General features: G+C 39.6%; 2 protein-coding genes and 1 pseudogene across 4 annotated transcripts in view; 2 read left to right on the top strand and 1 right to left on the bottom strand.

Moving 5' to 3' along the window:
- The window catches only part of TUBA8 (tubulin alpha 8), a 19,146-nt gene extending 14,188 nt beyond the window's left edge, over positions 1-4,958 (top strand). The window contains exons 4-5 of the mRNA XM_045463710.1: positions 667-1,347; positions 4,647-4,958. Coding sequence (XP_045319666.1) covers positions 667-1,347; positions 4,647-4,940 — 975 coding nt within the window. The 3' untranslated portion in view covers positions 4,941-4,958. The remainder of the gene's footprint in view (positions 1-666; positions 1,348-4,646) is intronic.
- A 13,733-nt stretch (positions 4,959-18,691) lies between these two features.
- Positions 18,692-71,236, top strand: USP18 (ubiquitin specific peptidase 18). 3 transcript variants are annotated; one of them, XM_045463656.1, is made up of 11 exons: positions 18,692-18,895; positions 33,470-33,556; positions 34,635-34,731; positions 48,169-48,314; positions 60,960-61,039; positions 61,334-61,480; positions 61,866-61,961; positions 62,412-62,579; positions 68,345-68,476; positions 69,301-69,350; positions 70,609-71,236. In XM_045463656.1, exons 2-11 carry the CDS (start codon positions 33,499-33,501, stop codon positions 70,652-70,654), a joined length of 1,020 nt encoding a protein of 339 aa, XP_045319612.1. In that variant the 5' UTR covers positions 18,692-18,895; positions 33,470-33,498; the 3' UTR covers positions 70,655-71,236. The 3 variants fall into 3 exon arrangements, with proteins under 3 accessions (XP_045319612.1, XP_045319610.1, XP_045319613.1); XM_045463654.1 differs by having other exon boundaries at positions 18,693-18,895; positions 33,297-33,556; XM_045463657.1 differs by lacking the exons at positions 18,692-18,895; positions 68,345-68,476 and having other exon boundaries at positions 33,298-33,556.
- On the bottom strand, positions 57,213-58,191 carry LOC123590446 (annotated as a pseudogene).
- Positions 71,237-72,089: the final 853 nt, after the last annotated feature.

The raw sequence follows: 72,089 nt of genomic DNA, 5'->3' as shown, positions 1-72,089 counted from the left end.
TTCACTTAGTTCTGGTAAGAGCTAACATTGAGTGCTTACTATGTGTCAAGTCCTTGCTCAACATATTATGCTATCTCATTTCATAATCACAATATCCTTGTGAGATGAATATTTTTTATTGCCCTACTTTAGTCAGGAAGAAACAGAAGTCTGGAGGTGTTCAATAACTTGCTCACGTTTTTACAACTGGGAAATGGTAAAATTGATATTAAAACTCAGGTTCTCTGATTCCATTTATATTTTTGAAATTGGTACCCAGAGCCACCTTTCAAGACTGGGCTGAAATATATAATTGGCAGTTCCCACAAAACCAATGACAAGGGCAGGGAAAATGGAGAAGGAGTTGGGGCTTTCAAAGAGTAAGGTTATTAACCACTGTCATTCTGAAACTCTTAATCCTGGTTCAACCAAGCCACTGGGCTAGAAACTTCCACATACCTCGTAGCATGTACATGTGCAGTTTGCCACCCTATATATTTCAGCTAGTGCTCCCAAGATCAATCCATCTCCTTTTATCTTACTTCTTCAAGGCTGTTTCAATTTTACCTACATAAAAATGTTGAGGAGTGGAGTGGGGCAGCCAGAGAGGATTGCCTGCCTTTGTTCACATGAGGGTATTCTCATAAACATGTCTTCTGGTTTCTTCCCCTTCTCTACTCTCTCCAGACAGATGCCTGCTCTGGCCTGCAAGGCTTCCTGATCTTCCACAGTTTTGGTGGGGGCACTGGCTCTGGCTTCACTTCTTTGCTGATGGAACGCCTCTCCCTGGATTATGGCAAGAAATCCAAGCTAGAATTTGCTATCTACCCAGCCCCTCAGGTCTCCACTGCAGTTGTGGAGCCCTACAACTCCATTCTGACAACCCATACCACACTGGAACATTCAGATTGTGCTTTCATGGTGGATAATGAAGCCATCTATGACATCTGCCGCAGAAACCTAGACATTGAGCGCCCTACCTATACCAACCTCAACCGCCTCATCAGCCAGATTGTGTCCTCCATCACTGCCTCTCTCCGCTTTGATGGGGCCCTCAATGTGGACCTCACTGAGTTCCAGACCAACCTGGTGCCCTACCCCCGTATCCACTTTCCACTGGTCACTTATGCACCCATCATATCTGCCGAGAAAGCCTATCATGAACAACTCTCTGTGGCTGAGATAACGAGCTCCTGCTTTGAACCCAACAGCCAGATGGTGAAGTGTGACCCAAGACATGGCAAGTACATGGCCTGCTGCATGCTCTATCGGGGGGACGTCGTGCCTAAGGATGTGAATGTCGCTATTGCTGCCATCAAGACCAAGAGGACTATCCAGTTTGTAGACTGGTGTCCCACAGGCTTCAAGGTGAGAGCTGATGACTTAGGGAGGAGGTAGACAATTAGAGAAGCAGAAGATTACCAAGGATGGGAAAGGAGGATGTATAAATTCCAGGGTCTTAGGCATACAATTCCATGGGATCTTCAGATTTCATGGGATGATATGGGGACAGGGGCTTAAGACAAAGATAGCATTAATTTCATTCATTCATTCATTCATTCATTCATTCATTCATTCATTCATACATTTTAGGTAAAGAGAGACTTTATTTGAAAGAATTATGAAAAGAGAGAGAGAGAAAAAAAAAAAAAGAAAAGAGAGTGGAGGACAATTGCAGTATTCAGAGGGGTACTACTACAGTAGGGAGAAGTCTCCTACTGCTCTTACCCTAACATCTATAAGCATCTCAAAGGTCAGGAAGAAAAGAGCTTTTCTATAATAGGGAGGAGTGTACAGGGTAGAAAGAACACATGTGGGCAAGTGCAATGAACAGGATGAATGGGTGGAGGTAGATGAAATCTGATAATAGATCAGAGAATGGAATTAACCAAATTATTCAAATTATCAGAGAGATATAATCCCATCCTTTAATAAAAGATGTGTTTCTCTCCCAATTTATCTTGAAAAAGTAAGTGTTCACCCTGTAAGTCTTAACTCAGTGAGGAAGAAATTTTATGGTTATTATAGGATTGTGAATCACTTATTTTGTGAAGCCCTGACATTTCCCATTAACTAGAAGTAAGCAGAAGCTGAGGAAGCCTGTTGTAGATCAGGTGTCCACAGTATGGAAAATGCCAGACTCTGAGGGTTAGTAAGGAGATACAACAGCCAGGGAAGACCCATGGATCTCAGGACTAGTGAATGTTGAATGTTAGAAGGCACTTCATGCATGTGAACTTCTAAGTGTTAGAAGGCACTTCATGCATGTGAACTGCTTGACCACTTTGTCCTGTGTTCCTATGGTCTTTAATCAGATTCTGCTATCAAAATAATTATCATCATTTACATTAATATTAATTAGTAACCTCCCAGTCATGCCTTTAATAATTCAGAGGTTTACTCAGCACCAGGGGTTGATGTACCAGTTGGTAGAGATACAGAGATGAGCATTCTGTGTTTTCCTGGTGGGACTTACAAAAACAAGGCACCATTTGCCAGTCTCTTGACTGACCTGTTTGCATTATGAGGCTTTGATCTAGCTAATCTCCTTTGGTAGCATTCTTCCTCACTGCTATACTCCTAGCTACATACACAATCTTTCCTCTAGACTACACCCATTTTTAAAAATAATGTTGCTTACATTAAAAAAAAGTTTATGTATTTTGAGAGAGAAAGAGTGTGCATTCATGTGAGTGTCAGGAAGGGGCAGAGAAAGAAGGAAAGAGAATACCAAACAGGCTCTGTGCTGTCAGTGCAGCTTGATCTCGGATCATGACCTGAGCCAAAATCAAGAGTCAGATACTTAACTGACTGAGCCACCCATGCACCCCAAGACTACACCTATTTTTATGGGTCATTTCTGGTCATTCTGTGAAAACAATCAAGATCTTCCAAAATATGGAGTTCTTTTTAAAAAATTTAAATGTAAACAAACAATAAAACAAGCTAGTAGGAAAATGAATAGGAAAAAAGAAAAAAATGAGATGTGAGGGTGGTGGGGAAGTTAACAAAAGGAGATGCCCCTCTTTCTATCTCTTATTTTAAGCTGAAGTTTGGGGATTATGTCCAGAAAGATAGGTAGTGCAGCATCTTTAGCTGCTTTTCAGAAAAGCATATGATTGTTGAATTTCATCCTCTTGCATTCTTCCCAAGGGTGTTTGTCCCTACTTGAATCAGTTGAAGGAATAATTACTGTTTGAGAGAGGAGAGTTGGCTTCAGACACAAAGTTTTTTTCTAGTCAGGGTCAGATTGAGCAAAATATGTGATGCAGTGAAGTTTATATTCTTTGCCCTTCCCTTTCTCATTTTTGGTCCTTTGCCCTATCTTAGCATCACCTCCACCACCAAGATGCTACTTTTGTCTAAGAGGAATAATAGATAATTCTAAATTCATTTAATGGGCTACCCACCTTGGCTATATAGACTGCTGCAATTCCCACCTACATCTCTCAAGAAGACATATATTTTAAAGCTATGAATTTAAGAGGCTGACACTTAAGGCATGATGACCTGGGTAGGAGAGCTATTTTTTGGGTGTACTATGTTCTCAGTGTCCTATGGATATTATCACAGTTTGTTCCCTCAGACTTCTTCCAGTTGCTTACAGTTCCTGAGATTGACTTTGGTTTGGGGTATGTGTGTGGGGAGAAGGGAGACTTCTCAGATAGTACCCCTAACATTAGATTGGGCTAAGGTTAGTTTGGAGAACCTTGCCATGCTACCAGATCTTGGGAAGTAGGCTTGTCCAGGCAAGGGTTTTAATGCACTTTCTTTGATTGAAGGCCTTGCTTTTCTTCTAACAAGCCTACTCCCCTGAGACATGGGGACTGGCTAACATTAATCCCCAAGACCTTTTGAATTTTTAAATTTATTGCTCTGGAATATCTCTATGATCTTTTAATTTTTATTTATTTATTTTTTATTTTAGAGAGAAAGACAGTGTGAACGGGGGAGAGGGCCAGAGGGAAAGAGGGAGAGAGTGAGAGAATTTCAAGCAGGTTCAGCGTGGAGCCCGTTGTGGGTCTCAATCCCACAACTGGGATCATGACCCAAGCCAAATCAAGAGTCGGACATGAGCCACCCAGGCATCTCACTTCCATGATCTTTTAAACAGCACTTTACCCTTGGCAGAGAAATTTCCCTAAATTTATTGAAAACTTTAGATGACCACGTGGAAAAGAATAAACTTCAAGCCTAGAAATTAATTTGCCTCTAAAAGGGGATCTATTTTCCTTTTCAAGATAACCATGTATTGTACACCCCCGTTAATATTGATCTCATTCGTTACCCTCATTTGTCTCCTTGAATCTCCCCACTACATTTCTACCTAATACCATCCCTATTCTCCTCTTCTTTCATAGTCTTTATTTTTTTCTAAGTTTTTATTTAAATTCCAGCTAGTCTTTTGCAGTTTTAGATTTCATAGCCCTTCCTCTTGAATTTGCCTGTACTCAGTTCCACTCACTTTTGATTTATCTTCAACACTCACCTCTCTCTGTTTCTTCAACCCTTTGATTCTATCTTTTCATATCCAGGCCTGCTCCCATCCCCACACCCATGACTGTGTCTTGCTACCACATCATATTACCAAGATAACCCCATTTTGAGTTGTCCTTTGGCTGCTCTGCATTTTCTTTTGTTTTCCCTCCTCTTTCTCTGTTCCTCAGGTGGGCATCAACTATCAGCCACCCACGGTGGTACCAGGAGGGGACCTGGCCAAAGTCCAGCGGGCTGTTTGCATGCTGAGCAACACCACAGCAATTGCGGAGGCCTGGGCCCGCCTGGACCACAAGTTTGACCTCATGTACGCCAAGCGAGCCTTTGTGCATTGGTATGTTGGAGAGGGAATGGAAGAAGGAGAATTTTCTGAGGCCAGGGAGGACCTGGCTGCTCTGGAGAAGGATTATGAAGAAGTGGGGACTGATTCATTTGAAGAAGAAAATGAAGGGGAGGAGTTTTAAATATACACATTCCCCTTGGTTGTGTCTCTTTATTTATGCTGATACACTCAAAGCACATTTAACTATTCCAAGAGTAACAGACTACACTCCTGTACCTAGCCTAATTTTTGTGTATAAGGTGTATGACACCAGTGCCTATGAGTGACTGGGCTGAAAATGGATGCTGAGTTGTTCAGACCCTCCTTTGGGTAAAAGTAGTTTTGTGTCATGAAAAAACTGAGTCTCTAGGTTAGGGTGAAGCCAAGTTACACTTTGTGAAGAGACCTAATCAGGATTTTAAAAAATAGATTAGGCTACGCTCACCCCAAAGCATAGTCTCCTGGCTGTGGAATGGTGAAACACTCAGGAAAGGAAAGATTTGGGCATTGGGAAGATTCCAGGAAGGAAGTGGCACTGTTAGAGAGTGAGAAACAATACACACATATTTCCTGCCCTTGTAAAAACACAAATAAATTAATGAGATAATTCAGGTAGTGTTAACTGCTATAAAGTAAAACAACAACAACAACAACAACTGTGATGAGAGAAAGTATCTGGGGGGGGGGTGCTCCTTTAGACTGGGTGGTCAGAAAGGGCTTCATGGAGATCTGAAAGACAGGAGAGAGCCATCACGTAAAGTCAAAGGATGCCGGATATAGAGCAAAACACAGATGTGGGAACAAGATTGGAATGTCTGAAGAACATAAAGGAGGTCAGTGTGCCTGGAGAATAGTGTGAGATGGAGATAAGATCCAAGAGCCAAGCTGGGGCCAGAGCATATTTAGCCGATAGACTATGGTAAGTTTAGATTTTTCTCTAACTGAAACAAACATTTGGAAGGTTTTAAGTAGGATATACTATAGTTTTTATACACATATACCTTATCTATAATCCTCCCAACAATCTCAAAATGGATATTCTGCTCATTTTGTAGATGAAAATACTGAAGTTTACAGAGTGGATATGTTGCTCATAGAGAGCTCAGATAACACGGATCACCAATTCTATTCTCTTGTCTACCCTACATGATTTCTATGCCTTGATATCTGTGCCCATTTTCCAACTGCTGCTTCATAAAATGATGAATAGGGGAGAAAAAAAATGTATTTACAAAAGAGAGGATGAGTTAATACATCTGTTCCCTGAAGTTGAAGTTGGCAGCTTTGGTAGGATTTTAGGAAAATCAAAAAGCTGCTTTTAAGAAACTACTACTGGCAAGATACCCAAGGTTGGGCACACAGTAGGTCCCTATGTATTAGATGCACACCTTGTTAATTGTTGATTTTCCCCAAATTTTTGTTGTATATTCCTTGGGAGCCCTCAGAAAGATAGAATAAAATGTTCCAAAAAAAGGAAGAGTAGGTAAGAAATAATTCTGATCACTTCTAGAGGATTGTTTTCAGAGAGACCTTACTTTCTTGCTCTTCTATGAAGGAGATCATGGTGCTAAATAAACCCCAATGAGGTCCAGTTCTGCTGTCCATTGTGACCTCCCTTGACTGAGGATCATTCCTGCACCAAGTCCCATAGGTGTCTGCATAGCTGTGTAGACAAATTTGTTAAAGAAATGTATTAGAGAAGCAGGGTCAGGAACTCAGGAAGGAGCATATTCCCTCTTGATAGAAGTTGAGAGACCTACCCATGGATTTCAGATAAGCCTCAAAGGACTTCCTGAGTGTATAACTGTCACCTACTTAGGGAGAAAATTATACATCCTCAAGGTCAGGGTTTAAGGCGATAGTAAATAACTTATGGTATGTTCCTTTCCTCTAGATCTATGTGAATTAGGTTAAATTAACAGGAATGGCAGTCACAGAAGTGCTGTTTAAGAGGTATGAATAAAGGGGGATAGGGCTACAGGAAAGTTTCAGGGATGATGTGTAGGGGCTTTGGATGTATTTTCCCCAGTTTCTCCTCTATTTTTTTTTTAACGTTTGTTTATTTTTGAGAGACAGAGAGTGGGGGGGGGGCGGGAAGGGAGAGAGGGAGACACAGAATCCAAAGTAGGCTCTGGGCTCTGAGCTGTCAGCACAGAGCCCGATGTGGGACTTGAACTCACTAACCATGAGATCATGACTGGAGCTAAAATTGGACGTTCAACCGACTAAGTCACCCAGGCACCCCATCTCTCCTCTTCTATTTTTCTTCATGTGGTTAAATCCCTGGCCAATCATGGGGTTAGATACCTCCAGTCCTGTTCAACTTTTATGGCTCTCTTCATGAAGTAGGATTATTGACTTTTATTTTTTTTTTTTTTTTTTTTTTTTTTTTTTTTTTTAAATTTTTTTTTTTCAACGTTTATTTATTTTTGGGACAGAGAGAGACAGAGCATGAACGGGGGAGGGGCAGCGAGAGAGGGAGACACAGAATCGGAAACAGGCTCCAGGCTCTGAGCCATCAGCCCAGAGCCCGACGCGGGGCTCGAACTCACGGACCGCGAGATCGTGACCTGGCTGAAGTCGGACGCTTAACCGACTGTGCCACCCAGGCGCCCCAGGATTATTGACTTTTAGAACTGGAGTTAGGTGTCCCTCTGAAGAGGGTAAATAGGAAAGTGGGTGATTCTCTACCATTCCTTGAGATAGGCAGTTTACTAATTCTTTCTCTAGCAGGGAATTAGCTAGAGGCTTCTTATGGTTGTAAATCAAGTTTGGCAGATGCTAGATAATTGTGCAACAGCCTTTTGTAGGTTTCTTGTTTAGCTCACTGGGTTTGGATTACCCAGGCTCTTGAATCCTGATGCCAGCTTTTAGGGATTCCCAAGTCACTTTTATTTACAAAAAAAATATATCAATTTTTACCTTTTAAATACTTTATCCCAGGAATTAGAAGAGTCCATAGTTAATATAATATGTAGCGAAATTCTCTTTAGTTTTCTGCCCCAATTTCTCAATGTATTTCTTAGTTCTTCCTAATAATGGCAGCATATATAATCACATGCATTCCTCACTCCAACACCTGCAGTCCTGGGTCTTGAACTTTTTTTTCTGTGAAAGTTGTATATATATATATATATATATATATATATATATATATATCCACAAAAGTATGGCCCAATATAATATATATATTGTCAAATTGGTTTCCATACAACACCCAGTGCTCATCCCAACAGGTGCCCTCCACAATGCCCATCATCCACTTTCCCCTCTCCCCCACCCCCCAACAACCCTCAGTTTGTTCTCAGTATTTGTCTCTTAGGTTTTGCCTCCTTTCCTCTCTGTAAATCACCCCCCGCTTCCTCTCCCCCCCAGTCTTCTGATAAGTTTCTCAGATCCACATATGAGTGAAAATATATGGTACCTTTCTCTGCCCGACTTATTTCACTTAGCATAATACTCTCCAGTTCCAACCATGTTGCTACAATTAGCCAGATTTCATTCTTTCTTATTGCTAAATAGTATTCCATTTTGTATATAAACCACTTCTTTATCCATTTGTTAGTTGATGGACATTTAGGCTCTTTCCATACTTTGGCTATTGTTGAAAGTGCTGCTATAAACATTGGGGTACAAGTGCCCCTATGCCTCAGCACTCCTGTATCCCTTGGGTAAATTCCTAGCAGTGCTATTGCTGGTCATAGGGTAGATCTATTTTTAACTTTTTGAGGAACCTCCACACTGTTTTCCAGGGCGGCTGCACCAGTTTGCATTCCCACCAACAGTGCAAGAGAGTTCCTGTTTCTCCACATTCTCTCCAGCATCTCTACCTCCTGATTTGTTCATTTTAGCCACTCTGACTGGTGTGAGGTGGTATCTCAGTGTGGTTTTGATTTATAATTCCCTGATGAGGAGTGACGTTGAGCATTTTTCATGTGCCTGTTGGCCATCTGGATGTCTTCTTTAGAAAAGTGTCTATTCATGTCTTCTGGCCATTTCTTCACTGGATTGTTTTTCAGGTGCGGAGTTTGGTGAGTTCTGGGTACTAGCCCTTTATCCGATATGTCATTTGTAAATATCTTTTCCCATTCTGTCGGTTGCCTCTTAGTTTTGTTGATGTTTTCTTTGCAGTGCAGAAGCTTTTTATCTTGATGAGGTCCCAAATGTTCATTTTTGCTTTTGATTCCCTTGTCTTTGGAGTTGTGTCAAGTAAGAAATTGCTGCGGCAGAGGTCAGAGAGGTTTTTTTCCTGCTTTCTCCTCTAGGGTTTTGATGGTTTCCTGTCTCACATTCAGGTCTGTCTTCCAATTTGGGGTTTATTTTTGTGGAATGGTGTAAGAAAGTGGTCTAGTTTCATTCTTCTGCATGTTGCTGTCCAGTTCTCCCAGCACCATTTGTTAAAGAGACTGTCTTTTTTCTATTGGATATTCTTTCCTGCTTTGTCAAAGATTAGTTGGCCATACTTTTGTGGGTCCAATTCTGGGTTCTCTACTCTATTCCATTGGTCTATGTGTCTGTTTTTGTGCCAATACCATGCTGTCTTGATGATTAGAGCTTTGTAGTAGAGGCTAAAGGCTGGGATTGTGATGCCTCCCGCTTGGTCTTCTTCTTCAATATTTGGTTATTCAGGGTCTTTTGTGGTTCCATACAAATTTTAGGATTGCTTGTTATAGCTTCAAGAAGAATGCTGGTGCAATTTTGATTGGGATTGAATTGAATGTGTAGATGGCTTTGGGTAGTATTGACCTTTTAACAATATTTATTCTTCCAAAAAAAAAAAAAAAAGGAAAACAAAACAAAACAAAACAATATTTATTCTTCCAATCCTTGAGTGTGGAAGGTTTTTCCATTTCCTTGTATCTTCTTCAATTTCCTTCATAAGCTTTCTATAGTTTTCAGCATACAGATCTTTTACATCTTTGGTTAGATTTATTCCTAGGTATTTTATGCTTCTTGGTGCAATTGTGAATGGAATCAGTTTATTTGTCTTTCCGTTGCTTCATTATTGGTGTATAAAAATGCAACTGATTTCTGTACATTGATTTTGTATCCTGTGACTTTGCTGAATTCATGTATCAGTTCTAGCCGACTTTTGGTGGAGTCTATCGGGTTTTCCATGTATAGTATCATATCATCTGCAAAAAGTGAAAGCTTGATTTCATCTTTGCCAATTTTGATGCCCTTAATAAGTGTAAAAGAATTGAGATCATACCATGCACACTTTCAGACCACAATGCTATGAAGCGTGAAATCAACCACAGGAAAAACTCTGGAAAACCTCCAAAAGCATGGAGACTAAAGAATGAATGGGTCAACCAGGCAATTAGAGAAGAAATTTAAAAATATGTGGAAACAAATGAAATTGAAAATACAACAATCCAAACGCTTTGGGATGCAGCAAAGGCAGTCCTGAGAGGAAAATACATTGCAATCCAGGCCTATCTCAAGAAACAAGAAAAATCCCAAATTCAAAATCTAACAGCACACCTAAAGGAACTGGAAGCAGAACAGCGAAGACAACCCAAACCCAGAAGAAGAAGAGAAATAAGAAAGATCAGAGCAGAAATAAACAAGATAGAATCTTAAAAAATGTAGAGCAGATCAATGAAACCAAGAGTTGGTTTTTTGAAAAAATAAACAAAATTGATAAACCTCTAGCCAGGCTTCTCAAAAAGAAAAGGGAGAGGACCCAAATAGATGAAACCATGAATGAAAATAGAATTATTACAACCAGTCCCTCAGAAATACAAGCAATTATCAGGGAATACTATGAAAAATTATATGCCAACAAACTGGACAACCTGGAAGAAATGGACAAATTCCTAAACACCCATACACTTCCAAAACTCAAATGGAAAGAAATAGAAAATTTGAACAGACCCATAACTAGTGAAGAAATTGAATCAGTTATCAAAAATCTCCCAACAAGTAAGAGTCCAGGACCAGATGGCTTCCCTGGGGAATTCTACCAGACATTTAAAGCAGAGATAATACCTATCCTTCTCAAGCTGTTCCAAAAACTAGAAAGGGAATGAAAACTTCCAGACTCATTCTATGAAACCAGCATTACTTTGATTCCAAACCAAACAGAGACCCAGCAAAAAGAACTACAGGCCAATATCCCTGATGAGTATGTATGCAAAAATTCTCAACAAGATACTAGCAAATTGGATTCAACAGCATATAAAAAGAATTATTATTCACCATGGTCAAGTGGGATTCATTCCTGGGCTGCAGGGCTCGTTCAATATTCGCAAATCAATGTGATACATCACATTAATAGAAGAAAAGAACCATACGATCCTGTCAATTGATACGGAAAAAGCATTTGACAAAATTCAGCATCCTTTCTTAATAAAAACCCTCGAGAAAGGCGGGGTAGAAGGAATGTACTTAAACATCATAAAAGCCATTTATGAAAAGCTCACAGCTAATATCATCTTCAATGGGGAAAAACTGAGAGCTTTCCCCCTGAGATCAGGAACACGACAGGGATGTCCACTCTCATCACTGTTGTTTAACATAGTATTGGAATTTCTAGCATCAGCAATCAGACAACAAAATGAGTCTTGAACTTTCAATAAAAGGGAAGGACCTGTAGCTTTTTGACAGCAATCAGCTTAGGTTCCAAAATGAACATACTAAGGAAAAAGATAATAAAGAGATAGTATGTTTATTTTCTCTAAACTGCTGATTGTATCAGCAATTTGATCAGCATTTAACTTTTCTCTAACATAAAATTGCCACTAGGCCCACTATTCTGAGTTTTTAAGGGTCACTGAGTCAATCCCAGTGGAATCACTTTTCCTATTGCAATGAAAATCTACTAAAGATATTGAAAACTTTTCTTTTGTGTTGTGAGTTTAAACTGTCTACATTTAAAAATGAGTTATTTTTTTATTTTTTATGTGTTGTGACAATTTGTAATGTTGACCATTTTAGAGATGAATGTGAGAGTGGGGCAATAAGGATAAATAGGAATACAACACTAATAAAACACTAATTAAATTTTGTAGTGTTTAGGTTATATTTCCTTCTCTTATGCAGCATAATTCCAAGAGTAAAAGTGAGCCTTGACTTACCCACCTTTTTTCATGAATATGCAGAGTGGAACTCCTCATGCGACTTTTTATATATTGTGTTTTGGACTTAGAAACTAAAGTCTAAAATTTAAGGCTATTTGGCTCATGGTCAATTAGACAGAATATAGACTTTCTAAGCAGTTTCCATTATTTTGCAATGTGTGTGTGTGTGTGTGTGGGGAGGGAATAAAAATATAAATGGTCTTTCTTATAAATGCCAATGCAAAAATCATTAGTAAAATATTATCAAACAGAATTCATACATTGAAAAATATAGCACAACCAAGAAAGACTCATTCCAGGAACTCAACCATAGTTCAATATTAAGAATTCCAGCAGTCTTAGAGCTTACATCATAATGGGAAAACACTGGAGGCATTTCACTAAGTTTAAGAACAAGGCAGGGATGTAGGATGCCTAGGATTTCCACTATTATTGAAATTGTACTTGAAGTATTAGCTAATGCATTTAGGTAAGGGAAAATAGAACAGTAGTTGGAAATGAAGTAAAACTATTTCTATTTGTAGATGATATGATGGCACATTTGGAAAACCCGATGCTATAAGACTAACTTAAAATATGTCAGTATGGTAGAAGGGTATTAAATTAACTTCTAAGAATTAATAGCCTTCATTTCACAAATACTAAAAATTGGTTAGTGGAGGACAAAGCCTCCATTAGCAACAGAAATGAAAACAGAAATACTTAGAAATAACGACTTAACTAGAAATGTTTAGAAGTCTTTATGAGAAAACTTTAAACTCAAAGACACAAAAATAGACTTGAACAAATTTAAAGACCTTCCTTATTATTGGATGGTAACTGTCAATAAAATAAACATTATTCTTCCCAAGTTAATTTATGAATTTAATGGGGTCCAACAAAAATGCCCATTACCATTTCTTAAAAAACCTTAATGGTAAGATAATATAGATCACAGAACGTTGCAAAAATGGTATGGAGAGGTTAAGTATTTCCTTTACACCATTTCCTCCAACACTTATATTTTACATAATATCAAAACCAGGAAATTGACATTGCACCATTTGTGGGTATGTGTCTGTGCCATTTTATCACATGTGTAGGTTTGTGTAATTAACAACTCCAGTCAGGATAAGTGTTCCATTACCACAAAGATATCTCTCCTACTACCCCCTTATATTGACACTCATCCTCCTCCTTTAACCCTTAGCTATTGACAATCATTAATTTGTTTCCCATCTCCATAATTTTGTTTCCTTGAAAATGTTATATAGATGGAGTTATATAAGTTTAATGTAAGTTTACCTCTTTTCTGGTTTCTAAGAGTTTTAAATCATAAATAGGAGTTAAATTTTGTCAAATGCTTTTTCTGCATCAGTTGATATGATCACATTATTTTCCTTTTGAGCCTGATAATATGGTGGATTACATGGATTTTTGAATATTGAACCATATTTGCATCCCTGGAATAAAACCCTACCTGGTCAAGATGTATAATTCTTTTTATATATTGCTGGATTCTATTTGCTAATATTTTGTGAAGAATTTTTGAATCAGTATTCGTAAAGGATATTGTTCTGCAGGTTTCTTTTTTTTTTCACTGTCTTTGTCTCATTTTGATATCAGGGTAATACTACAGGGAAACCAACTAGGTCTGGTGATTTCTTCATTGGGAGCTGTAAAAGTTAAAAGTTCATTTTCTTTAAAACTTACAGGGTTTTCAAACTATCTCCTCTACATTGGTGAGGTGTGGTAGTTTGTGTTTTTCAAGGAATTGTTCAGTTCAAATAACTTTTCAAATTTATGTGTGTAGAGTTGTTTGTTATATTCTCTTATTATGCTTTTATATCTGCAGGGTTTGTAGTAGCATCCCCTTTTAAGTTCCTGATATTGGTAATTTGTATCTTCTCTCATTTTTTCTTTGTCAGTCTTGCTAGAGGTTTGTCAATTTTAGTGACCTTTTCAAAGATTAATTTTCTATTTATCTGATTTTTCTTCATTGTGTATCTGTTTTCAATTTCATTGATTTATCCTCTTTATTTCTTCCTTCTACTTGTTTTTGGTTTATTTTGCTCTTTTTTTTTCCAGGTTCTTACAGTGAGAACTTATATTATTGATTAGAGACTTTCTTCTTCTCTAAAATATTTTAGTGCTATAAATTTCTTTCTTAGTACTGTTTAAGCTATAACCCAAAACTTTGGTGTGTTGTATCAGTGGTCTGATATGCTCCATTTTGGTAAATGTTCCATGTGCAATTGAAAAGTGTATCCTGCTGTTGTTGGATGAAGTGTTCTAAAAATATTGATTAGATCCTGTTGGTTTATGGCATCATTGAACTCTGTTGTTCTTGCTGATTTTCTGTCTAGCTGTTTTATCAATTGTTGAGAGAAGAGTGTGAGGTCCCCAACTATAAATGTGGATTTATTTTTCTTTTTAGTTCTATCAATTTTCGCTTCACATATTTGGCATCTGTACTTTTTAGTGTATATGCATTTAGGATTTCTATGTCTTCTTGGTGGATTGATCCTTTTGTTATTATACAATGGGTTTTCCTGTCCCTCATAATTTTCTGCCGCTGTTTTTGATTATTGTATGCATGGCATATATTTTTCCAGTTATACTGTCAACCTACCTGTATATTTATATTTAAGTGTATGGTGGGCTCAAGTGAAAAGTTATAAAGGATTGGTCTATAAATGTGACTAGGCCAGCTATATCTACTAGTTGACAATTATTGAAGTGAGGATTTTATCTTTCCACAGAGATTGAGAGAAGATGAAGATTGTATTTCAAGGGAATGGCTTTTAGATCCTTGAGAAAGACAGTCCTGAGTTGTAGGAGATGCACATACATCTCGAAGGGACAGAGGAAGGATTCATAATTATAAGCCATTTTTAGTAAATGCTCTAAGGGAGGTTCAGGGGTCTATCACCAAATGCTTGTTAGAGTAAATTATTTTGACAGCCCTGAGCTTTTCCAGACAGAAACTCAGTAGGGTGCTGGGTTGTCCTAGGGACGTGGCTTTAGATTGCTAGAAGCCATGTTAAAGTTTGGTCAAGTTTCTCACTGCAGGGGTTTGAATGGAGTCTTTGTGTGCCAAGTTTTTTGCAGTTGTCATGGGTTAAAAAATATTTACATATTCTCAAAATATCGCCCCTTAGATTTCTTACTAATTAAGAAAATAACTTACTTTATAGTGGAGAAAGCTGGTAGACCTCTTCACCAAGTGCTGAAAGTTATCCTCATCAATAACATGACACGCTGACATCAGGTGGCTCTTGATGTGATGCAGAGAAGATACAACATCATGTATGTAGTACTGTTGCCAAAAAAGTGTAACCTGAATCAAATCATGAGGAAACAAGCTGACAGACCCAAGTAAGGGTCATTCTAGGAAACCACAGGCCTGAATTCTTTAAAAATGTCAGTGTTACAAAGGACAATAAAAAGTCAACTCTAGAAACTAAAGAGACATTAAAACTAAATGAAAAACCACACCAAGACATTACTATACACCTATCAGAATGGCTAAAATAAAAAATAGTGATAACACTAAATGTGGGCAGGGACACAGGGAAACTGGATAACAAACACACTTGCTGGTGGGAATGTAAAATGGTAAAGAATTCTGGAAAACAATTTTGACAATTTCTTTAAAAATTAAACATATATCATCATACCACTTATAAACTGCACTCCTGGGCATCTAAACCAGAAAAATAAAAATGTACTGTACATACAAAAAAACTTGTACACAGTTGTTAATAGTTTATTTATAAATAGAAAAAAAAACTAGAAATAATCCAGATATTCTTCAATATCACTTCAGATGAACTGTTAAATAAATTGTGGTACATTCATACCATGGAATGCTACTCAGCAATAAAAAGGAGCAAACTATTGATATACTCAATCTGGATAAATCTCTAGAGAATTATATTATGTGGAAAAAAAGAAAAACCAATTCCAAAAGGTTACATACTGTGTGACTCCAAATATATGACATTACAGAAATAACAAAATAAGAGAAAAGGAGAACAGATGAGTAATTGTCAGATGTTAAGGAGGGGGTGGGGCAGGAAGGAAGTAGGTATGGCTATAAAAGGGCAACATGAGGGGTTCTTGTGTTGTTGGAAATGTCCTGTATTGACATTGACTGCATTGGTGTCAATATCTTGGTTGTGTTGTGTGCTATAGTTTTACAGGATGGGAAAACTCAAATTTCTCTGCTGTATTTCTTACAACTGCACGTGATTCCACAATTATCTCAAAATAAAACATTTAATAATAAAAAGCCCAAATGAATGAGATTATGGCTTGGATTCTGTTGGAAAAAAGTTTATAAATCAGGAAATTGGCAAAGTTTAAATATTTACTGTATATGGTAGAAAGTTGATTGTATTGATACTAAATTTCCAGAATTTGATTACTGCATTGGCGTTATGTAAGAACATTTCTTTGATCCTAGGAGATACATTGGGTTATTTAGGGCTGATGAATCTTGCTATCTGCAATTTCCTCTCAAATATTTTAACAAATAAAACAAAACTGATTTAAAATATATACATATGGGGCAGCTGGGTGGCTCAGTCGGTTAGGCATCTGACACTTGATCTTGGCTCAGGTCATGATCTCACAGTTAGTGGGTTCTAGACTCTCATCAGGCTCTGTGCTGATGGTGCAGAGCCTGTTTGAGATTCTGTCTCTCCTTTTCTCTGCCCCTTACCTGCTTGTGCTCCCCCCGCCAAAATACATAAATGAACTAAAAAAAAAAAAAACCCCTTCAAATATATACATATAGGGTGTGTGTATGTGTGCATGTACATAAGAGAGAAAAGCAATAAAGCAACTGTGCCAAGATGTTTATAATGAGTAAAGAGTATATGGGGTCATTGTAATATTTTTGTAACTTCTCTGTATGTTTAAATTTATTTTCCAAAATAAAATATTTAGTTTTAAAAAGTCCATTAAGGCAACAAATTGCCAGGGGATAGAGAATGGCTTAGGAAAGGTAACAGATGCAAGTCATAATCTGTTTTAGTTCTACTTTGAAATCTATGCCAGGAAATTGAAACTTAAGAGTTCTGTTTGCTTTGACTTATCTCCACCGTCTCCTTCTTAAGAGAATGTGTTTACCCAAAGGAATACTGTGAGAGAGATTCAATCTACACACATAAAAAGCAAATGTATAATTTATTTTTGGAACCAATGCAAAATGAAATAAAATTTAAAATTAAAAGCGTATCTTGATAAAATGCAGAGGAAAATAGGCAAGGGAAAGAGTTGTGAAGATGGAATAAGCAAACAAGCCACATGAAACCAGATGTGTTTGTGGAAAAATGAGCTTCGCAAATAAGTTCTAACATGCACTTTATTAGTCATTGATTTTACTTTTGTGTGTGTGTGTGTGTGTGTGTGTGTGTGTGTATGTGTGTGTGTGCCTTTTGCTTAAAACACCACTTGCTGTTATTCCATGCAGGAAACTTTGCCCTTTTCCTAGAACAAAAATTAGCATCAGGTTAATTGTTCCTTACCTTGCACAAATAGCTCTTCTCTAAAATCTTTCCACAGTGAAAGAGAACTAGATAATCACCTAAAGTCAGTCAAGCATCTTCCTCTGTAACCAAGTTTTTCTGTAACCAAGTTTTCTCTGTAACCAAGAATTTTCAAGTGAGGCAGTTAGGTGTGGCTTCTTGCCTCCCACTTCAAATTAAAAAGGAAAAGGAGGAGCAGGTTGGTGGCTCAGTCAGACCAACTCTTGGTTTCGGCTCAGATCATGATCTCACTGTGTGAGATGGAGCCCCTGTGGGGCTCTGTGCTGACAGTGCCAGAGTCTGCTTGGGATTCTCTCTTTCCCTCTCTCTCTCAGCCCCTTCCCTGCTCTCTCTCTGTCTTTCTGTCTCTCTCGCACACAAAAATAAATAAGCTTTAAAAAAAAAAAAAAAAGGAAAAAGAACAAAATCCAGCTGAGGTTTTCAGTGACACCTTGCAAACTACAGAAAATGCTTCTCAGGGCCCACACTTTGTTTTGTTTATTTATTTATTTTAAGGGAGCACAAGCAGGTGAGGGGCAGAGAGGAGAGACAGAATCCCCGCCATCAGTGCGGAGCCTGAGGTGGAGCTTGAACTCAGGAACAGTGAGATCATTACCTGAGCCAAGATCAAGTCAGAGACTTAACCAGCTCAGCCACCCAGGTGTCCCCAAACTTTTTTTTGAAACACCTATTACACAGTTTCAACTTAAACTCTTTCTTGCATGGTTTTGAGAAATGTGTCAACCAATGCTTTCAAAGAACATCACCTTATTAGATCTTTCCATTAGAAGTTCTAATGAGGACTAATAGGAATACTTTCTATTTACCTTTATTCACCACGTCTGTCCTCTTTTGCTGGCTCCACAGAGCAGCAGCAGAACAAAGGAATAAGGACTTTATACCTGTGTGCCACATTTTCATCGAATATTCAAGCCATCGACTCTAAATTACACAATTTCAGAAATTATATTACCAAAGACAGAATGTTGTTATGTATACTATGAAACGCCAGACGATTGTAAGACACATCCTAATTACAGGGATCGTAAAATTTCAACAATAAATAAATAAAATAAAAAGACACGTGTATTCACGAAATGTTAGGCAAACCGCACAGACAGCAAGCATGGCACACATCCTCAAGCGCGAAAACGCCCAGGGGCTAGCAGGGTAGCTGGCGCTCCTGGGTGAAGGCGGAGCTTCATTCCTCTTCCCAGCGCGTAGGATCGCGGGAGCGCTCCGCCTTTCGCTGAGTTTCACTTTCCATTCAAGGGAAACGAAAGCTGGGCAGCCTCGGTGGGCGGGGCGTGAGCTGCAGAAGCTCTACAGCTCCGGGTTGAGCACCTGGCCAGTTGACGGTGCACGCCGCCAGGGCGGTGCGCTCCCTGTGCGTTCTCCGGCGGAGTGAGCTCAGCGCGGACAGCGATAGAGAAGCTATTTCTCAATTTCCCCTGGATCGAAATTCGCAGTGGAGGTTTGACGCTTCTGTGGAAATTGAGGCAAGTTTGGTGCTAATTTTGGAAGCTTTCTTTCCAGGAACGACATGTGAGGGGCTTTGCTGAGATGCCACCTGGGCAATCAAGGAATTAATTTGGATTTAGCAAATTATAGTAATGGTGTATATTCATTTCATATACATATTGGACTAGTTCATTTTTTCAACCTGATATATTTAGACTTCTTGCATTTCGTGTTTAATTTCAAAAGAAATTACAAAAGTGTTGCAAGCTTGTAAAAAATTTGAAACAATGCAGGCAGATGTGTAAAGTAGAAACCAAAATTTCTCTTAATCCTCAACACAGTATTATTTTTGTGTATACTTTACAAGAAATTTTCATATAAAGCAGACTTTAAAATTGTTTTGTAATTTACCTTTTCCCACTTTGTTAAGTGATCTGTTGAGCATGATGGACATCTTTTAATGACAAGACATACAGATATGTTAACCTCATTAAAAACAATTGGTACATAATAAGACAAGTATATCATTTAAAAAATTTTTTAAAAATGCTTTATTTATTTTTGGACATTGTGCGAGTGGGGGAGGGGCAGAGAGAGAGGGAGATACAGAATCCGAAGCAGGCTCCAGGCTCTGAGCTGTCAGCACAGAGCCCCACACGGGGCCCAAACCCACGAACTGTGTGAGATCATGAACTGAGCTGAAGTTGGACGCTTAACCAACTGAGCCACCCAGGTGCTCCTTGTACATCATTTATTTAAACAATTCAGGAGCATTTACGTTTTTTCCAGTTTTTACTGGTATAGATGATGTAGCAGTGAATATCATTTTATGTTCACATTCATGTGAATATACAAATATATTTGTAGAAAATTCCTAGAAGTGGAATTGCTAGGTCAGCGGGCATATATATTGAGAAATTTGAAAGATTTGTGCAAATCAGAGTATTTTAGTCTTAATCCCCCTCCAACCTTGCCTTCTTTTCCTGGAAGAAACTTAAATTTAGATATTTAAACATAAAACTTCATTCTATGACTCTTGCAAATCTGGTTTCCAAGTGTTTGAAAATGCAAGCAATGGCTTTAACTACATGTTTTACAGCATTGAGGTAGTTATACTTTGAAATTGTTTCAGAAAACAAGGCAAATTAACATATATATTTAAATACTGAACATACAAGTGCAATATTGATTTCAGAAGAACCCAGTGATTCATCACTTACATATAACACCCAGTGCTCACCCCAAAAAAGGGCCCTCCTTAATGCCCATCACCCATTTATCCCATCCCCCCACGTGCCTCCCCTCCAGCAACCCTCAGTTTGTTTTCTGTATTTAAGAGCCTGAGAAATTTAACAGAAGACCATGGGAGAGGGGAAGGAAAAAAGAAGTTAGAGAGGGAGAGAGCTAAACCATAAGAGACTCTTAAAAACTGAAAATAAACTGAGGGTTGATGGGGGTGGGATGGAGGGGAGGGTGGGTGATGGGCATTGGGGAGGGCACCTGTTGAGATGAGCACTGGGTGTTGTATGGAACCAATTTGACAATAAATTTCATATAAAAAAAAGAGTCTCTTATTGTTTGAACAAGGCAAATATTTAATTTTTTTAATGTTCATTTATTTTGAGGGGGGGAGGGACAGAGAGATGGGGAGAGAAGGTGAAGCAGGCTCTGTACTGACAGCAGAGAGCCCGATGGGGGGGTCAAACTCAAGAACTGTGAGATCATGACCTGAGCCCAAACCAAGAGTTGGATGCTTAACTGACTGAGCCACCCAAGTGCCCCTGAACAAGGCATGTATTTTAAAAGATTTCTTTTTAGTGTTATGTGCAGAGTGAGGCAGGGTGGGGTGGGGGGAGGTGTTAAATCTAGATATTTAGGCCATCTAATGTGTTCATAGGAACAAAATGGGTAGGAAAGTAACAATGGGTATACAGTTCCATCTTGATTTATGGAGCACTATCAAAGAACTTAAAGTTTTGGGGCACCTGGGTGGCTCAGTTGGTTAAGCATCGGACTCTTGATTTTGGTTCAGGACATGATCTCACTGTTTGGTTTGTGAGTTCAAGTTCTGGGTCGGACTCTGCACTGACCTGCTTAGGATATTCTATGTGTTCCCCGCTCTCCCCCCCCCCCATTCCTCTCTCTCTTACACAAGTGTATGCGGGTGTGCTCTCTCTCAAATAAATAAACTTTAAAAAAGACTTTGTTTTGATTATCCTTTTTCACTATTAAAAATATATTGCACTTTTGGCACTTTTACACAATGATGGGCTTGCAAAGGGAAAAATGTTTAACATGTACACAGCTTTAAAGAAGTCCTAACGCCTTTAACATGGGCTGTGAGAGAGAGTAGCTCCAAGATTCCCTCTTATTTGGGATTTCATCTGGTGTGTTATAATTTTTGTACCTAGCACATTACCATTACTCGAGAAACATACAACAGATGGTTAAGGATGAGTTCTAAATTTATTGTTGCCGTGATGGATTGGATTGGGAAGACTTTGAGGTGGCTTGTATCATGTTCTAGGCATGTTAATTTTGTTCCTCTTGGGGCATTTAAAGAGAGAGTCAGTTTTCCTTGTGGAGAGTCTAGTTGTAGGGGAAGAGCCCAGTTAGAGACTGGGACCACCTAGGTTTCCTGCATCATATTTTTTGCTGTTTCTTAGAAGATTGATTGATTCTGTGGCTACAATGATGGTGTGCTTAAGCCACCTGTTTCTGTCATTCACATCTACTTATTTTAAGGGTAAAAAATTTGGGAAAAGTTGGGAGCTAAGTTAATTTCTTTGGGACCAAAAACCATTAAAAAATAGCCTTTATTTTTTAGGGCAATTTTAGGTTCACAACAAAGTTGAGTGGGAAGTACAGAGTTCCCATATACCCATCCCCATGCCCTGTCCCTATCTCAACAATTATTAACATCTGGCACCAAAGTGGTGCATTTGCTGCAACTGATGAACCTACAGTGACACATCATTATCATTGAAAGTTCATATTTTATAATAGGGTTTATTCCTGGTGTACATTATATGAGTTTTGACAAATATATGACATATATCTACCATTATAGTATTATACAGAATAATTTCACTAAAAATCCTCTGTTGGAGCCAGTTTTTTGAGTCAGGACTTAAGTTTGAAAATTCACCTTTCTTGGAACAAAACCATCCTTTTTTTTCTGCTGGGTGCTTATCATTACCTGCTTAGCTCAACTGCATGTTCTGTGCCCACTCTGCCTTTCTCCATCCTTCTTAGTTAGGTTTCACTTTCCTTCCTTTTGTAGCCCCACCTACCTATTTCCCCTCTGTGATCAACTCTGAAGATTGCCCTTTTTGGGGTCTGGCCTGCCAGCCTGACCAAAGGATACTCTCCACTGGGTTTTACTGCCATATTTGGCTGACATAAGTAGTTTTGAGGTCTTGGCGGAGTACAGAACAATGTCTTTAAAAAATACAGCCTAGGGGCACCTGGGTGGCTCAGTCAGTTAAGTGTCTGACTTTGGCTCAGGTCATAATCTCACAGTTCGTGAGTTCAAGCCCCTCGTCAGGTTCTATGCTGACATCTCAGAGCCTGGAGCCTGCTTTGGATTCTGTGTCTCTCTCTGCCCCTCCCCACTCACACTCTGTCTCTCAAAAATAAATAAACATTTGAAAAATTAAAAAAAAAAAACATCCTGGTTCTTTTGTACTTTCTGTTTTATCAGATTTCCCTGAATTTGATCTTAAAATCCTATTTCTTGCTCATGAGATTACCAACTGCCATCATTTCTCTTTCAGTTTAACCCTCCAGGCTGAGCCTCATGACTATTTATGAGACTGTTTTTATTTATTTATTTAATTTATTAAGAGACTATTAAGACTATTTGACGGGGCGCCTGGGTGGCGCAGTCGGTTAAGCCTCCGACTTCAGCCAGGTCACGATCTCGCGGTCCGTGAGTTCGAGCCCCGCGTCGGGCTCTGGGCTGATGGCTCAGAGCCTGGAGCCTGTTTCCGATTCTGTGTCTCCCTCTCTCTCTGCCCCTCCCCCGTTCATGCTCTGTCTCTCTCTGTCCCAAAAATAAATAAAATAAACGTTGAAAAAAAAAAAAGACTATTTGAGTATTGAGAATAAACACTAAGTAAAAGAGCTTACTATCTGAGTCATTTAACATGAATTTATTAATGTATGCTGCTTATATATTTAGGTGTTTCCCAACTTCAGATTTTCTCCTTTCCTTCACATTTTGTAAAAGAATTAAGAAATTTGAACGCTTCTCATCCCTAATTCATTAATTTTTTGGATCTTGAAATAGGAACACTATTGCCACCCAAGGATTCCCTTAAGAGATATTAAATCTATCCCCCAAATGAATTATTGCTTATTTTAAAATTAAAAAAAAATTTTTTAATGTTTGTATTTATTTTTGAGACAGAGCTAGACAGAGCATTGAGCAGGGGAGGGGCAGAGAGAGGGAGACACAGAATCTGAAGCAGGCTCCAGTCTCCGAGCTGTTAGCACAGAGCCTGACACGGAGCTTGAATTCTCAACCATGAGATCGTGAGCTGAGCTGAAGTCAGACGTTCATCTGACTGAGCCACCCAGGCACCCCGAATTATTGCTTATTTTAAAATTACATATTAACTAATTATAAGAAGTTTGGAAGTTAAGACAAATAATGTAAAAAAAGGAAAAAATGTTTTGTAATTCCGCCAATAAGAGTTACTTTTTAACGACATTTTTGGTATATTTCATCCTAGTCTTTCCTCTCTCCCTCCATCTCTCTCTTTCTGTAGTTAATTCATATTGAAAAAAAATTAGGTTTATACCATATGATATTTTTATAATTTCTTTTTTATTCAATGAAACGTTATAGTCATCTCCCCATCTCTATTAGTCTAAAATGATTTTAAAGTCACCATAGTATTTCATTTTATGAGTGGGTCATAATTTACTTTTATTGTTGAATTTCCTTTTTTTTTTTTTTTTTTGCCATTATAAATAGTGCCACAGCTCTTGAATTTGAAAGCATACTTTTATTTTTTGGCAGTTGACAACAACAAAAAATTCCACTTTGAGAAATAAAATAGTGTTTTTGTTTTTTTAAATGTTTGTTTATTTTGAGAGAGAGAGAACATGCATGAGTGAACAGGGGGGAGGGGCAGAGAGGAGAGAGAGAATCCCCATGCTAATAGCATGGAGCCCCGTGTGGGACTCCATCCCGCCAACTGTGAGACCATGACCTGAGCCAGAGCAAGAGTCTGAAGCTCTACTGACCGGGCTACCCAGGTGCCCCCCAAATCATCTAGTGTTAATTAAGGAGGAACAAAAAGATATTTAAAAGAATAGACAAAATGGTAATGGAATGATTTCACCAGAGTCTCCTAAATGCTGCACTTTTCCTCATCAGTATTTCACTTTACTTTTTTGTAAAGCATAAAGAAAACAAGCCATAAAAATGAATTTCTTATGTAGATCTTTGTATCTCTGATTATTATTTTTTTTTATTAACTTTTTATTATGTTTTATTTATTCTTGAGATAAAGTACGTGACAGCGGAGGGGCAGAGAGAGAGGAACAGAGGTTCCAAAGCGGGCTCTGGGCCGACAGTAGCAAGCTTGTTGTGGGACTCAAACTCACAAACTGTGAGATCATGGTTTAAGCTGAAGTTGGATGCTCAACCTACTGAGCCACCCAGGTGCCCCAAGCTTTTATTTTAATTCCAGTATAGTTAACATACAGTGTTATATTAATTTCAGGTGTATGATATAGTGATTCAACAATTCCATACATTACCCAGTGCTCATTACAGCAAGTGCACTCCTTAATCCCCATCACCTATTTTACCCATTTGTTATTTTCTTAATCAATATTAATTGGTACTCTTTCAGCTACAAGTGACAGGAAACCATTTCAAACTAATTTTAAAAACAGCAGAGGAGACCCTGAGTGGAGAAGTTTGGTGGGCAGGCAGCCTGAGGCTTGGTTGGATCCAGTTCTTAAGCTGTTGGCCTCAGGATTCTGTCTCAGTGTTTCTCCCATTACTTGGTTCTGTTTCCTGTCACTGACTCTTCTTTGGCTGATGGGTTTTCGTTTTTTTTGTTTTTTGTTTTTAAATGTTTGTTTATTTTTGAGAGGCAGAGCACAAGCAGGGGACTGACAGAGAGGGAGACACAGAACCTGAAGCAGGCTGCAGCACAGGGTCTGATGCAGGGCTCAAACTCATGGACCACGATATCATGACCTGAGCAGAAGTCAGACACTTAACTGACTGAGCCACCCAGTTGCCCCTGAGTTTCCTTTCTCTGGTGGAAAGGATGGTCTGATTTATGTTCTTACAGCTTAAAGCGCCATCTAACAAGTTTATGATCAGCTCTGATTGCGTCACATGATCATTGCTAAAACAGCCACCAAGGACACTATGTGGTCAGACCTGGGTTATTTGAGCCAGGGAGTGGGTGTGAGGAGTTGGGAAGGGCTGTACTGAATCATCAGAGTATGAAAATGGAGATAGTTTTTGAAATGAAAAGGTGATTCTGCTACCCAAAGGAGGGTAAGTGGGCTGGCAGAAATGACAGATGTCCACTATGATCATTGTTGAGATTGTGATACATGTTGCCAAATTTGTGTTCAGGCTGTGTAGCAGCGTTTACTCCCAGTGGCAGAATGTGGAATGCTTGTGCAGTGGGGGTAAGTATGGAAAGTTGATTGGTGCTGCTATACCTGGACCAAGAGCTTTCTATCTTCTGTATCTCTACAAATAAGCACCATAAGGTTTTCACTAATGGATTTCTTAAATACAAATAAAGCAACCAGGAAATCATGCACCTTTAAGGAAACTAACACTGAGAACAATCTTCATGAAATTAATTGAAGGTTGTTGTCCTGCATTGAAACCTGTATGTCACTGGTCAACACTTGACATCCTAAGCTTTAGTACTTGTCTAGAACATCTTCTCAAACTTTAATGTGTAAATAGATAGCCAAGAATCTTGTCAAAATGCAGATTCCAATTCACTAGGTCTGTATTGGAGCCTAATATTCTTTTTTTTTTTTTTAACGTTTATTTATTCTTGAGACAGAGACAGGGCATGAACAGGGGAGGGGCAGAGAGAGAGGGATACACAGAACCCAAAACAGGCTCCAGGCTTTGAGCTGTCAGCACAGAGCCCCATGCAGGGCTCGAACCCACGAACTGTGAGATCATGACCTGAGCCGAAGTTGGATGCTTAACTGACTGAGCCACCCAGGTGCCCCCTAATATTCTTTTAAACAGACTTCCAGGTGATGCTGATCTGCTTTTCTAAATAGCAAGACATAAGATCAGTGGTTCCCAATATTTTAGCAGAACAAAACAAAAAATCAGGACCCCACCCTCCTCAAAATAACAGTTGCACTTTTAGTATCCACTAGTTGAAAAAACACATTGAAAATTACTATATATTCAGAAAAACTTTTACACAAGTTTGTGTTTTTGTAGTCACGACAGCGTCTGCCTACTTTTTGGCAGCTTTTGGCAGAACACTAAAGGGCTGAGTGTTAAAATCAGTATTTGGTTACGGTTGAGTCCATCTGCCCCTCACCTTTACTTAAATGCACATGAATTTTAGCATCTTCATTGGAATTGAAGGTCAGGAGGATCTTACAGCAGGTATCACATGAGAAGTATTTGAATTCTCAAGATGACTTTTAGTTTGGTTACTTCAGTAGGTTCCAGTGAACAAACCGCAGGCACTAAGTTCTGCAAACTATAGTATTAAGGCTTTTTTTGTGTGGGTAGAGTAGCCTTCTAAGCACTTAATGTCTGTCATTCCATAGTGTTTGAACATGTTATGTGAGTACCCAACAGGACAATATCAAACTAATGAAGAGCCATGAAATTGCCCTGCTCTCTCTCTCCTTTGGCCAAGGATTTCTGTTACATTCTTCTGTGCTGTGATTACTTTCTGAACACATACTGAAGGATATGAACAAAATACTGTATGCAGGACAGGCTTCTAACTTGTGGGTCCTATGGTAAAATAAAAATGTGGGGCTCTTTGTTAAACATATTAAGAATTTCCAGTCCGTAACAGGCAAGCATTAAACCAGGCCTGGGCTGTCTTGAATACAGGTCTCTGCAACTACAGTTTGCACACTCAGGAAGCTAGCCCTGACTGTGTATGTGATTCCTAAACCATTCATAGCCTTCACCTTGCTTGATCCACTGTTGATGGCATTGACATTTTGAAAACTGTTTTTTCAGTCTGTAAATCTCTTCAATCAGATTTGCAAGGAGAGAATCCTGGCTGAATTCACCATCAATCCACCATAATTTTAAATTTAAAAGAGATTCTAGTTTTTTTCTGCCTGTTCAGATAGATACCTGATGTACATGATATAGAAGTGGCACATTTAAAATTATCACTGTTTTATGTGTGTGTGTTTGTGTGTGCCCAGCAGAATATAATTCAGGAAAATTATTTTTAGGAGCATATTTTCCAGAACAATGTTGTCCCTAAGATTCATAGTTTGGACATGTCTTAAAAGTTTCATTTCCAACTATTGAATTGAGTGACAATCTAACCAGTCATTTGGATAACAGTCTTTAGCTTTCATAAATAGACTAAACACTGCAAAGAGCTGGGTGCTTGAGCCAGCTTATGTAGTATGTGGTTTTTGAAGTATGACTAGTGAGAACAAACTGTGTTTTGGGTACCTCGTTTTTCTCTAAACTTTTAAAAGATTTTAAAATATTCTTTATTACACCTAGGCTGAGGGATGATTTATTACTGATTTTTTAGTATATATATTTGGAGTTTTTCTCCTCATGATAATTTCAGGTTGTAAAGCTGACATTCTGCTTTTAATTCGTCTTTACAAGATGTAAGAATTTACAAATAGGATTTTTTTCTTGAAAGACTCATGGCATCGGGAATAATTAAAGCTTAAATACAATTCTTTTTTTTTAAGTTTATTTATTTATTTTGAGAGAGAGTGAAAGAGTGAATGTGCACACACGAGCAGGAGAGTGGCGAAGAGAGAGGGGGAGAGTGAATCCCAAGCAGGCTCTACACTGCCAGCCCAGAGCCCAACGACGTGGGGCTCCATCTCACAAACTGTGATATTGTGACCTGAGATGAAATCAAGAGTCAGACGCTTAACCGACTGAGCCACCCAGGTGCCCCTAAATACAATTCTTAAAGATTATTTTATTTAGTATTATGAATGCTGTGGTAGCAAACAATTTTATAAAGCATAGAAGTAATGTAATCTTAACTTTATTAGTTGAAATTACTTTTTAGTATACGTGCTGCCAAAGCAAGCACAGTTGAAATTACTTTTTAAATTTAATAAATAATTGTAAGCCCCAAAAGATATAATATTCTTCATAAACTATTTAGCAAATTTATTCTTTTTAATATATGTATTAATTTTCAATTTCTTTTCCTTTTTTAAGATTTTAAAATACTAGTTTTATACATAAAGGTAATGGGCTAAACCACCCATTATTTCAGCATCTTACCTTTGCAGGTGACATATAAACATATAAAGTATATGATTTTCCACCCTCAATTATGCATGTAGTATTTGCAACTGCACATTCAGATATTAACAGCTAATCAAAATAACCTCCTTTTTTGTTACACTGATTACATATGGTGGTTACCAAAGTAATCCCTTGATCATGCACAAGTCCAAGGGCATCAGAAATGCCACCAAAGTGGGTGTTTTATTAATTGGACTTTCAAAGGCTGAGGCCAGAGTTGAAGCCAAAGAGCAGATCTTGGTTGAATAATGACATTGAAGCCACACTTTGGGGCTTTTCTACTTCATCTGAAAAATTTAAGTCTTCATATAATGTTTAGAATTCTTCTGGATACAGTGCCACTTTCATAAAAAAGTAGGAATAAATAGGAATGATCTTTCCATATGCTAAACTTAGGAGTTTTACATTATATCTTTTATTATGTGTTGTTTAATGTGTGCTCATTTTTATTTATTTGGTACACTGCTTGGCAGACTTTCTTCAGCTCATTTCTATTTGGATATTCTTCCTATATTTGGGGACAGTGCCTGCATGCCCAAACTTAGTTTGACTTCTTAATTTTTTTCCACTAGAAGAGAAGACAGAGCTTTGTGGCAGCACTTCTGCCTTTAAAGACTCCTCATCACAGTCAGTTAAAACTGAGTGTTGTTGGGGAAAATCCACAGAGTGATTTGTCAGCAGTTCAGATTTGTCATCAGTTGTGTTCTGCCTTACCTCCTTGAGCTGTGGCATGAGCTCTGTGCAGAGAGAATGAATTAAAAATATTTTAAAATGTTTATTTAATTTTGAGAGAGAGAGAGAGAGAGAGAGAGAGAGAGAGAGCACTAGCTGGGGAGGAGCAGAGAGAGAGAGAGACACAGAATCTGAAGCAGGCTCCATGCTATCAGCTCAAAGGCCGTTGTGGTGGCAAGATTACCACCTGAACTGAAGTTGGATGCTACACCGACTGAGCCAACCAGGCACCCTGAGAATAAATTTTTTTAGGCCTATGTTAGACCATGTTTTCCTCAGACCATTAGCCTTGACTCCCAAGTTCCAATTAATTATTTAACTAATTAATAATAAAACACTTATGAAACCCCTTCATCCCCAAACTAGACTATTACTATAGTACAATAACACAATAACATGCTCTCCACTTGTCTCATCCCTCTGTCTCTGAATCAGAGGTCATCACCTGATCCTTGTGGTTTTCATTACACACATATATAGATATCTTAAAGCTTTATTACACACATATATATTGATGCCTAAGCAACACAATGTTCCATTTTCCTTGAGTTTGAATATATTTTGACTCAACATTATGTTTCTAAGAGTCACCATATTGTGACATGCTATAGTTTGTTCATATACAACTGATGAATATTATTTCATTGTATACATTGATTACAGCTTATGCACCCATTCTTCTGTCCATTGGGTTGAGTGCTTGGATTTTTTCCCCATGTTTTTGCTGTTGTAAACAGTGCTGCTGTGAACAATCTTGTATACATCTCCAGGGACATGTAAGAATTTCTTTTGGAATTTTTGGGTTGAGGTTAAGTGAATGTTTAACTTTATAAGATGATGCCAAATTGTTTTCTCAAGTGATTATACCATTTTACACTCCTCCCCTGGTAGTGTATAACCGATCCTATTTATCTATGTTCCTTCTAACATTTGGTTCCATCAGAATTCTTAATTGTTGCCAATTGAATAGTCAAATGCAGTCATGATTTGCATTTCCCTGACTACTAGTGACTAGTTACTTTTTATAAAAATTAAAATTTTGGAACTTTTACACTTTATTCCAGTCCTAGTTTGGGCTCACCTATGCAAATATGCTTATATAATCCTTTGTACACTTTTCTTCACATTCTCCTCCTCTAAAACCACTGATCTTTTTTGCACGTTACCAGCCTTGCCTCAAGATGCCCCTTATTTCAAACCATACCCTTTTTTCTTTAATAAACCCAATTCATAACTTGCTTTTTTTCCATGAAAATATGTCCTTGTGAGCATAAATGAACTTAGGTTATTTCATTTAGCCATTGAGTTCTGATGGATCGCTCATAGCCCGCTGGTCAGAGTATAAACTGGTGCAAGGCATTTAGCAACATATATTAAGAACCTTAAACTTTGTACACTTTGACCTTGTCTAAGAGTCTGTCCTAAACCTTGATTTTATGCCTGGTTGTTGCTGATGGTCAGATAACTTAGAGGGCCACAGATTTATTTGCTTGGGGACAGGGGGACAACTGAGGAAATCTTGCATATATGACCCTGAGTGGAGAGCAGGGAGACATAGAGAAGACAGTGTAGTCTATGCTCCCCAGCTTAGACCTGGGCACAGGATTGAGAAACCTGGGCAGAGAGCAGCTGCAGGCAGAAGTTGAAATCCTTGCAGAAGGAACTTGATGAAATCGAAGGGCACAAGGCAGTGGGAGGATCTGGCCATGCCTCACATTTCCATATCAAGCCCCAACTTGGAGATAGGAGGAAACCTTGATTGTTTCATTGATTGTTTCATCCAGCAGTGTCCTGCAGATACTTGGTGGATACTCTGGGGTGGGTAGAGGCAGGGTACAGTGGTTGTCATCTTATTCTAAAACATATGAGAGACTCTTCTTGAGATTCCAAAATATGCTTGGGGAACATTTATAGGTGGCTGACGTCTGTGTTGTCAGGAGAAAGTAAAAGACTAGGGGGAATTTGGGTTCTGTGGTTAATGTAACCTCATTTATAGCTGAGTTTTATTGTGTCCCTGGACCTTTAGTTTGCATGAGAAACATTGAAAAGGTAGAGAAGAGGTTTTTGCCTTAAAATGTTCAGTGTAGTATTTGTTGTAAAAAATTGAAACAAAAAACAACCAGCATACTTAGCAATGTTTTATTGCTATATTAGTCATCAAAAAGTATTTATAAAGAGGGGTGCGTGGGTGGCTCAGTTGGTTAAACATTCAACTCTTGATTTCAGCTCAGGTGATGATCTCATGGTTCGGGAGTTCAAGCTCCGCATCGAGCTCTGTGCTGACAGTGCAGAGCCTGCTTAGGATTCTGTCTCTCTGTCTCTCTCTGCCCCTCCAATGCTCTCTCTCTCTCTCTCTCAAAAATAAATAAATAAATAAGCTTTGATAAAAGTATTTATAAAGAGCTTGGGAAAATTCTTGTTATGATGTGAAATGAGAAAAATGTAAAATATCAACCATATCAAAAATATATGGGAAAAAAATTGATACATACCAGGTAGTGGTTATCCCTAGGTCCTGGGATTATGAGTGATTTGTATTTTCTTTGTTTTACGTTTCTGCATTTTATAAATATTTGTCATAAGTTAGCATTATTTGAAAAATAACAGTATTAAAATTATAATATATATATATATATATGTGTATATATATATGTATATATACACACTTACATACATATATATATATATATTCCTTAGTGGGTATTTGTGTATGTATAAGGGTTTTTCTTTTCTCCAGAAACAGCAGTGATTTCTTATTCCATCTGCCATGTTAATTCTCCAGAACACATAATTCAGTGGGACACAGTCGAATTAATGTGAATTAATGTGAATTAATGTGAATATTTAGAAGGAATCAAAGGCTTCATATTTGGAAGGAAACAAGAGATCTCACCCTCCACCTACTGTTCAATTCCTTTCTACACTCTATTTCTTTCAAGGGCTAGCCCAGCCTTTGCTTAAGTATCTATATGAGGAACAAATTACTGCTTCTGGAGTTGGCTTGCTGGCTGTGAGAAAGTTCTTATTTATTTTGAAGTGAAGTCTATTTCTTTGTAGTTTTCACACATTAAGTATTTTGATCTCTTCCACCCCCATGCCCCAAAGACAAGAAATCCAGTTAAATCTAATTATGTCTCTTCCACATGATAGCCATTTAGCTATTTGAAAACATTTCTTTTGTTCCCTGCGAGTCCCCATTTGTTAATTCATTCATTTGTTCAGTGGTTATTTATTGAATGCCCACTGTGTTCTGTGCAAAGTGAAAGGGAATCAGTTAAAAGTACACACTCCCTGACTTCCAGATGCTCACAGTTTTAGGGTCTCAGGTCAGATGCTGAAACTCTGAGATGTGTGTGTGGGAGGTTTACTGGGGAGTATCATTGGGAACAACACCTGGGAAAGGTGAGGGAGGAGTTGAGCTGCCAAATAGTTGCAACAGAGAACTCAGTTGCTCTTAAGGGGAGCTCTGGGGCTAGATGACTCTTCAGAGCTATTTCACCATGAGGCAAGGTGGTAAGGCTTTTATATATACTCCCTATTGTCCAGTCATTGGATAGGGATAAATTTCTTCTTGCAGTAAATTAATGGACAGGGACTCATTGGGGAGCTGTCAACCAGTGCTCCCCTCAGCCTGAGAAATGGTGTCTCTCCTGTAGGAGGAGTCTGAGTGGTGCATCACTGTAGAGTACAAGTGGAGAGATAGCTATTCCCCACAATAGAACATAATGAACCAATTATTTGAATAGCTCTGAGTACAAAGTGCATGGACACCTAGACAGCATGTAGGCCTGTTGGAGGAGCCAGGACAGGCTTCCCAGAAGTCAAGGGTATGTATAGCAAGGAGAGTCCTTATGAGCAGCCTTCAGGTGGTAGAATTGACAGTCCTCAATGATTGTTTGGGCTGGAGGTGAGGAGCAAGGAGACACCTAGGTTTCTGGTCTGGACCCCCTTGGTGAACGTTGTGCTCTTTTCCAGAATAGAGAACCTGGGGGAAAGAGAATATGGCAGTCTGGTCTGAAGAAGAAAAAATGGAAATGTGAGGGACAAAGGCAAGGAGTGTCTAGCCTAGCTGTCATTGCTAGCCCTAGAACTTTATAAGCCAAACGTTTCTTTCCCTCTAAGACTTGGCTGTTTGGAATCAGAACTGATCACATGAATATGCTTTCCCTCTTCTCTTACCTACCTGTGGTGTGTTTTCACAGAGCTCCCACCAAAGCTGACTCATAAGAGCTCTTCCTGGAAGTGTGCAGTCCTGAAGTCAGGCCAGACAGCTCATGGCCTGGGAATTTTGGAGTGATCAGTAAAGGGTCAGGTGTTGGGGTTCCTGAGGAAATTTGCCAGTGCATCCTGGCTGAGTCTCACCATTTCTCAGCAGAACTCGTTGAGAAGAAGGAAGAAAACAATATGAAGAGGAAGAAGGAAGAGCTCAGGGAGCGCCTCAGTGCCTTGGACTGCCCTCATGGTCATTAGATCTCTCATTTTTTTTCTCTTTTTCACTGCATAGAAATGCTTTGCTCATCTACTGTACCCTGAAGCAGTAAAGCTTTGTGTTTAATGACTCCTGATTTCTTGTGCCTTCATTTCTGCATCTGTAAAATAGGAATAATCATAGTACTGAGTGCATAAGGTTGTTGGGAGGGGTAAATGAGATAATCTGTGGAAACTGCTTCAAACTAATGCTTAGCATATAGTAGCAGTCAGCATTAGTTCCTGCCTTTGCCATTACACCTATGTGCTAGCCTGTCTTGAGGCAAGGTGCTCCTGCCAATTCAGGAGCTGAAATCTGTGATTACTTGCTGTCCCTGGATTTTTTTCTTAATGCCCTATCTCATATACACAAAAACCCTTTCCCCAGGAATGCTGAGATTAGTGGTATTCCCTCCCTCTTAAATTACTCACCTGTGTAGTCTGCTGAGCCCAAGTTGGGTTGGGATAAGAGACGTTGGTTGCTAGTACGTTAGGAAAGTGCTATCTTTTGTTTTTCTTATCTTTTTAAGTTCCTTTTGGCTTCCAGCCTCTGGAGATCAGCCTAGATTAGTGAATCTCCCCCAGAGATTTTTTTTCTGATTTCCTTCAACCACATGGTAGGGACTGAGCAGGGGACTTTCCAGTGGAGTCTGAAATAGACTAGCTAAGAAATTACTCTTATCTCTGAGCTCCATAGGTGCCCATTCTGACTCAACTCTGTAAAGAACAACTTGAGTGGGAGGAACTCATAATGCTTCCAGTTATGCTTCCTATAATGTTTCTTTCTTTGCCTTTGCTCTTATAACAATTGCTTGTACTACTCATTTGACATTGAGTAATACTCTTTCTTGTGACAGCTCTCTTTTCCTATTAAGAGTTTTACTCCTGTTTCGCTTTTCAGAGTCCAATGCTTTATCTCTCCTCTCCAATTTGTTTGGATGCTCCTTAGTGAAATATTTGTACCTCTGAGAGTATTTTTCAGGATTTTATGTCCTTAGATCTTAGAAAAACATGTGATTTTTGTTAAATCCTGTAGCTTGCCCTCAGTATTTTTTTCCCTCTTTCTTATATAGGCCCGGTTGGTTTACACAACATTGGACAGACCTGCTGTCTTAACTGCCTTATTCAGATATTAATTATGAATGTGGGCTTCACCAGGATATTGAAGAGGTAAGGCTGATAAACATGTGTATTTTACATTTTCAAATATTCAATTTTTCACAGTGACTTTAAGTCTTCTGTTGAAAGTTGCCAGAGAAAAGAACTTGTTCTGCACATTCTAGAATACACACTATAATCACCTAAGATGTTTAAAAAGAAATATAAATGCCTGTTCCCACCACCAGATACTTGGTTTCAGATGGTCTGGGGTGGGGCTTAGGCATTAGACTCCCCAGGTGATTGTAAAGTGCAGCCAGGATTGACAGCCACTGATTTGGTTAAAACAGTGTTGGGACTAGACCAAATTCAGAGGAGTAAATCAATGAATAGGTCCTTGAGTCACTCCATTGAGCCCTCTCAAACAGAACATGAACACACACAAAGTGTATATATGTATGTATATATATTTACATATGTATGTACTTTATCACACATTATTTTAAAAGATGTTTATTTACTAATTAATTTTGACAGCGTGAGCAGGGTAGGGGCAGAGAGAGAGAGGGTGAGAGAGAGAATCCCAAGCAGCGTGGAGCCAAATGCAGGGCTCAAACTCACGAACTGTGACATCGTGACCTGAGCCAAAATCAAGAGTTGGACACGTAACCAACTGAGCCACCCCAGGCCCCCTGTAATTAGTTTTTTAATAAGGTTTTCTCTTGTCCCTAGACTCTTTTTTTAAAGTTTAAATTCTAGTTAGTTAACATACAGTGTAATATTAGTTTTAGGTATACAATATAGTGATTCAACACTTCCATACAACACCCTGTGCTCATCACAAATACACTCCCTTAATCCCCTCACTTGTTTCACCCATTCCCCTGTCCCCACCTCCCATCTGGTAACCATCAGTTTGTTCTATGTAGTTAAGAGAGTCTGTTTCTTAGTTTCCCCTCTCTTTTTCCCCCTATGATTGTTTGTTTTGTTTCTTAAATACCACATATGAGTGAAATCATATGGTATTTGTCTTTGACTGACTTATTTTCACGTAGCATAGTACTCTGTAGCTCCATGTTGTTGCAAATGGCAAGATTTAATTATTTTTTATGGCTGAGTGATATTCCATCCTGTATGTATACCATATCTTCTTTATCCATTCATCAGCCAGGCACCAGGGGGGTGTTTCCATAGTTTGGCTATTGTAGTTAATATTGCTATAAATATTGGGGTGTATATATCCCTTTGAATTAGTATTTTTGTATCTTTTGGGTAAATACCTAGCAGTGAAATAGCTGGAAGTTCTTTTTTAACTTTTTTTTTAATGTTTATTTTTGACAGAGAGAGAGAGAGAGAGAGAGAGAGAGAGAGAGAGAGACAGGGCATGAGTGGGGGAGGGGCAGCTAGAGAGGGTGACACAGAATCCGAAGCAGGCTCCAGGCTCTGAGCTGTTAGCACACAGCCCAACGTAGGGCTCAAACCCACAGACCATGAGATCATGACCTGAGCCAAAGTCAGACACTCAACCGACTGAGCCACCCAGGCGCCCCTCTTTTGAGGAACCTCCACTGATTTCCACAGTAACTGTGTCAGTTTGCATTTCCACCAATAGTGCAGGAGGGCTCCTCTTTCTCCACATCCTTGCCAACACCTGTTGTGTTGTTGTTGTTGATTTTAGCCATTCTGATAGGTGTGAAGTGATATCTCATAGTTTTGATTTATATTTCCCTGGTGATGAGTGATATTGAGCATTTTTTCATGTGTCTGTTGGCCATATGGATGTCTTCTTTGGAAAAATGTCAATTCATGTCTTCTGCCCATTTTAAAATTGGATTATTTGTTTTTTGGATGTTGAATTTTATAAGTTCTTTATAGGTTTTGGATTCTAACCCTTTATTAGATATGTCATTTGCAAATATCTTTTCCCATTTCATAGAATGCCTTTTAGTTTTGTTGATTGTTTCCTTCACTGTGTGGAAGCTTTTTATTTTGATGAAGTCCCAACAGTTTATTTTTGCTTTTATTTCCTTTGACTCTTTTTTTTTTTTTTGACTTTTATTTTATTTTATTTTTTTTTATTATATGAAATTTATTGTCAAATTGGTTTCCATACAACACCCAGTGCTCATCCCAAAAGGTGCCCTCCTCAATACCCATCACCCACCCTCTCCTCCCTCCCACCCCCCATCAACCCTCAGTTTGTTCTCAGTTTTTAACAGTCTCTTAAGCTTTGGCTCTCTCCCACTCTAACCTCTTTTTTTTCTTTTTTCCTCCCCCTCCCCCATGGGTTCCTGCCAAGTTTCTCAGGATCCACATAAGAGTGAAACCATATGGTATCTGTCTTTCTCTGTACGGCTTATTTCACTTAGCATCACACTCTCCAGTTCCATCCACGTTGCTACAAAAGGCCATATTTCATTTTTTCTCATTGCCACGTAGTATTCCATTGTGTATATAAACCACAATTTCTTTATCCATTCATCAGTTGATGGACATTTAGGCTCTTTCCATAATTTGGCTATTGTTGAGAGTGCTGCTATGAACATTGGGGTACAAGTGCCCCTATGCATCAGTACTCAAGTAGACCTATAGTATGAAGTTGCTATGGCTGATGTGAAAGAGATTACTGCTTGTGTTATCCCCTAGGATTTTAATGGCTTCAGGTCTCACATTTACATTTTTACCATTTTGAATTTATTTTTGTGTGTCGTGTAAGAAAGTGGTCCAGTTTCATTCTTCCACATGTTGGTGTCCAGTTTTCCCAACAGCATTTGTTGAAGAAATTGTCTTTTTTCCATTGGATAGTCTTTCCTGCTTTGTCAAAGATTAATTAACCATATAGTTGTGGGTTTATTTTTGGGTTTTCTACTCTGTTCCACTGATCTATGTGTCCATTTTTGTGCTATTACCCTATTGTCTTGATCACTACAGCTTTGTAATATAAGTTGAAGTCCAGAATTGTGATGCCTCCAGCTTTGATTTTCTTTTCCAGGGAAAACTCCAAGAGTTTTCCAGGGTTGCTTTGGATATTCAGAGTCTTTTTGTGGTTACATACAAATTTTAGGATTGTTTGTTCTGGCTCTGTGAAAAATGCTGTTGGTATTTTGATAGGGATTGCATTAAATGTGTATATTGCATTGGGTAGTGTAGACATTTTCACAATACTTGTTCTTCCAATCCATGAACATGGAACGTTTTTCCATTTCTTTGTGTTCTCTTCAATTTCTTTTGCCAGTGGTGTATAGTTTTCAGAGTACAGAGTATAGGTCTTGCACCCCTTTGGTGCCTAGGTTTATTCCTAGGTATCTAGGAATCTAGGTGCAATTGTAAATGAGATTGAGTCCTTCATTTCTCTTTAGTTTTTTTTTTTAAGTTTATTTGTTTATTTTGAGAGAGACAGAGACAGTGTGAGTGGGGGAAGGGGAGAGAGAGAGAGAGAGAGAGAGAGAGAGAGAGAGAGAGAGAGATTGAGAATCCCAAGCAGGCTCCATGCTATCAGCACAGAGCCTGATGTAGAACTTGAACTCACAAAATCATGAGATCAAGACCCGAGCTGAAACCAAGATTCAGACACTTAACCAACTGAGCCACACAAGCACCCCTGTTTCTCTTTCTTCTGCTTTATTATTGGTGTATAGAAATGCAAAAGATTTCTGTATGTTGATTTTATATCCTGTGACTTTACTGAATTCGTATATCAGTTCTAGCATTTTTTTTTTTTTTTGTGGAATCTTCAGGGTTTTCTATGTAGAGTGTCATATCATCTGCAAATGGTGAACGTTTGAATTCTCCCATGCCACTTTGGATGCCTTTTATTTCTTTGTGTTGTCTGATTGCTATGGCTAGGACTTCCAGTACTACATTGAATAACAGTGGTGAGAGTGGACATCCCTGTGTTGTTCCTGACCTTCTTCCTGACTGAGAGCTTTTCCTCATTGAGGATGATGCTAGCTGTGAGGTTTTCATATATGACCTTTATTATGTTGAAGTATGCTCCCTCTATCCCTACTTTGTTGAGGGTTTTTATCATGAATGGATGTTGTACTTTGTCAAATGTTTTTTCTGCATCTATTGAGAGGATCATATGGTTCTTATCCTTTCTTTTATTAGCGTTATTTATCACAATGATTGATTTGTAAATATTGAATCACCCTTGCAACCCAAGGATAAATCCCACTTGCTCACGGTGAATAATTCTTTTAATGTATTGTTGGATTTCGTTTGCTAGTATTTTATTGAGGTTTGGATTCAGTTTGCTAGTATTTATTTTATTTGTATCCATGTTCATCAGGGTTAGTAGCCTGTAGTTTGCTTTTTTTAGTGGTGTTTTGGTGTCACAGTAGTGCTGGCCTCATAGAATGAATTTGGAAGTTTTCCTTCTTTTTCTATTTTCTGGGGTCGTTTGAGAAGAATAGGTATTAACTCTTCTTTAAATGTTTCGTAGAATTCACTTATGAAGCCATCTGATTCTAGATTTTTGTTTCTTGGGAGTTTTTTGATTATTCAATTTCTTTGCAGGTTATTGGTCTGGGGGGAGGACAGAGAAAGAGAAAAAGAAAAAGAGAGAATCCCAAGCAGGCTCCTTGCTGTCAGTGCAGAGCCTGACACAGGGCTCCATCTCATGAACCATGAGATCATGACCTGAGCTGAAATCAAGAGTTGGACATTTAACCTACTGAGCCACCCAGCCACCCCCCCCCCCTTATTTGCCTTTTGTTACAGTCTTTGTTTTATAATCCAGTTTATCTGATACAGGTATTGCCACTCCAGCTTTCTTTTGACATTTATTTGCATGATAAATGTTTCTCCACCCTCTCACTTTCAATCTGTAGGTGTCTTTAGGTCTAAAATGAGTCTCTTGTAGGCAGCTTATAGATTGGTCTTGTTGTTGTTGTTTTTTAATCTATTCTAATATCTTAGGTCTTTTGATTGGGACATTTAGTCCATTTACATTCAAAGTAATTATTGATAGGTATTATTTATTGCCATTTTATTATTTGTTTTGTCATTGTTTCTGGAAGATTTTCTCTGATCTTGTCTTTGTCACTTTGGCCTCTTCTTTCTACTCAAAGAGTTCTCTTTAATATTTCTTGCAGGGCTGGTTTAGTGCTCACAAACTACTTTAGTGTTTGTTTGTTGGGGAAACTCTTTATCTCTCCTTATATTCTGAATGGTAGCCTTGCTGGATAGAGTATTCTTGACTGCAGATTTTTCCCATTCAGCACTTTGAATATATCATGCCCCTCCCTTCTGGCTTGCCAAGTTTATGTTGAAAAATCTCCTTATGAGTTTCCCCTTGTAAGTTAATGACCTCTTTGGTCTTGCTGTTTTTAAGGTTTTTCTTTTTAATCATATTTTGCAAATTTAATTCCAGTATGTCTTGGTATTGGCCCACATTTGTTTATTTTGATGGGAGTTCTCTGTGCCTCCTGGATATGGATGTCTGCTTCCTTCCCCAGATTAGGGAAGTTTTTAGCTATTTTTCACATACGTGTTCTGTCACCCTTTCTCTCTCTTCTTCTGGGACTCCTATAATAAAATGGTATTACATTTGATGGAGTCTTTGAGTTCTATATCTATTCTCATGTTGCATAATTTTGCTTTGTTCAGTTTCATTGCTTTCCTTTACTTTGTCATCTAGGTCATTAATTGTTCCTCTGTTTCTTGCAGCCTGCTGTTCATTGCATCAGACATGTTTCTAATTTCATTTATTGCACTCTTCATCTCTGATTGATTCTTTTTTAACTCTTTTATCTCTGTAATAAGGGTCTCACTGATGTCTGTCATTTTTTTCTCAAGCCTAGTGAATATCCTTATGATTATTGCTTTAAATTCTCCCTCAGGCATGTTACTTATATCTGTTTCACTTAGATCTCTGGCTGTGGCCTTATCTTGTTCTTTCATTTGGAATAAATTCCTCTGTCTTCCAATTGTGTCTAAATCTCTGCCTACTTCTCTGTGATAGAAAAGCCAGTTGTGTCTCCTCTTCCTGAAAGTAATGTTGTAATGAAGAGATGTCATGTAGTGACCAGGGCCTGCCACTTCAGGGAGTGTCTCTAGTGTATGCTGCATGCCACCTGCTGTTGTGTTTCAGCTGCTCTGTCTTTCAGGCCAGTTGTCTGAAAAGACTCTCCTTGCCTGCTATGGGCAATGTTATTCCCTGATGTTGAATTTTAGCTAGTTATGCTCTGGTCTGCTTGTGAAGTGAAGCCTGTCACCAACTGCACTGGGACTGAGGTCCTGCAGGACTCTCTGGTCAAGAGGTGTGGTGTGGGCAGAAGTTTGTGCTGGTCTTCTGGAGAAGGGGCCCACCACATTGGGACTGAGGCAAGAATGACTGAAAAGAGTTGTGTTACTGGAGCATGGAGGTGTGGGGCATGGTGTATGCAAGTTAGGCAGCTAGTTTTGGTGCTGTGCTGCCCCCCCATAGGTGGTTCTGCATTTCTGCTGAGGAGTGGGGGAGGGAAATGGCACAAGCTGGTCCTTTACTTCCAGAGAAGTGTTCCTGTGAATGCTGCCTCTCGGAGATGCTCTCGGAGAAGAGTGAATAATCACCCCAGATGTGCCCTAGGTGCTATTTATTTAATTATTCATTAGTATATGAAATTTATTGTCAAATTGGTCTCCATACAACACCCAGTGCTCATCCCAAAAGATACCCTCTTCAATACCCATCACCTACCCTCCCCTCCCTCCCACCCCCCATCAACCGTCAGTTTGTTCTCAGTTTTTAAGAGTGTCTTAAGCTTTGGCTCTCTCCCACTCTAACTTTTTTTTTTTTTTTCCTTCCCCTTCCCCATGGGTTTCTGTTAAGTTTCTCAGGATCCACATAAAAGTGAAAACATATGGTATCTGTCTTTCTCTGTATGGCTTATTTCACTTAGCATCACATTTTCCAGTTCCATCCGCGTTGCTACAAAGGGCCAGATTTCATTCTTTCTCATTGCCACATAGTATTCCATTGTGTATATAAACCACAATTTCTTTATCCATTCATCAGTTGATGGACATTTAGGCTCTTTCCACAATTTGGCTATTGTTGAGAGTGCTGCTATAAACATTGGGGTACAAGTGCCCCTATGCATCAGTACCCCTGTATCCCTTGGGTAAATTCCTACCAGTGCTATTGCTGGGTCATAGGGTAGGTCTATTTTTAATTTTTTGAGGAACCTCCACACTGTTTTCCAGAGTGGCTGCACCAGTTTGCATTCCCACCAACAGTGCAAGACGGTTCCCATTTCTCCACATCCTCTCCAGCAACTATAGTCTCCTGATTTGTTCATTTTGGCCACTCTGACTGGCGTGAGGTGATATCTGAGTGTGGTTTTGATTGGTATTTCCCTGATGAGGAGCGATGTTGAGCATCTTTTCATGTGCCTGTTGGCCATCCAGATGTCTTCATTAGAGAAGTGTCTATTCATGTTTTCTGCCCATTTCTTCACTGGATTATTTGTTTTTATGGGTGTGGAGTTTGGTGAGTTCTTTATAGATTTTGGATACTAGCCCTTTGTCCCATATGTCATTTGCAAATATCTTTTCCCATTCCATTGGTTGCCTTTTAGTTTTGTTGGTTGTTTCCTTTGCTGTACAGAAGCTTTTTATCTTCATGAGGTGCCAATAGTTCATTTTTGCTTTTAATTCCCTTGCCTTTGGGGATGTGTCAAGTAAGAAATGGCTGGGGCTGAGGTCAGAGAAGTCTGTTCCTGCTTTCTCCTCTAGGGTTTTGATGGTTTCCTGTCTCACATTCAGGTCCTTTATCCATTTTGAGTTTATTTTTGTGAATGGTGTAAGAAAGTGGTCTAGTTTCATTCTTCTGCATGTTGCTGTCCAGTTCTCCCAGCACCATTTGTAAAAGAGACTTTCTTTTTCCATTGGATATTCTTTCCTGCTTTGTCAAAGATTAGTTGGCCATACTTTTGTGGGTCTAGTTCTGGGGTTTCTATTCTATTCCATTGGTCTATGTGTCTGTTTTTGTGCCAATACCATGCTGTCTTGATGATGACAGCTTTTTTAGTAGAGGCTAAAGTCTGGGATTGTGATGCCTCCTGCTTTGGTCTTCTTCTTCAAAATTCCTTTGGCTATTCGGGGCCTTTTGTGGTTACATATGAATTTTAGGATTGCTTGTTCTAGCTTCGAGAAGAATGCTGGTGCAATTTTGATTGGGATTGCATTGAATGTGTAGATAGCTTTGGGTAGTATTGACATTTTAACAATATTTATTCTTCTAACCCATGAGCACGGAATGTTTTTCCGTTTCTTTTTATCTTCTTCAATTTCATTCATAAGCTTTCTATAGTTTTCAGCATACAGATCTTTTACATCTTTGGTTAGATATATTCCTAGGTATTTTATGCTTCTTAGTGCAATTGTGAATGGGATCAGTTTCTTTATTTGTCTTTCTGTTGCTTCATTATTAGTGTATAAGAATGCAACTGATTTCTGTACATTGATTTTGTATCCTGCAACTTTGCTGAATTCATGTATCAGTTCTAGCAGACTTTGGTGGAGTCTATCGGATTTTCCATGTATAGTATCATGTCATCTGCAAAAAGTGAAAGCTTGACTTCATCTTTGCCAATTTTGATGTCTTTGATTTCCTTTTGTTGTCTGATTGCTGATGCTAGATCTTCCAGCACTATGTTAAACAACAGTGGTGAGAGTGGACATCCCTGTCATGTTCCTGATCTCAGGGGTAAAGCTGTCAGTTTTTCCCCATTGAGGATGATATTAGCTGTGGGCTTTTCATAAATGGCTTTTATGATGTTTAAGTATGCTTCTTCTATCCCGCCTTTCTCAAGGGGTTTTATTAAGAAAGGATGCTGAATTTTGTCAAATGCTTTTTCTGCATCAATTGACAGGATCATATGGTTCTTTTCTTTTCTTTTATTAATGTGATGTATCACGTTGACTGATTTGTGAATGTTGAACCAGACCTGCATCTCAGGAATGAATCCCACTTGATCATGGTGAATAATTCTTTTTATATGCTGTTGAATTCGATTTGCTTGTGTCTTATTGAGAATTTTTGCATCCATATTCGTCAGGGATATTGGCCTGTAGTTCTCTTTTTTACTGGGTCTCTGTCTGGTTTGGGAATCAAAGTAATACTGGCTTCATAGAATGAGTCTGGAAGTTTTCCATCCCTTTCTATTTCTTGGAACAGCTTGAGAAGGATAGGTATTATCTCTGCTTTAAATGTCTGGTAGAGTTCCCCAGGAAGCCATCTGGTCCTGGACTCTTATTTGTTGGGAGATTTTTGATAACTGATTCAATTTCTTCGCTGGTTATGGGTGTGTTCAAGCTTTCTATTTCCTCCAGTTTGAGTTTTGGAAGTGTGTGGGTGTTTAGGAATTTGTCCATTTCTTCCAGGTTTGTCCAGTTTGTTGGCATATAATTTTTCATAGTATTCCCTGATAATTGCTTGTATTTCTGAGGGGTTGGTTGTAATAATTCTATTTTCATTCATGGTTTTATCTATTTGGGTCCTCTCCCTTTTCTTTTTGAGAAGGCTGGCTAGAGGTTTATCAATTTTGTTTATTTTTTCAAAAACCAACTCTTGGTTTCATTGATCTGCTCTACATTTTTTAAGATTCTATCTTGTTTATTTCTGCTCTGATCTTCATTATTTCTCTTCTTCTGCTGGGTTTTGGGGTGTCTTTGCTGTTCTGCTTCTAGTTCCTTTAGGTGTGCTGTTACATTTTATATTTGGGATTTTTCTTGTTTCTTGAGATAGGCCTGGATTGCAATGTATTTTCCTCTCAGGACTGCCTGCGCCGTATCCCAAAGCATTTGGATTGTTGTATTTTCATTTTGGTTTGTTTCCATATATTTTTAAATTTCTTCTCTAATTGCCTGGTTGACCCACTCATTCTTCAGTAGGGTGTTCTTTAACCTCCATGCTTTTGGAGGTTTTCCAGACTTTTTCCTGTGGTTGATTTCAAGCTTCATAGCATTGTGGTCTGAAAGTATGCATGAGCTCAATTATTGTATACTTATGAAGGGCTGTTTTGTGACCCAGTATGTGATCTATCTTGGAGAATGTTCCATGTGCACTCGAGAAGAAAGTATATTCTGTTGCTTTGGGATACAGAGTTCTAAATATATCTGTCAAGTCCGTCTGATCCAATGTGTCATTCAGGGCCCTTGTTTCCTTATTGACCATGTGTCTAGATGATCTATCCATTTCTGTAAGTGGGGTATTAAAGTCCCCTGCAATTAACCACATTCTTGTCAATAAGGTTGCTTATGTTTGTGAGTAATTGTTTTATATATTTGGGGGCTCCCGTATTCGGCGCATAGACATTTATAATTGTTAGCTCTTCTTGATGGGTAGACCCTGTAATTATTATATAATGCCCTTCTTCATCTCTTGTTACAGCCTTTAATTTAAAGTCTAGTTTGTCTGATATAAGTATGGCTACTCCAGCTTTCTTTTGGCTTCCAGTAGCATGATAAATAGTTCTCCATCCCCTCACTTTCAATCTGAAAGTGTCCTCAGGTCTAAAATGAGTCTCTTGTAGACAGCAAATAGATGGGTCTTGTTTTTTTATCCATTCTGATACCCTATGTCTTTTGTTTGGTGCATTTAGTCCATTTACATTCAGTGTTATTATAGAAAGATATGGGTTTAGAGTCATTGTGATGTCTGTATGTTTTATGCTTGTAGAGATGTCTCTGGTACTTTGTCTCACAGGATCCCCCTTAGGATCTCTTGTAGGGCTGGTTTAGTGGTGACAAATTCCTTCAGTTTTTGTTTGTTTGGGAAGACCTTTATCTCTCCTTCTATTCTAAATGACAGATTTGCTGGGTAGAGGATTCTCGACTGCATATTTTTTCTGTTCATCACATTGAAGATTTCCTGCCATTCCTTTCTGGCCTGCCAAGTTTCAGAAGAGAGATCCGTCACTAGTCTTATCGGTCTCCCTTTATATGTTAGAGCACATTTATCCCTAGCTGCTTTCAGAATTTTCTCTTTATCCTTGCATTTTGCCAGTTTCACTGTGATATATCGTGCAGAAGATCGATTCAAGTCACGTCTGAAGGGAGTTCTCTGTGCCTCTTGGATTTCAATGCCTTTTTCCTTCCCCAGTTCAGGGAAGTTCTTAGCTATTATTTCTTCAAGTACACCTTCAGCACCTTTCCCTCTCTCTTCCTTCTCTGGAATACCAATTATGCGTAGATTATTTCTCTTTACTGCATCACTTAGTTCTCTAATTTTCCTGTCATACTCCTAGATTTTTTCTCTCTTTTTCTCAGCTTCTTCTTTTTCCATAATTTTATCTTCTAGTTCACCTATTCTCTCCTCTACCTCTTCAATCCAAGGTGTGGTCATCTCCATTTTATTTTGCAGCTCATTAATAGCATATTTTAGCTCCTCCTGGCTGTTCCTTAGTCCTTTGATCTCTGTAGCAATAGATTCTCTGCTGTCCTTTATATTGTTTTCAAGCCCAGCGATTAATTTTATGACTATTACTCTAAATTCACTTTCTGTTATATTGTTTAAATAGTTTTTGATCAGTTCATTAGCTGTCGTTATTTCCTGGAGGTTTTTTTGAGGGGAATTCTTCCGTTTCATCATTTTGGATAGTCCCTGGAATGGTGCGGAACTGCAGGGCACTTCCCCTGTGCTGTCTTGAATAACTTGTGTTGGTGGGCGAGGCCACAGTCAGACCTGATGTCTGTCCCCAGCCCACCGCTGGGGCCACAGTCAGACTGGTGTATACCTTCTCTTCCCCTCTCCTAGGGGCGGGATTCACTGTGGGGTGGTGTGGCCTGTCTGGGCTACTTGCACATTGCCAGGCTTGTGGTGCTGGTGATCTGGCATATTATTGGGGTGGATAGGCAAGTTGCACAGGGGTGGGTGGGGCAGGCTCAGCTTGCTTTTCCTTCAGTGATCTGCTTCGGGAGGGGCCCTGTGGCACCAGGAGGAGTCAGACCTGCCACCAGAGGGATGGATCTGCAGAAGCACAGCGTTGGGTGTTTGCGTGGTGCAAGCAAGTTCCCTGACAGGAACTGGTTCCCTTTGGGATTTTGGCTGGGGTTGGGCGAGGGAGATGGCACTGGCAAGTGCCTTTGTTCCCCCACCAAGCTGCGCTGTGTTGTCTGGGGCTCAACAACTCTCCCTCCCATTGTCCTCCAGCCCTCCCGCTCTCTGAACAGAGTTGTTAACTTATAACCTTCCAGATGTTAAGTCCCGCTTGCTGTCCGAACACACTCTGTCCAGCCCCTCCGCTTTTGCAAGCCAGACTCGGGGACTCTGCTTTGCCGGCGGGCTGCCCCTCTGCCCCGGCTCCCTCCCGCCAGTCCATGTAGCACACACCACCTCTCTGCCCTTCCTACCCTCTTCCGTGGGCATGTCGTCTACATTTGGCTCCAGAGAATCTGTTCTGCTAGTCTTCTGGTGGTTTTCTGGGTTATTTAGGCAGGTGTGGGTGGAATCTAAGTGATCTGCAGGACGCTGTGAGCCCAGCGTCCTCCTACGCTGCCATCTTCCTACCTCTGGATAATCTTGATTCCCTAGGTGCTTTTTACAAGGTTGTTTCCATGCTATCTGCCCCCAGTTGTTTCCCTGCCTTCTTTCCAGGAGCAGTATAGGACCCTCTGCACTCTATCCCTGCCAAGATCTCTGACCTTTAAAACTCCAAGGTTTAAGCCTTGCCGGTTGCAAGAAGTCATAAAATTCTGCTCCTCTTTTTTCCCCAAACCAATGGCTTTTGGGAAACGTTCTCCTTGTGCACTCTGCTGTGCGTTTCTCTCTCTCTCCCCCTTCTCCACAATCATGGTTCCCTCCCCTCCACAGCACCTGTGATCTGTTTCTCCCCAAACCTCACCTCCATACTTCTTACATTTTTCTATGTAGCCTCTTCTCTTCCTTTCATTGTGAAGTTTGTTTTATCAGTCTTTAGGTCAATTTCTGGGGTATTTAGGACAATTTGATAGTTATGCAGTTGTGTTCCTGGGATGAGGTGAGCCTATGGTCCTCCTACTTTGCTTACATCTTCCTTTCTGCCTATCATATATTCTTTTCTGCCCAGTGCTTTCTTTTTTTTCCCTTCCATTGGCATGAGCCTTTCTTCCCAGGACCTAGATCTGTATTTGCCTTTTCACTTTGGAGTACTTCAGCCTGGACATTTTACTGTATGGCCATTTTGCTATGGACCCAGGACCTTCTGCATCTGCCCTTCATTTAAGTTTGACTGTTGGGCAGAGTTGGGAGAGGGGTGAGACAACAGTTGTCTGATCCCCTCTTGAGAAGGTACTCTCTATAGCCAATTTGCTAACATGGTATTTTTCAACTCGTTTGTACATTTAAGTCATCTGGGAAACTTAAAGTTCTGATAACTGGGCCCAACTATTAGAAATTCTGATTTAGGTATCTGTAAAGTGGCCCGGACATGGATATTTTTGAAAGTTCCCCCAAGTGATTCCAGTATGCATCTAGCATTGAGAACTGTGGCGATAAGGAGGTTCTTATTTGGCAGGATAATAATGGATGTTCTTATTTGGCAGGATAACAGTACCAAGGGGAACAGAAGAGCAAAGGAGAAGTGTCCCCTTCCAGTTGCTCTTGCTACTAGAGAGGATGCGGGACAGCCGGCAGAAAGCAGTGCAACCCTTGGAACTTGCCTACTGTCTCCAGAAGTACAATGTTCCAAGTAAGACAGCCCTCTCATCTCTGAGAGAGAGAGGGAGGGGGGGATGGTAAGGACGTAGAGGGAGGGTGAGGGCCTCAAAAATGAGTCAGGAACTGTTCCCTTCTCTTCTTTGTTTTTGGAGAGTTTGTGAAGAGATAGGTGTTAATTCTTTAAATGTTTGGCAGAATTAAGCCCTCTGGGCCTGGGATTTTCTTTGTGGGAAGCTTTAAAATAGTTGATTCAGGGGTGGCTGGGTGGCTCAGTCAGTTGAGTGTCCAACTCTTTATTTTGGCTAAGGTCATGATGCCAGGGTTGTGGGATCAAGCCTGACACAGGTCAGGCTCTGCACTTTGTGTGGAGCCTACTTAAGATTTTTTCTCTCTCTCCCTTCCTCTGCCCCTCTCCCCCACTCGTGCTTTCTCTAAAATAAAAATAAAAATCAATAAAATGACTGATTCAGTCTCTTTCCTTTTTACAGTTAGTGTTCTTTCTTTTCAGATTGAAGCACTGAACTCCCTTTAGCATTTCTTGTAAGGCAAGTGTAGTTATGATGAACTCCCTCAGCATTTGTCTGGGAAAGCCTTTATCTCTCCTTCATTTCTGAAGTAAAGTTTTCTTGATGGCGGGTTTTTTCTTTTCATATCACTTTGAATATGTCATTCCACTGTCTCCTGGCATTTAAGGTTTGTGCAGAGAAATCCTCTGATAGCCTTATAGGGGGTTCCCTTGTAAGTGATAAGCTTCCTTTCAATATTGATTTTAAGATCTCTCTTTATCTTTGATTTTTTAAAGTTTTAACACTGATGTGTCTTGGAGAATATCTGTTTGAATTAAATATGTTTGGGGACCCATGAGCTTTATTAACTTAGATGTCTAATCTCCCCAGATTTGGGAAGTCTCAGCTACTGTTTCTTAAATAAGTTTTCTGTCACTTTCCTTTCTCTTTTGAGACTCCATCCAGTCTGCTGTCGAAACTATTGAATTCTTCAGCTGAATCACTGTGTTATTTAGTTCCAAAATTTCTATTTGGTTCTTTTTTATTTTTTCTTTCTTTGTTGAACTTCTGTTTTTCTTGCGTTGTTTTCCTGATTTACTGAAATTGATTATGTTCTGTGACAGCTCTGAGTATCTTTAGAACAATTATTTATAATTATTTTCTAGGCAATTTGTATATCTCCATTTCTTTGGGATCAGTTTTTGAAAGTATACTATGTTCTTTTGGTGATATCGTGTTTCCCTGATTCTTTGTGATCCCTGTAGCCTTGTGTAGGTGTCTCCACATTTGAAGAAGTGGTTACTTATTACAGACTTTATGCATTGACTTTTTTAGAGAAAGACCTTCACCTGCAGCTAGAGTGTGCTGTGGTCTAGGTCTAGTGGTGTGGGGCACCAGGTGTGGTGTATGGTGGCTCTGGGTCCAGGGGTTATAATGTCTTATTGGCTTAGGCTTCTGGGGTCCATGACCTAGATAACTGTGTGATCCTTGGAGAGAGATGTAGGGTATCTGAAATAGCTACAAGAGCTGTTAGAGTCCTCAGTGGACCTTTTGGTGCAGCAGCTAGGACCAGGGCAGGGAGTGGTGGTTGCCACTGGTTGTGTTCATGCTTGTCTGTGGGGGCTGGTTGCAGGTGGCTGCTTGGTGGCAGGGTCTGATTGTAGACACACACATAGTGGTGAGGGCAGTGGCCAGCAGCAGGTGCTGGGTCTTACTGAGGGTGCATTAACAGCTGTGGGGGCTTTTGCTTGCAGTTCTGTGGTTACAGAGATCACTATGGGTGCACACATTACATTGAAGGCTGGTGACAAAGGTCAAGCCAGGAGTATACACATGCACAGCTGTGGAGGCTAGCTGTAGATGAGCCCAGGGCATAGGACAGAGACAGTAGTTGGGGCCAGATGTGGGCCCACAAGCAGCTGTGTGGGCATAGTGCACTCCTTTGGCTGAAAAAGCTTGCCCCTGGAATGTGTAGGGCAACAGAGGTTGGTGATGGGATTCAGGCTGGCAGTGTATAGGTTGCACAGATGCAGAGGTTACTTGTAGGCAAGCCCAGAGGCGCAGGCCAGTGACAAGTGTTAGGGTTGGATCCAGGCTCATAGGCAGCTTGAGGGGGGGGGGGGTTCTTAGCTGTTGAGAAGCAGTTATGTGGCTATAGGGGCTCACTCTGGATGTACATAAGGCAGTAGAGAATGGCGACAGGATTCAGGCTGGCAGGTGTAGGTGCACAGCCACAGGGTTTAGCTGCAAGTGTGTAAATGGGGGTGGGGGTCAGCTATGAGGATGTAGGCTGACACTTTGTATGTGTGCAGCCACAGAGGCCAGGAATGTCTGCTGTTGTGATTTTCTGAGCACTGGTGGGTGGAGGGGAATGTAGTGGGGAGGGACTCTGGTAATGGTGCCTGTAAACAAAAATCTGTGGGGTGACCATCTCAGTGGTGAAATCTGCAGGGTATCTATGGTAGTTGTACTGTCCATTAGTTTTTTTTCAGTGGTAGAAGCTAATGGGGTCCTTAGTGGGGTGGGTCACGGGGAACTGTGGTGGCTTCTGTTACATGGATAATACTAGCAGTTGCTTCCCTTATTCCTTGTTCCTAGACATTTACAGACATCTCAGCTTTACTGATTTCCAGGTGGGGTGAAACGAAACTAGGTCCTTCATCCAGTGCCCTGAAAGGGTGGGGAAGTTGGTCATTCATCCTGTTCTCCTTTTCCTGGTGAAAGGAGCTTGTTTTTTTAAATATGAAATTTATCGTCAAATTGGTTTCCATACAACACCCAGTGCTCATCCCAACAGATACCCTCCTCAATAACCATCACCCACCCACCCCTCCCTCCCACCCCCCATCAACCGTCAGTTTGTTCTCAGTTTTTAAGAGTCTCTTATGTTTTGGCTCCCTCCCTCTCTATCCTTTTTTTTTTTTCCTTCCCCTCCCCTATGGTCTTCTGTTAAGTTTCTTAGGATCCACATAAGAGTGAAAACATATCGTATCTGTCTTTCTCTGTATGACTTATTTCACTTAGCATAACACTCTTCAGTTCCATCCACGTTGCTACAGAAGGCCATATTTCATTGTTTCTCATTGCCACGTAGTATTCCATTGTGTATATAAACCACAATTTCTTTATCCATTCATTAGTTGATGAATATTTAGGCTCTTTCCATAATTTGGCTATTGTTGAAAGTGCTGCTATAAACACTGGGGTACAAGTGCCCCTATGAATCAGCACTCCTGTATCCCTTGGGTAAATTGCTAGCAGTGTTATTGCTGGGTCTTAGGGTAGGTCTATTTTTAATTTTTTGAGGAACCTCCACACTGTTTTCCAGAGTGGCTGCACCAGTTTGCATTCCCACCAACAGTGCAAGACGGTTCCCATTTCTCCACATCCTCGCCAGCATCTATAGTCTCCTGATCTGTTCATTTTAGCCACTCTGACTGGCGTGAGCTGCTGTCTCATTGTGGTGTTGATTTGTATTTCCCTGATGAGGAGCGATGTTGAGCATCTTTTCATGTGCCTGTTGGCCATCCAGATGTCTTCTTTAGAGAAGTGTCTATTCATGTCTTCTGGCCATTTCTTCACCGGATTATTTGTTTTTCGGGTGTGGAGTTTGGTGAGTTCTTTATAGATTTTGGATACTAGCCCTTTGTCCCATATGTCATTTGCAAATATCTTTTCCCATTCCATTGGCTGCCTTTTAGTTTTGTTGGTTGTTTCCTTTGCTGTACAGAAGCTTTTTATCTTCATGAGGTGCCAATAGTTCATTTTTGCTTTTAATTCCCTTGCCTTTGGGGATGTGTCAAGTAAGAAATGGCTGGGGCTGAGGTCAGAGAAGTCTGTTCCTGCTTTCTCCTCTAGGGTTTTGATGGTTTCCTGTCTCACATTCAGGTCCTTTATCCATTTTGAGTTTATTTTTGTGAATGGTGTAAGAAAGTGGTCTAGTTTCATTCTTCTGCATGTTGCTGTTCAGTTCTCCCAGCACCATTTGTTAAAGAGACTGTCTTTTTCCATTGGATATTCTTTCCTGCTTTGTCAAAGATTAGTTGGCCATACTTTTGTGGGTCTAGTTCTGGGGTTTCTATTCTATTCCATTGGTCTATGTGTCTGTTTTTGTGCCAATACCATGCTGTCTTGATGATGACAGCTTTGTAGTAGAGGCTAAAGTCTGGGATTGTGATGCCTCCTGCTTTGGTCTTCTTCTTCAAAATTCCTTTGGCTATTCGGGGCCTTTTGTGGTTACATATGAATTTTAGGATTGCTTGTTCTAGCTTCGAGAAGAATGCTGGTGCAATTTTGATTGGGATTGCATTGAATGTGTAGATAGCTTTGGGTAGTATTGATATTTTGACAATATTTATTCTTCCAATCCATGAGCAGGGAATGTCTTTCCATTTCTTTATATCTTCTTCAATCACCTTCATAAGCTTTCTATAGTTTTCAGCATACAGATCTTTTACATCTTTGGTTAGAAGTATTCCTAGGGATTTTATGCTTCTTGGTGAATGGGATCAGTTTCTTTGTCTTTCTGTTGCTTCATTGTTAGTGTATAAGAATGCAACTGATTTCTGTACATTGATTTTGTATCCTGCAACTTTGCTGAATTCATGTATCAGTTCTAGCAGACTTTTGGTGGAGTCTATTGGATTTTCCATGTATAGTATCATGTCATCTGCAAAAAGTGAAAGCTTGACTTCATCTTTGCCAATTTTGATGTCTTTGATTTCCTTTTGTTGTCTGATTGCTGATGCTAGAACTTCCAACACTGTGTTAAACAACAGCGGGGAGAGTGGGCATCCCTGTCATGCTCCTGATCTCAGGGAAAAAGCTCTCGGTTTTTCCCCATTGAGGATGATGTTAGCTGTGGGCTTTTCATAAATGGCTTTTATGATCTTTAAGTATGTTCCTTCTATCCCGACTTTCTCAAGGGGTTTTATTAAGAAAGGGTGCTGAATTTTGTCAAATGCCTTTTCTGCATCGATTGACAGAATCATATGGTTCTTATCTTTTCTTTTATTAATGTGATGTATCACGTTGATTGATTTGTGAATGTTGAACCAGACCTGCATCCCAGGAATGAATCCCACTTGATCATGGTGAATAATTCTTTTTATATGCTGTTGAATTCGATTTGCTAGTATCTTATTGAGAATTTTTGCATCCATATTCATCAGGGATATTGGCCTGTAGTTCTCTTTTTTTACTGGGTCTCTGTCTGGTTTAGGAATCAAAGTAATACTGGCTTCATAGAATGAGTCTGGAAGTTTTCCATCCCTTTCTATTTCTTGGAACAGCTTGAGAAGGATAGGTATTATCTCTGCTTTAAATGTCTGGTAGAGTTCCCCAGGAAGCCATCTGGTCCTGGACTCTTATTTGTTGGGAGATTTTTGATAACTGATTCAATTTCTTCGCTGGTTATGGGTCTGTTCAAACTTTCTATTTCATCCTGATTGAATTTTGGAAGTGTGTGGGTGTTTAGGAATTTGTCCATTTCTTCCAGGTTGTCCAGTTTGTTGGCATATAATTTTTCATAGTATTCCCTAATAATTGTTTGTATCTCTGAGGGATTGGTTGTAATAATTCTATTTTCATTCATGATTTTATCTATTTGGGTCATCTCCCTTTTCTTTTTGAGAAGGCTGGCTAGAGGTTTATCAATTTTGTTTATTTTTTCAGAAAACCAACTCTTGGTTTCATTGATCTGCTCTACATTTTTTTAGATTCTATCTTGTTTATTTCTGCTCTGATCTTTCTTATTTCTCCTCTTCTGCTGGGTTTAGGCTGCCTTTGCTGTTCTGCTTCTATTTCCTTTAGGTGTGCTGTTACATTTTATATTTGGGATTTTTCTTGTTTCTTGAGATAGGCCTGGATTGCAATGTATTTTCCTCTCAGGACTGCCTTCGCTGCATCCCAAAGTGTTTGGATTGTTGTATTTTCATTTTGGTTTGTTTCCATATATATTTTAATTTCTTCTCTAATTGCCTGGTTGACCCACTCATTCTTTAGTAGGGTGTTCTTTAACCTCCATGCTTTTGGAGGTTTTCCAGACTTTTTCCTGTGGTTGATTTCAAGCTTCATAGCATTGTGGTCTGAAAGTATGCATGGTATAATTTCAATTCTTGTATACTAATGAAGGGCTGTTTTGTGACCCAGTATATGATCTATCTTGGAGAATGTTCCATGTGCACTCGAGAAGAAAGTATATTCTGTTGCTTTGGGATGCAGAGTTCTAAATATATCTGTCAAGTCCATCTGATCCAATGTATCATTCGGGGCCCTTGTTTCTTTATTGACCATGTGTCTAGATGATCTATCCATTTCTGTAAGTGGTGTGTTAAAGTCCCCTGCAATTACCACATTCTTATCAGTAAGGTTGCTTATGTTTATGAGTAATTGTTTTATATATTTGGGGGCTCCCGTATTCGGCACATAGACATTTATAATTGTTAGCTCTTCCTGATGGTTAGACCCTGTAATTATTATATAATGCCCTTCTTCATCTCTTGTTACAGCCTTTAATTTAAAGTCTAGTTTGTCTGATATAAGTATGGCTACTCCAGCTTTCTTTTGGCTTCCAGTAGCATGATAAATAGTTCTCCATCCCCTCATTCTCAATCTGAAGGTGTCCTCAGGTCTAAAATGAGTCTCTTGTAGACAGCAAATAGATGGGTCTTGTTTTTTTATCCATTCTGATACCCTATGTCTTTTGTTTGGTGCATTTAGTCCATTTACATTCAGTGTTATTATAGAAAGATATGGGTTTAGAGTCATTGTGATGTCTGTATGTTTTATGCTTGTAGAGATGTCTCTGGTACTTTGTCTCACAGGATCCCCCTTAGGATCTCTTGTAGGGCTGGTTTAGTGGTGACAAATTCCTTCAGTTTTTGTTTGTTTGGGAAGACCTTTATCTCTACTTCTATTCTAAATGACACACTTGCTGGATAAAGGATTCTCGGCTGCATATTTTTTTCTGTTCATCACATTGAAGATCTCCTGCCAATCCTTTCTGGCCTGCCAAGTTTCAGAAGAGAGATCCGCCACAAGTCTTATAGGTCTCACTTTATATGTTAGGGCACGTGTATCCCTTGCTGCTTTCAGAATTTTCTCTTTATCCTTGTATTTTGCCAGTTTCACTATGATATGTCGTGCAGAAGATCGATTCAAGTTACATCTGAAGGGAGTTCTCTGTGCCTCTTGGATTTCAATGCCTTTTTCCTTCCCCAGTTCAGGGAAGTTCTCAGCTATTATTTCTTCAAGTACACCTTCAGCACCTTTCCCTCTCTCTTCCTTCTCTGGAATACCAATAATGCGTATATTATTTCTTTTCAGTTCATCACCTAGTTCTCTAATTTTCCCCTCATACTCCTGGATTTTTTATCTCTCTTTTTCTCATCTTCCTCTTTTTCCATAATTTTATCTTCTAGTTCACCTATTCTCTCCTCCGCTTCTTCAATCCGAGCCATGGTCATTTCCATTTTATTTTGCATCTCGTTTATAGCATTTTCAGCTCCTCCTGACTATTCCTTAGTCCCTTGATCTCTGTAGCAATAGATTCTCTGCTCTCCTCTATACTGTTTTGAAGCCCAGCGATTAATTTTATGACTATTACTCTAAATGCACTTTCTGTTATATTATTTAAATCGTTTTTGATCAGTTCATTAGCTGTTGTTATTTCCTGGAGATTCTTTTGAGGGGAATTCTTCCATTTGGTCATTTTGGATAGTCCCTGGAGTGGTGCGGAACTTCAGGGCACTTCCCCTGTGCTCTGGTGTATAACTGGAGTTGGTGGGCGGGGCCGCAGTCAGACCTGATGTCTGCCCCCAGCCCACCGCTGGGGTCACAGTCAGACTGGTGTGTGCCTTCTCTTCCCCTCTCCTAGGGGCGTTATTCACTGTGGGGTGGTGTGGCCAGTCTGGGCTACTTGCACACTGCCAGGCTTGTCGTGCTGGGGATCTGGCGTATTAGCTGGGGTGGGTAGGCAAGGTGCACGGGGGCACAAGGGGCAGGCTTAGCTCACTTCTCCTTTGGTGATCTACTTCAGGAGGGGCCCTGTGGCAGCGGGAGGGAGTCAGACCCGCTGGAGGGGTGGCTCCACAGAAGCACAGCATTGGGTGTTTTCTCAGAGCAAGCAAGTTCCCTGGCAAGAACTGGTTCCCTATGGGATTTTGGCTGGGGGATGGGCGAGGGAGATGGCGCTGGTGAGCGTCTTTGTTTCCCGCCAAGCTGTGCTCTGTCGTCCGGGGCTCAACAACTGTCCCTCCCGTTGTCCTCCAGCCCTCCCGCTCTCAGAGCAGAGCTGTTAACTTATGACCTCCCAGATGCTAAGTTCTGCTTGCTGTTGTAACACACTCCGTCTGGCCCCTCCACTTTTGCAAGCCAGACTCGGGGGCTCTGCTTGGTCGGCGGGCCGCCCCTCCACCCCGGCTCCCTCCTGCCAGTACGTGTAGTGCACACTGCCTCTCTGCCCTTCCTACCCTCTTCTGTGGGCCTCTCGTCTGTGCTTGGCTCCGGAGACTCCGTTCTGCTAGTCTTCTGGCAGTTTTCTGGGTTATTTAGGCAGGTGTAGGTGGAATCTAAGTGATCAGCAGGATGCATGGTGAACCCGGCATCCTCCTACGCCACCATCTTCCTTCTAATCTCTCACCCATTTTTAATCAGGGTGTGTGTGTGTGTGTGTGTGTGTGTATGTGTATGTCTTATTGTTGAGTTTTAAGAGTGTTTTTGTATATTTTGGATAACAGTCCTTTATCAGATATGCTTTTTGCAAATATTTTCTCTCAGTTTATGGCTTACCTTCTTATGCTCTTAACATATCTTTCACAGAGCAGAACTTTAAAAAAATTTTTAGATTAATTCTCCCTTTTTTATTATTACAGTTAGCTAAAAAATTGCCAGGCAGCCCACAAAACAGGATTTGCTTTAAGATCAACCTACAGAGTCAGTTGGAGACTGATGGCACTGGGACCTGCTGGGCCGGGCCATAGTAGTGTTTAGCTAAGTGTCAAGAGCATTAAGAAGAAAGTCTGGGTTTGAGGCACCAGGCCTGCAGCACAGCTGTGGAACCTCCATGATGTGACTGCACAGCTCTATCCTCAGACATTTGTTGGGTGATCACCACTGCGGGGGAACCTAGCTATAAGTGGGGCCCCTGGGGCCAGATACATGGGCACAGTGCATGGGGGCAACAGGAGTTGAGGTGTGGGAGGTCAGGAGGGTACCTGCTGACATGGCCACAGTGGTGGCCACCATACCCATGGTGACACCATTGCCTCTAAGTAGAGGGATGGGATCGGGGTAAATCGCCACCAGCATGCAGTTGGGCTGCACAACTGTGGTGTGGTGGATGATGTGAGGGGGCACTGCCTACTGGGGCTGTGTGTGCATAGGGGCTCTCTTGGAGGTAGGCATTTTGGTAGGGGAAGAGGAGTATGGTGGCACTGCCCCATTGGTGGGGGGACAGGATACTGTGTACGGTGTGACAGGATTGTAACCTTTTTGGAAGGTAGGATTTGCTCCAGGATACATGTTGGTGGAATAGGCAGGACCTATGGCTGCATAGCCCACAGGGAAACCAGCTGAATAACCAATTTCTTTGGCATTTGCAGAGGGGAACCCCAACAAAACCAGGGCTATAAACAGGATTCATGATTTCAAGAAGGCATTGTGGCAGTGGCAGCCTGGGCCAAAGTGCCCAGCTCATGCCAGCCAGGGGCGGTCTCCGCAGTTGGGTTCAGCAAGGATGCAGGGGCTGAGCCTCGAGGCTGGGTCTCTGATACCACCGCTGCCCTGGCTGGCACTTCCAATTGTTCTGCTTCACCCAGCCCACCTCTCCACAACATGTGCTACCCGCAGACGTTCCAGAAAATTTTAATTTTAATGAAGTCCAGTATATCACTTCTTTTTTTATTGTTTGTACTTTGCAATGTGTCACTTCTTTTTTTATTGTTTGTACTTTGCAGTTGTATCTAAAAAGTAATCACCAAACACAAGGTCTAGGTTTTCTCCTATATTATATTTAGGAGGTCTGTTATATATTTTGAATTCGTTTTCTTAAGAGATGCAAAGTCCGTGTATGGTTTCATTTGTTTTCATATGGATATGCAGGTGTTAAGCAGCACCATTGAGTTAAAAGACTATCTTTGTTCCATCATATTGCCTTTGCTTCTTTGTCAAAGAGCAGTAGTATTGTTTATGTTGGTGTATTCCTGGGATCTCTGTTTCATTCCATTGATCTATTTTCTGTTCTTATGCAATATTACATTGTTTTGATTATTGATATTTTATTAGTTTCAGAATTAGGTCTTTGATTTTATTTTTTCCCTCAATGTTGTGTTGGCTATTCTGGGTCTTTGCCTTTCCAAATAGACTTTGGAATCACTTTTTCAGTATCCATAAAATAACTTGCTGGGATCATGACTGAAATTGCATTGAGTCTATAGATCAAGTTGGGAAGAACTGGCATCTTGACAATATTGAGTCCTCCTATCCGTGAACATGGTATATCTTTCCACTTATATAATTCTTCTGATTTCTGTCATCAAAATTTATAGTTTTTCTCATATAGATCTTGTATGTATTTGTTTAGATTTATACCTAAGTATTTCATTTTCATGGGTGCTAATGTAAACAATATTGTGCTTTTAACTTTAAATTTCCACTTTTCATTGCTTTTTCAGTGAAGCTGCAAGCAGGTCAGATAATAAAAATGCTTTTGGTATGGAACTTTTTGAGGAGCTCCAGCCCCAGTCTGCCCCTTCTTCTCATTGCTAGGCTTCTGGTTTCCACAGTTTCCATGTTTGCAAGTTTTCTTGTTTCCAAGTCTACTACAGAGCTGAGAAGAAGGAAATGGGAATAGGCCAAGTTGAAAAGTCTCAAATCCTATTCTCCTTAGGTTCTACAGTGTTTGTTGAATAAATATGCCTAAGATTTTTGTATACTTTTGGTTAATTTTCAGAGTTCTGAAAAAACCAATTTTCACTTTTTTTTGCCAGCATTTTAATTGCTTTTATGGAGGAGTAGATTTATAGAGACCCTCACTCCACCATTCCAATTGTATTCTCACCTTCATATAGCTTTTCATAATATTTTGTACACCTTAAGGAATTTTTCTTATTCTTCTTTGAATTATGATTTTATGGATACTTGTCTTCCACTAGAATTTAGGTTTATTGGGGATAGTAACTTTATCTAGCATGTACAATGCCTTGCACATAGAAGGTTTTCAGTAAATATGGATTGAGCAAATATCCCTGTATTTTTTATTATTATTTATTTATTTATTTATTTTTTCAACGTTTATTTTATTTTTGGGACAGAGAGAGACAGAGCATGAACGGGGGAGGGGCAGAGAGAGAGAGGGAGACACAGAATCGGAAACAGGCTCCAGGCTCTGAGCCATCAGCCCAGAGCCCGACGCGGGGCTCGAACTCACGGACCGCGAGATCGTGACCTGGCTGAAGTCGGACGCTTAACCGACTGCGCCACCCAGGCTCCCCTATCCCTGTATTTTTTAGATGTATCAGGACTCTTGGCTTTGCTATGGTCAGATAAAGCAAAATGTCTCCAAATGGCAAGGTGATCTAACTTCCTTTGTGTCCAGAGTTGCCTCCATAATTCCCTGGGGACAGCATAGGTTCAGCCCTAGTTCCACTCTGTCTTTAGGTTAGGGATTATTACCCAATGATTAAATTAATTCATTCAACTCATATATAGTGTTCACCTGTTATGTGCCAGGTATTGTGCTGGTGCTGTAGATAAGAGGATAAGACTGATAAGAGTCTTTGCCTCCATGGTGCTTACAGTTTAGAGAAGAGACAGACCAAAAACAAAATGAAATCCAAAAACATTAAGTACAAATTGTAGTAAGTATTGGTGTTGAGATAGCTGACATGAATATTTACTACTTTTACAATAACTTGCATGTTATGTTTTCTTGCAATGTCTTCTTTGCATGTTGGCAGACATCTATCCTTTTGTAAAATAATACTCAGTGTGTTTTTCATATTCGTTGTCTTCCTAGGTTTCTTTTGAACAACAGAAATTCATTTATATATGTACAGAATATTTTAGCCTTACATTTACTTATATAACATATGGAGAATTCAGTGCTTAATTCCCATCTTCTCTTAGCTAGCATCATCTAACACTGAGATGGTCCTTTCCTTTTTTGTTCTCCTAGATACCTTTGGGGAAGACCTGGGTCAGATATGAGCATTAGGAAACTGCTAAATTTCTGGGGAATGAGAAAAGAAATTAAATAAAAGTACAGAGAAATTAGTGGCCATTAGAGTCCAATTAAGGTATTGGCTTGGCTTAAAAATAGGAGAGGAGAGAATGCACTATTGCATATTGGTTTTATCTAGCTGGGTCCCACAGTAGAGGTCAGTAGGTATGAGTGGCCAGTCAGGGGAAGGGAAACTTCTGTGATGCAGTCAGACTGGATTTTAAGTTTTAAGAGGAGTTCTCAAAAATAAATAACAAGTTTATTTTTCATTTTTAATTAATGCCTACCATCGAGTGTAAATTTAGCCTGAAAAGCTGGGGTGGAGGGAGTGAAGGCTAGAAGAGGACAAAGTGATAAGTGTTCATGTGTATCTAGGTTGCTAGGGCACAAGGGCATGGGAAATGTCCTTGGTGACCTCACTGATCAAGCTATTACTTTTCTCTTTGGCCAGTGTTTGTCCAGCATGATGCTGCTCAACTCTACCTCACAGTCTGGAACCTAATTAAGGACCAAATCACAGATGTGGACTTGGTAAGATGTTAGAACTAAAGAACTCAGAAGTTTAAGATGCTGCTCATTTAGCTCATTCAGCTATCATCAATATAATGTATAGAGAGGATTAAAAGAGAAAATCCACATAAATACTTATCACAATTCCGTAATATTATTACTGTTATTATTTTGTACCTTTTTGAAGAGCAAAGAGAATCAGTGGCTGCCATTTCTGGAGCTTCTGTCTGGTGGATATAATTTCTGGAAATTCACCTCACCTGTTTTGTTTATGGCTTTGTACCCTTCTTTCCTCTCACTTCCTCTCTCTTGCAGGTAGAGAGGCTGCAGGCCCTTTATACAATCCGGATGAAGGAGTCCTTGGTTTGCCTTGAATGTACAACGGAAAGGAGCAGAAATAGTAGCATGCTGACCCTCCCCCTTCCTCTTTTTGATATGGACTCAAAGCCCCTGAAAACCCTGGTGAGGAATTCCTCTTGGTGAATTTGCTGTTCCCATAAACCCAGTGCTGCCAGTGTGCTCTTGCTTCTTTAATCTACCTTTGGCTTTTAAAAAATAATTTCTGTTTCCTTTGCACAATTCTAAGTTCCCCTTTGATTTGGTGAAAACCTTTCTTTCCTTTTACTTCCTTTCCTCATGCTGCTACCTTAACAAATGCTCCTTCCTGTTTTTCCTTCACGTCAGTAGGTACTTTTGGAAATCCTGCCACATGCATCACACTGGGCCAGATGGTAAGGGGAAGAAGGAGAGAATCAGAAGGAAAGCTTAAATCCTCATCTGTAGGGTGATGTGTTATACTGTATATGGTAAATACCAACTCTGCTGTTTCTTTGTTCTCCTGGGACAGGAGGATGCCCTTCGCTGTTTCTTCCAACCCAGGGAGTTATCAGGCAAAAGCAAATGCTTCTGTGAGAACTGTGGGAAGAAGACTTGTGGGAAGCAGGTACTTGCTCCCTAAAACCAGAAGCTTCCCTACTCTGGGGTTGTCCTTGGTGGATTTCCTAATGGAGGCCTTGAGGGTACCTTGTGATGGTTGAGGGAGGGAATCCATATCAGGCTAGCAGCCTGGGATCTGGGGCTTCTGATTATCAGAGGCCCATCACTGAGAGGAGCGGAGCCTTTTAAAAGATAAGAGGAGAATATCCAAGGGAAGCATGCAGAGTTCCCCCCATAGGGTTAGACTAGCTCTCTAGAGCAGCCTCTGTAGTTTCCCTGAGCTCTGGTACCTGTGGGAGAGCTCAACAGATTCAGCAAAAGGGGGCCCTTAATTCTGTATTATATCATTCTTACCTCTCTTTTTGGGAAGAATATATGATCAGCTCTGGTGTTTCTCTGAATCTACCCATTTCAAGGGCCTTAGGACTTCATCTCCACAGTAATTTTGGTTTTTCAGGTCTTGAAGCTGACCCATTTGCCCCAGACCTTGACAATCCACCTCTTGCGGTTCTCCATCAGGAATTCGCAGACAGAAAAAATCTGCCACTCACTTTATTTCCCCCAGAGTTTGGATTTAAGTCAGGTCCTTCTGATTGAGGAAGACCTCTGCAGTGCTGAGGAACAGGTGAGAAGCTCCTCAGTTCCCTTCCATTCTCCTTCTCTTCAGACTTCTTGTCTGCTTGATTTTGCTTCTCCTCCCCTAAGGTGCTTGAAGTCACCCACTCAACAGAGATGGCACTTTTGGGCATCTCATCTGTGTCATTGTATCATCTAAGAAATCATGGCCTCTGCTGTCCGTGCTTGGGGTACACAAAGGGAGGGAAACTCATCGGCAGCTACTTGGTGTGATTCATAGAAACATATTCATACATTCAAGAAATATTCTTTTTAAAACAGTATTTTAATGATGTGTGTTCCTGAATAACAATGATAGGTTGTTACTACCATACTACTATCAACAACATTTGCTGTTTATGGTTGCTTTTCTTTTAAGAATCCAGAGACTTTATTTCTAAATATTGAGCTTTGGTTTATGTACTTCACAGCACTGAGAGAGGGAAAGAACCCATAACTCTCTTTCCACTTAAATATGGTATGTAATACATATACATAGGTAAACACAACATCTTGGGTTCTAAATATAATATCAACCTAACTTTCTTCCTGAAACAGTTTATGCCTACTTTGAGGATAGTAACAAGAGAGCCAGTTCATTTAGGTCAAATTTAATCAAAGTAAAGTTGAATTCAGTTGTCCTGAGCTGGTAACTTATTGGGAAATTCTGAGGAAAAGATATGACATAAATATCTTTTCTTAGTTTTGAAATGCTACATTTAGGGGCGCCTGGGTGGCTCAGTCGGTTAAGCGGCCGACTTCGGCTCAGGTCATGATCTCTCGGTCCGTGAGTTCGAGCCCCGCGTCGGGCTCTGTGCTGACAGCTCGGAGCCTGGAGCCTGTTTCAGATTCTGTGTCTCTCTCTGTCTGACTCTCCCCTGTTCATGCTCTGTCTCTCCCTGTCTCAAAAATAAATAAAAACGTTAAAAAAATTAAAAAAAAAAAAAAAGAAATGCTACATTTAGTAAATGATATATATATATATATATATAATTATATATGTATATATGTGTATATATACATATATACACACATATATGTGTGTGTGTATATATATATATATATATATATATATATATATATAGTCCATAAAGGATATATCCTTTATATATCCTTTTATGGACTGTTTTGTTCATTCTTTGTTTGCTATTCATGTTCTAGAACCCTGGTATTTTAAAAATTGAGGCCTGATAATATAGTAGCTCCTATATAACATGGTTTCTTTGCCTATTTAGTATATATACTACATTTTGTAAGATTATTATTTTCTGTCCTTTGAATTTTCCTTATTTCTGTTTGTGTACTATGAAGTATATCTTAATGAAATAATATATTAAAATTTTATTCCACTTAAAAAGACATTGTTATAGAAAATCTTGAATATGTAGCGAAGTAATGGGGAATTATACAATGAATCCCCATGTCTTTCAAGCAGCTTAAAATTTATCAAGATTCATGCCCAATCTTGCTTTACCAACATCCTCATCCTCTTCTTTCTCCAACCCTCTACTGGATTATTTTGAAGCATGCCTCAGACACCATGCCATTTCATTTAAAGTATTTCATTATGTCATTCTAAAGAATAAAAGAAAAGTATTGGATCACAAATGTAGACTTAGGAAACTCAGTGACTCCATAAAATGTAATACCATAGGAATCCCAGAAGAAGAGAAGGAAAAAGGGCAGAAGATGTAAGGAGCTAGCCAATGAGCTAGAAAAGAATGCTGGGCTAGGTGTAAGCAGCTCCAGCTTCCACTGGGGGCACTGTGTTGCTCACTGAAGTCTGTCAGCACTGATAGGCAGGGCGAAAATGGTGTCACCCTGCTCTCTCCTCCCTGGAGCAGGAAGTTCATGCTTGCCACTGTCCAGGAATCCCTCAGAGAAGAGCAAACAGTCTCCCCTCTTGTGTCCCTGGCTTCTGTGAAATTCCTGTCTTCACCCTGTGTCTAAGCTGTCTACCTGCCAGGCAGCATAGTTCTGTTTTATTTCAGGCATGTGGCTGTGTTTCAAAACTCCAAATTTTAGGGACCCAGTGTGGTACAGACATGGCACTGATCCTATGGAGGAGGGTCTCACCACACTGCAGCTTGTGCTGGTTTGTCTCACAAAAGCAGTCACAGAATCATGCAAAGGCTTGGAATTTATGGTAAAGTGCAGCAAAAAGCCGGCACCAAGGTTTGCTGCCCTCAGCCAGGTGTCTCTGTCACTATGTTAATGAATGGAGCAGCACATTTGGGCCCACCAACTTTTTGTCCCCAGAGATGCCATGCCACCTCTCCCAAATGCACTCCAAGAAGGGGAACTGCCTCTCCCAGTGACCCAGGAGATTCTCAAACCATGCTTTCTGCTCCTGGGCCTCTGGCTTCTTCCCTATAGGAGCACTACTGTGCCCACCAGGTGGAGCCTAGCAGTGGTGCAGACTTCTAAAACTTCAGACTTTGAGCTCCACTCTTTGTAAAAACCTGCAATAATCAGCCACTCTAGTTTCCTAGTCAGTGGTTTTAGTGAAGATGTTTCCCTTGTGCAAACCCTTTTGCACTGCTTTCTCTCTGTTTCTCTCTCTGATCGCTACAAGATCAAGGCTCTCTCCCCACCATACCACCCGCAGTTTTTTTATCCCTGGAATCACATCTCTGCAGCTCCTACTTTTCATGATGTGGCTTCTTTTTTCCCTCTGGTTCTGCAGGTCATTCTCTCAGCATTCAGATTGACTTATTGGGTGTGTTGGAATTATTTGGTATTTATCTAGCTGTTTTTGAGGGCTGAGGCAAGTATAGGGACCCCCTACTGCTCTGCCACCTTAACTCAAGTGTATCCATTCATCTATTGATGGACACTTGGGCTGCTTCCATATCTTGGCTATTGTAAATAATGCTACAATAAACATAGGGTTCATGTATTCCTTTTAATTAGTGTTTTTGCATTTTTTTGGGTAAATACTGAGTAGTATGATTACTAGATCATAGCGTAGTTCCATTTTTTACTTTTTTGGGGGAAACTCCATACTGTTTTCCATAGTGGCTGCACCAGTTTTCACCCCGCCAATAGCATATCTCATAATTTCCTATTGTCACCAATGCCCAGTCAATATTTAGGTTTCTGTGACCTATACATTGGTTTGTTTGAACCTAGATCCCAACAAAGGCTACACTTGCATTTGCCTAAGTTTCCATCCTTCCTTCCTCTTCTCTTTCCCTCCTTCCCTCTACTTCTCCCTGCCTTTCTTTCTTTTAGGTTAAGTTTCTTTTTTTTTTTTTTTTTTCATAATTTTTTTAATGTTTATTTTTGAGAAAGAGAGTGCTAACAGAGGAGGGGCAGAGAGAGAGGGAGACACAGAATCCAAAGAAGGCTCAGAGTTCCTAGCTGTCAGCACAGAGCCTGACATGGGGCTCGAACTCATTAACTGCAAGATCATGACCTGAGCCTAAGTCAGACACTTAACCAACTGAACCACCCAGATGCCCCTAGGTTAAGTTTCTTTTAAATTTCTTTCCCCTCTTTTTCTTGTCCTTGAGTTTCATTTGGTTGAAGGTTTTCAAAAAAAAAATATCCAGAATTTGCTGGTTGGTATTATTTAACATGTTCCTTTATCCTTTGTATTTCTTATAAACAATTAGAGCTAGGTATTGCTCTGCATTTTTAAAGTCTAGTGTAAATTACCAAATGAAAATAGATAATAATTTGAGTTCTCCCTTTTGGGTGACTTAGCTTCATTTGCACTACCCTCACCCCTGTCTCCCATATAGTTTTTCAAAGTCTCAGATTAGGGATATTATTTGACTGTGTTAAGATAAAAGAATAAGGTATTTATGACTAATGTTGAGATCCTTCTCACAATCAATCCAAACTCCATCTCTCCCACCACTATTCCCATTTCTTTAAAAAATTTTTTTTTAATTTTTTTTGTTTTTTTGAGAGAGAGAGAGAGAGCGCGCACTTGAGTGGGGGAGGGGCAGAGAGAGAAGGAGACACAGAATCCAAAGCAGGCTCCAGGCTCTGAGCTTTCAGTGCAGAGCCCAACGTGGGGCCCAAACTCATGAGCCATGAGATCATGACCTGATCTGAAGTCGGCTGCTTAACCGACTGAACTACCCAGGTACCCCTACCACTATTCTCTTTTCACAGAAAATTCTCTCTTATCTTCAGTTTCTAAGATTTGAGAGAGTAGAATGACTTACTGCCAAATCTAATGGATGATTTTTGGTCCTTCCCTTACTTGATCTTTTTGTAATATTCTGTTATTGATCCTACTCTCCTTCAGAATCTACCATAAGCTTTCCTCATACGGCTTCTTTCTCTATTGGTGGATCCTTTCCTGCCCATGATTTTATTAGCATATAGTTTTCCATTATTTCTCCTATCCATTTTTCAAATTTCATCTCATTCATTCTCATGATTTTGGTAATCACCTCAAACTTAAGACTTCCAAATTTGTATCTCCTGTCCAGGTCTTACACTTGAGCTCCAAACCAGTGTATTCACCTCTACTGAATGTTGTCACATAGTCCCCAAATTCATTATCTTTATTCCCAAACAGCTCTGTTCCATATTTAACTTTATAGTACCAATATTTTCTTAATTTCCAAGCCAGAGATGCCTCCTACTTGCCCCTTCCCCAATACCCCAATATCCAGTCCTTGGTTATTTATGCCTAATTCTGTGCAAATATGCCCCCTCAGTCTCACCTTTAGTCTCACTTTCTTAGTGTAGCATAGGGATTAAGAGCTTAGGCTTTGAGGCCAGACAGGTCTGGGTTGGAATTCTGCCTTTTCTAGTTATAAGCTCTGACCTTTGGGTAAATTACTTTACCTCCCTGAGCTTAGATTCCACCTTTGTGAAATAGGATTTATATCACCACCCAGCTTAACATGATTTTTATGAATATTAGGTGAAATAACTCATGTAAAGACATAGCTAAGTGCATAGCAAATGCCAAAGGTTAGCTAATAATTATTATGTTAAGAATGATTATAATCATTTTGGTGACTACTACTGATAGTCACTGTCTAGACTATAGCCATTTTTCTTGCATTGTAATGGTACCCACACTGATCTCATTGGCCTCTACCTCACTTGAACTCTCATTCCGTTTTTCAAACCGCATTATTTCAGTATTTTTCTCAAACACAAATCTGATGATGCTTTTTCTCTGCTTAAACTTATGATGGGTCCCAATAATTCTAATTCTTATTATAAAAAAAAAATCACTAAATTTTACACCTGAAACTAATATTACCCTGTATGTTAACTAGCTGGAATTTAAATAAAAACTTGAAAAAAATTAGATAAAGTTCTAGTTCCTGACTTGATTTTTGTAGCCTCATCTCTTGTGACTTCCCAGAAACCTCTCTGACTTCCATTTCCTCAGCATGCTCTGTTCTGTTACACTGCAAAGCCTTTGCAATTTCTGTGTCCATTGAGTATACCTCCTTCCCATAACTTGTCTCCTAATCTTATTCATTGTTCAAGATCAATTCAAGAATGTCTTCTTTGGGGAGCTTTTCTTAGATGATTGTTCCTTTTTCTCTTTTGGGGACAAAGTTGAGTCTTCCCAAATTTACCTGTAAATATACCTAGTATAAAATATGGCATTTTAATTCTGGCTTAACTAATCATGAGATTCTTGAGTTCAAAGACTATTTTCTAGTCCCCTTGAAGTACCAGTGCCTGGCACAGAGTAGGCAGTAAAATATATTATGAAATAATGTTTCTTTATTCTATGGTTAGAAAAAAAGGGATGATAGGTGAATAATTTTGTGCCTTATGTCCCTCCAGCTTGGAAGACAGTATGAGCTCTTTGCTGTGGTTGCCCATGTTGGGGTAGCAGACTTTGGTCATTACTGTGCCTATATCCAGAATTCTGTGGATGGAAAATGGTTCTGCTTCAACGACTCCAATGTTTGTTGGGTGAGGAACATTGTCCAAAATGTTGTCCTGGATTAGCCACTTCTAATAAATTATGAACCCAGGACTAGATGGGTCCTTAAGGTCGGGACACATTGTGGGCCTGTTTTCTCTGTGTGTGCAGCCCTTAAACAAGTCCTTTTATTTAAAAAAACTTTTTAAATTCAGGTATAGTTAACACAATGTTAGTTTCAGGTGTATAGTATAGTGATTCAATGAGTTTATACATTATACTGTGCTAATCACAAGTATAGCTACCTACCATCTGTCACCATAAAACACTATCAGAGTATCACTGACTATATTCCTTATGCTGTGCCTTTTATTCCTGTGACTTATTCATTACATAACTGGAAGCTTGTATCTCCCATTCCTCTTCACCCGTTTTTCCCATCCCCCACCCACTCCCTCTACCAACCATAAGTTCATCCTCTGTATTTATAGGTCTGATCCTGCTTAAAGTCCTTTCCTGCATCAAGTCCCCCTCTGGTATATAGCCCTATAAGAATCCACTTAGCTCATTGTCTAGGTTTTTGGTGTTCTAGGCTCAGTGCCCTGCAGCTTCATGCTTGTGGGAAACTTATAGAGAGCCAGAAGAGTTAGATATATGTAAGTTAGAACCAAGCATAACCAAAAATAGAAGGACCAGTGTACTAAAAGAGGCTTCATATACATGGCATCCTATCACTGGATGATTCAGGTCTTGGGAGGTACCAGGGAGGGGTTTGTCTGGATACGTGACAGAGGGTAAATTGTAGCACCCTATACTCTGGATGCTTAACATATGTGAGCTGGTTACTTCACTTCATCTGTTTATGTGTTTCCAGGTATCCTGGGAAGACATCCAGTGCACTTATGGAAATCATAACTACCGCTGGTAAGAGAAGTGTTTGAGTGATGGAAACCCAGTGAGTTTACACAGGTTTCTTAGTGCTGTATGAAACTCTCATGAATTCAGCTGCCGCTTATATTTGGGTAACTCCCCAGTGACTGTTAAGCCTCATCTCTGAATACCCATACTACCATACCATGCTTTTTTCACAATTTAGATTCCAACAATACTAAACTATAAGTAGCTCCCCAAACATCATATCCTCCATGGTTTTACACATGCAGTTCCTGATCTGTCTTTCCCTCTCTTAATTTATTATTAAGGCAAACTCCCACCATGCTTTAATGTCTCTGCTCATGGCTTTTCCTACTCTATAAAGCCTTCACTGATTGACCCCAGCAGATTTGTAGGGACTTCTCATATGCTTGCTCTGCACTTTAAGCATACCTCATTTATAGAAAGGACCTCTCTGTTTTGTAATTGTTTGCATATATAACTTTTTTTTACATTAGACCATGAACTTTTTGCGAGCAAGGATCATTCTTTTTTCTTTGTCCGGTACAGTGGCTTGCATTTAGTAAATAGTGATAAATATATTTAAAAAAAAATCAACAACTACAGAGGGGAAGCTAGAGAGAAAAAAAAGCTGGATGAAGTTAAAGCAGAGACTTTGTAAGTTTTTTCAGATGAGTTTCTGGGTTGCAGTGACATTGTATACCAAAGGTGATATTTGAAATTATTTCAGCTAAGTAGGACTGATCACTTGAAAAATAATGAATTAGGTGAAATTTGTGTTTTAAATTCTCTTACAATCTTCTACTTTTTATCTTTTCTTCTGAACATACCTCTTAGATACGCACTCTTTGTCACTTTCTGGTCGTCAGTGATTGTCCCATTATTTATATCAGGGTTTGACAAACTTTCTCTGTAAAGGGCCAAAGAGTAAATATTTTAGGCTTTGTGGGCCACACAGTCTCTGTTGCAACCACTCAACTCTGCCCTTGTAGCACAAAAGCAGCCACAGATGACACATGAATGAATGAGTGTGGCTGTGTTCCAGTTAAATTTATTTTAAAAAACAGGGCTATATTTGGCTTGTGGACAGGTAGTTTGTAACTAATAGAAGCTTAATGGCTATTTTCTCAGGTTACCCATTTTCTTCCCCTCTGAGATAATGGATAAATGAAGACTTGATCCAATAACCAGAAACTTTTCTGATGCTTGTCCTATCATGAGTTAAAAACATATCACTTAACTATGAATGTTCCATTTCTGTTATGTTGCATTTTTTTTTTCTTTCTAGGCGGGAAACTGCATATCTTCTGGTTTACATGAAGATTGAATCCTAATGGATGTACCCTAAACTGTCAGAGACTGACAAAGTTTCATTTTCCTTTTCTATCCCTGGATCTGCTGACTCTCTCAAGAGATTTTGCAGTGAGAAGAAGGATCATTTTCAAATTGTATAGTTAAATTTTATTTATAATCGGGGTTGATTATCAAAATATTTACCAGTAATTCTGCATGGGTCTTGATCAGTCAGAATAGATACTTCCGCTGGCTAGAGCCAGGACCTGAGTGCTTCCTGCTGTGGAAGGCATGAATCCTTTAGTTAGGAGAGTAGAGGGGTTGAAGTGTTCCCAGGGGAGGGGAAACCAGGCCAACAATTGTAATGGGAGGCATTCAGGTGGCAAGGGGCAGTGGTAGGGAAGTATTTCAGTATTTTACAGCTAGTTTGACTGTACTGGTATGTACTGGCAGAATATTATTTTTGTTTATAATTTAAAACAATTTTAGAACCCATACTACTTTAATAAAAATGAAGTGTTTTATAATTGTTATTCATTTATTTGACAAATATGTATTGATCACCTACTCTCCGAAAGGTAGTGTGCTAGGCACCATAATGAATAAAGTTCTTTTTCTCCAAAGGAGTTTTCAGTTTAATGGGGGGGGGGGGTAGTTAAAATGCATAAGATACTGAGGGTTTGGGCTACAGGAGTTCAAAGTAAAGTGCAATATTTCTATTTTAGGACCATGTGATAAGCCATAAGGCTGGAAAGGAGGTTAGGATGGAGGACAGTCCATTTACAGGGATAAATATACACAATGGCATGGCTGAAAAAGGTGAGGCTCAAGGTTCAAAACCACAAACCTGGTTTTCCTCTACCAAGGAAGCAGTGATGATTGATAAGGATGGATGGTCAGTGGGGCTCAAAATGTAGAAGGTCTTGAACTACTAAGAACTACTGGATTTAATTTAACAGGTAATGAGGAATTGTTGAAGGGGTTCAGAAAGGAAAGGAACATTTAGTGGCGTTTTGATACAATAAATCTCTTGGGGGCTGGCAGCATGAATTAGAGACAGAGATGGTAGTATGAAAGGAAAGGTATTCATAGTCACTAGAGCCACTTTGGAGGAAGAATGGATATGGACAGTGAAAGAAAGGGTCCAAGGAGACTTTAATACCAACCTGCAAGGTGAGCAGGGTAGATGTTACTATCCCTATTTTTACAGATGAAGCAATTGAGACATTCATATGTTTAATGACTTGCTCAAGATTTTATACTTGATAAGTGGCAGAGCCAAAACTTCCAGCATAAAATATGGATAATTTCTTTATTATTTTATTTTTTTGGCAAAAAATTAGCCATGCTAATTAGTGAGTAATTAGTGAGTAATAAATTAGTGAGTAATAAATTCTCACTGTAAATATTCAAACAATATAGAAATACATAGAGTCCCTTCCTTGTAGCTAGCCATTGTTAAATAGGTGTATAACT

Source organism: Leopardus geoffroyi, chromosome B4 (assembly GCF_018350155.1).
Source record: "Leopardus geoffroyi isolate Oge1 chromosome B4, O.geoffroyi_Oge1_pat1.0, whole genome shotgun sequence".
NCBI classification, from domain to species: domain Eukaryota; kingdom Metazoa; phylum Chordata; class Mammalia; order Carnivora; family Felidae; genus Leopardus; species Leopardus geoffroyi.
This window is presented reverse-complemented; position numbering and strand designations above follow the sequence as displayed.

Coding starts and splice junctions, on each gene's coding strand:
- USP18 (XM_045463656.1), top strand. CDS start 33,499: ATGAAGAGGAAGAAGGAAGAGCTCAGGGAGCGCCTCAGTGCCTTGGAC. Junction 33,557..34,634: donor TGCCTTGGACTGCCCTCATG/GTCATTAGATCT, acceptor TTTCTTATATAG/GCCCGGTTGGTTTACACAAC. Junction 34,732..48,168: donor TTCACCAGGATATTGAAGAG/GTAAGGCTGATA, acceptor CTTATTTGGCAG/GATAACAGTACCAAGGGGAA.